The sequence below is a fragment of the Cheilinus undulatus genome, linkage group 9 (genome assembly GCF_018320785.1).
Source record: "Cheilinus undulatus linkage group 9, ASM1832078v1, whole genome shotgun sequence".
In the NCBI taxonomy this organism is placed as follows: domain Eukaryota; kingdom Metazoa; phylum Chordata; class Actinopteri; order Labriformes; family Labridae; genus Cheilinus; species Cheilinus undulatus.
In genome coordinates, this window is record NC_054873.1 from 52,320,465 (window position 1) to 52,392,553 (window position 72,089).

General features: G+C 42.2%; 1 protein-coding gene across 2 annotated transcripts; it reads right to left on the reverse strand.

The window, feature by feature from the left end:
- Positions 1-17,372: 17,372 nt before the first annotated feature.
- ska1 (spindle and kinetochore associated complex subunit 1) lies at positions 17,373-43,931 on the reverse strand. Of its 2 annotated transcripts, none has more exons than XM_041796603.1 (7): positions 43,793-43,931; positions 32,309-32,394; positions 32,092-32,207; positions 31,716-31,810; positions 21,365-21,502; positions 20,655-20,824; positions 17,373-20,098 (listed from the first exon to the last, which is right to left on the reverse strand). In XM_041796603.1, exons 2-7 carry the CDS (start codon positions 32,388-32,390, stop codon positions 19,950-19,952), a joined length of 750 nt encoding a protein of 249 aa, XP_041652537.1. In that variant the 5' UTR covers positions 32,391-32,394; positions 43,793-43,931; the 3' UTR covers positions 17,373-19,949. The 2 variants fall into 2 exon arrangements, with proteins under 2 accessions (XP_041652537.1, XP_041652538.1); XM_041796604.1 differs by having other exon boundaries at positions 32,309-32,390; positions 43,793-43,896.
- Between the last annotated feature and the right edge of the window lie 28,158 nt (positions 43,932-72,089).

Here is a 72,089-nt window from a genome sequence, read left to right on the forward strand (position 1 = left end):
CTGGAACCCTTACTTTAACCTGGACCCCTTACTTTAACCTGGAACCCTTACTTTAACCTGGACCCCTTACTTTAACCTGGAACCCTTACTTTAACCTGGACCCCTTACTTTAACCTGGACCCCTTACTTTATTCTGGACCCCTTACTTTAACCTGGACCCCTTACTTTAACCTGGACCCCTTACTTTAACCTGGACCCCTTACTTTAACCTAGACCCCTTACTTTAACCTGGACCCCTTATTTTAACCTGGACCCCTTACTTTAACCTGGACCCCTTATTTTAACCTGGACCCCTTACTTTAACCTGAACCCCTTAATTTAACCTGGACCCCTTACTTTAACCTGGAACCCTTACTTTAACCTGGACCTCTTACTTTAACCTAGACCCCTTACTTTAACCTAGACCCCTTACTTTAACCTGGACCCCTTACTTTAACCTAGACCCCTTACTTTAACCTGGACCCCTTACTTTAACCTAGACCCCTTACTTTAACCTGGACCCCTTACTTTAACCTGGAACCCTTACTTTAACCTGGACCTCTTACGTTAACCTGGACCTCTTACGTTAACCTGGACCCATTACCTTAACCTGGACCCCTTACTTTATTCTGGAACCCTTATTTTAACCTGGACCCCTTACTTTAACCTGGACCCCTTACTTTAACCTGGAACCCTTACTTTAACCTGGACCCCTTATTTTAACCTGGACCCCATACTTTAACCTGGACCCCTTACTTTAACCTGGACCCCTTACTTTAACCTGGACCCCTTACTTTAACCTGGACCCCTTACTTTAACCTGGACCCCTTACTTTAACCTGGACCCCTTACTTTAACCCGGACCCCTTACTTTAACCTGGACCCCTTACTTTAACCTGGACCTCTTACTTTAACCTGGACCCCTTACTTTAACCTGGACCCCATACTTTAACCTGGAACCCTTACTTTAACCTGAACCCCTTAATTTAACCTGGACCCCTTACTTTAACCTAGACCCCTTACTTTAACCTAGACCCCTTACTTTAACCTGGACCCCTTACTTTAACCTGGAACCCTTACTTTAACCTGAACCCCTTAATTTAACCTGGACCCCTTACTTTAACCTGGACCCCTTACTTTAACCTAGACCCCTTACTTTAACCTGGACCCCTTACTTTAACCTGGACCCCTTACTTTAACCTGGACCCCTTACTTTAACCTGGACCCCTTACTTTAACCTGGACCCCTTACTTTAACCTAGACCCCTTACTTTAACCTGGACCCCTTACTTTAACCTGGAACCCTTACTTTAACCTGAACCCCTTAATTTAACCTGGACCCCTTACTTTAACCTGGACCCCTTACTTTAACCTGGACCCCTTACTTTAACCTAGACCCCTTACTTTAACCTGGACCCCTTACTTTCACCTGGACCCCTTACTTTAACCTGGACCCCTTACTTTAACCTGGAGCGCTTAGTTTTACCTGGTCCGATTACTTTTAGCTGGACCCATTACTTTAACCTGGACCCCTTACTTTAACTTGGACCCCTTACTTTAACCTGGACCCATTACTTTAACCTGGACCCCTTACTTTCACCTTGACCCCTTACTTTCACCTGGAACCCTTACTTTAACCTGGACCCCTTACTTTAACCTGGACCCCTTACTTTAACCTGGACCCCTTACTTTAACCTGAACCCCTTAATTTAACCTGGACCCCTTACTTTAACCTAGACCCCTTACTTTAACCTGGACCCCTTACTTTAACCTGGACCCCTTACTTTAACCTGAACCCCTTAATTTAACCTGGACCCCTTACTTTAACCTGGACCCCTTACTTTAACCTGGACCCCTTACTTTAACCTAGACCCCTTACTTTAACCTGGACCCCTTACTTTCACCTGGACCCCTTACTTTAACCTGGACCCCTTACTTTAACCTGGACCCCTTTTTTTAACCTGGACCCCTTACTTTAACCTGGACCCATTACTTTCACCTGGACCCCTTACTTTAACTTGGACCCCTTACTTTAACCTGGACCCATTACTTTAACCTGGACCCCTTACTTTCACCTTGACCCCTTACTTTCACCTGGAACCCTTACTTTAACCTGGACCCCTTACTTTAACCTGGACCCCTTACTTTAACCTGGACCCCTTACTTTAACCTGGACCCCTTACTTTATTCTGGACCCCTTACTTTAACCTGGACCCCTTACTTTAACCTGGACCCCTTACTTTAACCTAGACCCCTTACTTTAACCTGGACCCCTTATTTTAACCTGGACCCCTTACTTTAACCTGGACCCCTTATTTTAACCTGGACCCCTTACTTTAACCTGGACCCCTTACTTTAACCTGAACCCCTTAATTTAACCTGGACCCCTTACTTTAACCTGGAACCCTTACTTTAACCTGGAACCCTTACTTTAACCTGGAACCCTTACTTTAACCTGGACCCCTTACTTTAACCTGGAACCCTTACTTTAACCTGGACCCCTTACTTTAACCTGGAACCCTTACTTTAACCTGGACCCCTTACTTTAACCTGGAACCCTTACTTTAACCTGGACCCCTTACTTTAACCTGGAACCCTTACTTTAACCTGGACCCCTTATTTTAACCTGGACCCCATACTTTAACCTGGACCCCTTACTTTAACCTGGACCCCTTACTTTAACCCGGACCCCTTACTTTAACCTGGAACCCTTACTTTAACCTGGACCCCTTACTTTAACCTGGACCCCTTACTTTAACCTGGAACCCTTACTTTAACCTGAACCCCTTAATTTAACCTGGACCCCTTACTTTAACCTAGACCCCTTACTTTAACCTAGACCCCTTACTTTAACCTGGACCCCTTACTTTAACCTGGAACCCTTACTTTAACCTGAACCCCTTAATTTAACCTGGACCCCTTACTTTAACCTGGACCCCTTACTTTAACCTAGACCCCTTACTTTAACCTGGACCCCTTACTTTAACCTGGACCCCTTACTTTAACCTGGACCCCTTACTTTAACCTGAACCCCTTAATTTAACCTGGACCCCTTACTTTAACCTGGACCCCTTACTTTAACCTGGACCCCTTACTTTAACCTGGACCCCTTACTTTAACCTGAACCCCTTAATTTAACCTGGACCCCTTACTTTAACCTGGACCCCTTACTTTAACCTGGACCCCTTACTTTAACCTAGACCCCTTACTTTAACCTGGACCCCTTACTTTCACCTGGACCCCTTACTTTAACCTGGACCCCTTACTTTAACCTGGACCCCTTTTTTTAACCTGGACCCATTACTTTCACCTGGACCCCTTACTTTAACCTGGACCCCTTACTTTAACCTGGACCCCTTTTTTTAACCTGGACCCCTTACTTTAACCTGGACCCCTTACTTTCACCTGGAACCCTTACTTTAACCTGGACCCCTTACTTTAACCTGGACCCCTTACTTTAACTTGGACCCCTTACTTTAACCTGGACCCCTTACTTTAACCTGGACCCCTTTTTTTAACCTGGACCCATTACTTTCACCTGGACCCCTTACTTTAACCTGGACCCCTTACTTTAACCTGGACCCCTTTTTAACCTGGACCCCTTACTTTCACCTGGACCCATTACTTTCACCTGGAACCCTTACTTTAACCTGGACCCCTTACTTTAACCTGGACCCCTTACTTTAACTTGGACCCCTTACTTTAACCTGGACCCATTACTTTAACCTGGACCCCTTACTTTCACCTTGACCCCTTACTTTCACCTGGAACCCTTACTTTAACCTGGACCCCTTACTTTAACCTGGACCCCTTACTTTAACCTGGACCCCTTACTTTATTCTGGACCCCTTACTTTAACCTGGACCCCTTACTTTAACCTGGACCCCTTACTTTAACCTAGACCCCTTACTTTAACCTGGACCCCTTATTTTAACCTGGACCCCTTACTTTAACCTGGACCCCTTATTTTAACCTGGACCCCTTACTTTAACCTGGACCCCTTACTTTAACCTGAACCCCTTATTTTAACCTGGACCCCTTACTTTAACCTGGACCCCTTATTTTAACCTGGACCCCTTACTTTAACCTGGACCCCTTACTTTAACCTGAACCCCTTAATTTAACCTGGACCCCTTACTTTAACCTGGAACCCTTACTTTAACCTGGAACCCTTACTTTAACCTGGAACCCTTACTTTAACCTGGACCCCTTACTTTAACCTGGAACCCTTACTTTAAGCTGAACCCCTTAATTTAACCTGGACCCCTTACTTTAACCTAGACCCCTTACTTTAACCTAGACCCCTTACTTTAACCTAGACCCCTTACTTTAACCTGGACCCCTTACTTTAACCTAGACCCCTTACTTTAACCTGGACCCCTTACTTTAACCTAGACCCCTTACTTTAACCTGGACCCCTTACTTTAACCTGGAACCCTTACTTTAACCTGGACCTCTTACGTTAACCTGGACCTCTTACGTTAACCTGGACCCATTACCTTAACCTGGACCCCTTACTTTATTCTGGAACCCTTATTTTAACCTGGACCCCTTACTTTAACCTGGACCCCTTACTTTAACCTGGAACCCTTACTTTAACCTGGACCCCTTACTTTAACCTGGACCTCTTACTTTAACCTGGACCCCTTACTTTAACCTGGACCCCTTACTTTAACCTGGAACCCTTACTTTAACCTGAACCCCTTAATTTAACCTGGACCCCTTACTTTAACCTAGACCCCTTACTTTAACCTAGACCCCTTACTTTAACCTGGACCCCTTACTTTAACCTGGAACCCTTACTTTAACCTGAACCCCTTAATTTAACCTGGACCCCTTACTTTAACCTGGACCCCTTACTTTAACCTAGACCCCTTACTTTAACCTGGACCCCTTACTTTAACCTGGACCCCTTACTTTAACCTGGACCCCTTACTTTAACCTGAACCCCTTAATTTAACCTGGACCCCTTACTTTAACCTGGACCCCTTACTTTAACCTGGACCCCTTACTTTAACCTGGACCCCTTACTTTAACCTGAACCCCTTAATTTAACCTGGACCCCTTACTTTAACCTGGACCCCTTACTTTAACCTGGACCCCTTACTTTAACCTAGACCCCTTACTTTAACCTGGACCCCTTACTTTCACCTGGACCCCTTACTTTAACCTGGACCCCTTACTTTAACCTGGACCCCTTTTTTTAACCTGGACCCCTTACTTTAACCTGGACCCATTACTTTCACCTGGACCCCTTACTTTCACCTGGACCCCTTACTTTAACCTGAACCCCTTACTTTAACCTGGACCCCTTACTTTAACCTGGACCCCTTACTTTAACTTGGACCCCTTACTTTAACCTGGACCCATTACTTTAACCTGGACCCCTTACTTTAACCTGGACCCCTTACTTTAACCTGGACCCCTTACTTTAACCTGGACCCCTTACTTTAACCTGGACCCCTTACTTTATTCTGGACCCCTTACTTTAACCTGGACCCCTTACTTTAACCTGGACCCCTTACTTTAACCTGGACCCCTTACTTTAACCTAGACCCCTTACTTTAACCTGGACCCCTTATTTTAACCTGGACCCCTTACTTTAACCTGGACCCCTTATTTTAACCTGGACCCCTTACTTTAACCTGGACCCCTTACTTTAACCTGAACCCCTTACTTTAACCTGGAACCCTTACTTTAACCTGGACCCCTTACTTTAACCTGGAACCCTTACTTTAACCTGGAACCCTTACTTTAACCTGGACCCCTTACTTTAACCTGGAACCCTTACTTTAACCTGGACCCCTTACTTTAACCTGGAACCCTTACTTTAACCTGGACCCCTTACTTTAACCTAGACCCCTTACTTTAACCTAGACCCCTTACTTTAACCTGGACCCCTTACTTTAACCTGGAACCCTTACTTTAACCTGGAACCCTTACTTTAACCTGAACCCCTTACTTTAACCTGGACCCCTTACTTTAACCTGGAACCCTTACTTTAACCTGGACCCCTTACTTTAACCTGGAACCCTTACTTTAACCTGGACCCCTTACTTTAACCTGGAACCCTTACTTTAACCTGGACCCCTTACTTTAACCTGGACCCCTTACTTTATTCTGGACCCCTTACTTTAACCTGGACCCCTTACTTTAACCTGGACCCCTTACTTTAACCTGGACCCCTTACTTTAACCTAGACCCCTTACTTTAACCTGGACCCCTTAATTTATCCTGGACCCCTTACTTTAACCTGGACCCTTATTTTAACCTTGAACCCTTAATTTAACCTGGACCCCTTACTTTAACCATTAACCCTTAATTTAACCTGGACCCCTTACTTTAACCTGGAACCCTTACTTTAACCTGGACCTCTTACTTTAACCTAGACCCCTTACTTTAACCTAGACCCCTTACTTTAACCTGGACCCCTTACTTTAACCTAGACCCCTTACTTTAACCTGGACCCCTTACTTTAACCTAGACCCCTTACTTTAACCTGGACCCCTTACTTTAACCTGGAACCCTTACTTTAACCTGGACCTCTTACGTTAACCTGGACCTCTTACGTTAACCTGGACCCATTACCTTAACCTGGACCCCTTACTTTATTCTGGAACCCTTATTTTAACCTGGACCCCTTACTTTAACCTGGACCCCTTACTTTAACCTGGAACCCTTACTTTAACCTGGACCCCTTATTTTAACCTGGACCCCATACTTTAACCTGGACCCCTTACTTTAACCTGGACCCCTTACTTTAACCCGGACCCCTTACTTTAACCTGGAACCCTTACTTTAACCTGGACCCCTTACTTTAACCTGGACCCCTTACTTTAACCTGGACCCCTTACTTTAACCTGGACCCCTTACTTTAACCTGGACCTCTTACTTTAACCTGGACCCCTTACTTTAACCTGGACCCCTTACTTTAACCTGGAACCCTTACTTTAACCTGAACCCCTTAATTTAACCTGGACCCCTTACTTTAACCTAGACCCCTTACTTTAACCTAGACCCCTTACTTTAACCTGGACCCCTTACTTTAACCTGGAACCCTTACTTTAACCTGAACCCCTTAATTTAACCTGGACCCCTTACTTTAACCTGGACCCCTTACTTTAACCTAGACCCCTTACTTTAACCTGGACCCCTTACTTTAACCTGGACCCCTTACTTTAACCTGGACCCCTTACTTTAACCTGAACCCCTTAATTTAACCTGGACCCCTTACTTTAACCTAGACCCCTTACTTTAACCTGGACCCCTTACTTTAACCTGGACCCCTTACTTTAACCTGAACCCCTTAATTTAACCTGGACCCCTTACTTTAACCTGGACCCCTTACTTTAACCTGGACCCCTTACTTTAACCTAGACCCCTTACTTTAACCTGGACCCCTTACTTTCACCTGGACCCCTTACTTTAACCTGGACCCCTTACTTTAACCTGGACCCCTTTTTTTAACCTGGACCCCTTACTTTAACCTGGACCCATTACTTTCACCTGGACCCCTTACTTTAACTTGGACCCCTTACTTTAACCTGGACCCATTACTTTAACCTGGACCCCTTACTTTCACCTTGACCCCTTACTTTCACCTGGAACCCTTACTTTAACCTGGACCCCTTACTTTAACCTGGACCCCTTACTTTAACCTGGACCCCTTACTTTAACCTGAACCCCTTAATTTAACCTGGACCCCTTACTTTAACCTAGACCCCTTACTTTAACCTGGACCCCTTACTTTAACCTGGACCCCTTACTTTAACCTGTACCCCTTAATTTAACCTGGACCCCTTACTTTAACCTGGACCCCTTACTTTAACCTGGACCCCTTACTTTAACCTAGACCCCTTACTTTAACCTGGACCCCTTACTTTCACCTGGACCCCTTACTTTAACCTGGACCCCTTACTTTAACCTGGACCCCTTACTTTAACCTGGACCCCTTTTTTTAACCTGGACCCCTTACTTTAACCTGGACCCATTACTTTCACCTGGACCCCTTACTTTAACTTGGACCCCTTACTTTAACCTGGACCCATTACTTTAACCTTGACCCCTTACTTTCACCTTGACCCCTTACTTTCACCTGGAACCCTTACTTTAACCTGGACCCCTTACTTTAACCTGGACCCCTTACTTTAACCTGGACCCCTTACTTTAACCTGGACCCCTTACTTTATTCTGGACCCCTTACTTTAACCTGGACCCCTTACTTTAACCTGGACCCCTTACTTTAACCTAGACCCCTTACTTTAACCTGGACCCCTTATTTTAACCTGGACCCCTTACTTTAACCTGGACCCCTTATTTTAACCTGGACCCCTTACTTTAACCTGGACCCCTTACTTTAACCTGAACCCCTTAATTTAACCTGGACCCCTTACTTTAACCTGGAACCCTTACTTTAACCTGGAACCCTTACTTTAACCTGGAACCCTTACTTTAACCTGGACCCCTTACTTTAACCTGGAACCCTTACTTTAACCTGGACCCCTTACTTTAACCTGGAACCCTTACTTTAACCTGGACCCCTTACTTTAACCTGGAACCCTTACTTTAACCTGGACCCCTTATTTTAACCTGGACCCCATACTTTAACCTGGACCCCTTACTTTAACCTGGACCCCTTACTTTAACCCGGACCCCTTACTTTAACCTGGAACCCTTACTTTAACCTGGACCCCTTACTTTAACCTGGACCCCTTACTTTAACCTGGACCCCTTACTTTAACCTGGAACCCTTACTTTAACCTGAACCCCTTAATTTAACCTGGACCCCTTACTTTAACCTAGACCCCTTACTTTAACCTAGACCCCTTACTTTAACCTGGACCCCTTACTTTAACCTGGAACCCTTACTTTAACCTGAACCCCTTAATTTAACCTGGACCCCTTACTTTAACCTGGACCCCTTACTTTAACCTAGACCCCTTACTTTAACCTGGACCCCTTACTTTAACCTGGACCCCTTACTTTAACCTGGACCCCTTACTTTAACCTGAACCCCTTAATTTAACCTGGACCCCTTACTTTAACCTGGACCCCTTACTTTAACCTGGACCCCTTACTTTAACCTGAACCCCTTAATTTAACCTGGACCCCTTACTTTAACCTGGACCCCTTACTTTAACCTGGACCCCTTACTTTAACCTAGACCCCTTACTTTAACCTGGACCCCTTACTTTCACCTGGACCCCTTACTTTAACCTGGACCCCTTACTTTAACCTGGACCCCTTTTTTTAACCTGGACCCATTACTTTCACCTGGACCCCTTACTTTAACCTGGACCCCTTACTTTAACCTGGACCCCTTTTTTTAACCTGGACCCCTTACTTTAACCTGGACCCCTTACTTTCACCTGGAACCCTTACTTTAACCTGGACCCCTTACTTTAACCTGGACCCCTTACTTTAACTTGGACCCCTTACTTTAACCTGGACCCCTTACTTTAACCTGGACCCCTTTTTTTAACCTGGACCCATTACTTTCACCTGGACCCCTTACTTTAACCTGGACCCCTTACTTTAACCTGGACCCCTTTTTTTAACCTGGACCCCTTACTTTAACCTGGACCCCTTACTTTCACCTGGAACCCTTACTTTAACCTGGACCCCTTACTTTAACCTGGACCCCTTACTTTAACTTGGACCCCTTACTTTAACCTGGACCCATTACTTTAACCTGGACCCCTTACTTTCACCTTGACCCCTTACTTTCACCTGGAACCCTTACTTTAACCTGGACCCCTTATTTTAACCTGGACCCCTTACTTTAACCTGGACCCCTTACTTTAACCTGAACCCCTTATTTTAACCTGGACCCCTTACTTTAACCTGGACCCCTTATTTTAACCTGGACCCCTTATTTTAACCTGGACCCCTTACTTTAACCTGGACCCCTTACTTTAACCTGAACCCCTTAATTTAACCTGGACCCCTTACTTTAACCTGGACCCCTTATTTTAACCTGGACCCCTTACTTTAACCTGGACCCCTTATTTTAACCTGGACCCCTTACTTTAACCTGGACCCCTTACTTTAACCTGAACCCCTTATTTTAACCTGGACCCCTTACTTTAACCTGGACCCCTTATTTTAACCTGGACCCCTTATTTTAACCTGGACCCCTTACTTTAACCTGGACCCCTTACTTTAACCTGAACCCCTTAATTTAACCTGGACCCCTTACTTTAACCTGGAACCCTTACTTTAACCTGGAACCCTTACTTTAACCTGGAACCCTTACTTTAACCTGGACCCCTTACTTTAACCTGGAACCCTTACTTTAAGCTGAACCCCTTAATTTAACCTGGACCCCTTACTTTAACCTAGACCCCTTACTTTAACCTAGACCCCTTACTTTAACCTAGACCCCTTACTTTAACCTGGACCCCTTACTTTAACCTAGACCCCTTACTTTAACCTGGACCCCTTACTTTAACCTAGACCCCTTACTTTAACCTGGACCCCTTACTTTAACCTGGAACCCTTACTTTAACCTGGACCTCTTACGTTAACCTGGACCTCTTACGTTAACCTGGACCCATTACCTTAACCTGGACCCCTTACTTTATTCTGGAACCCTTATTTTAACCTGGACCCCTTACTTTAACCTGGACCCCTTACTTTAACCTGGACCTCTTACTTTAACCTGGACCCCTTACTTTAACCTGGACCCCTTACTTTAACCTGGAACCCTTACTTTAACCTGAACCCCTTAATTTAACCTGGACCCCTTACTTTAACCTAGACCCCTTACTTTAACCTAGACCCCTTACTTTAACCTGGACCCCTTACTTTAACCTGGAACCCTTACTTTAACCTGAACCCCTTAATTTAACCTGGAACCCTTACTTTAACCTGGACCCCTTACTTTAACCTAGACCCCTTACTTTAACCTGGACCCCTTACTTTAACCTGGACCCCTTACTTTAACCTGGACCCCTTACTTTAACCTGAACCCCTTAATTTAACCTGGACCCCTTACTTTAACCTGGACCCCTTACTTTAACCTGGACCCCTTACTTTAACCTGGACCCCTTACTTTAACCTGGAACCCTTACTTTAACCTGGACCCCTTACTTTAACCTGGACCCCTTACTTTAACCTGGACCCCTTACTTTAACCTAGACCCCTTACTTTAACCTGGACCCCTTACTTTCACCTGGACCCCTTACTTTAACCTGGACCCCTTACTTTAACCTGGACCCCTTTTTTTAACCTGGACCCCTTACTTTAACCTGGACCCATTACTTTCACCTGGACCCCTAACTTTCACCTGGACACCGTAATTTAAACTGCACCCCTACCTTTAACCTGGACCCTTACTTTAACTTGGACCCCTTACTTTAACCTGGACCCATTACTTTAACCTGGACCCCTTACTTTAACCTGGACCCCTTACTTTAACCTGGACCCCTTACTTTAACCTGGACCCCTTACTTTAACCTGGACCCCTTACTTTATTCTGGACCCCTTACTTTAACCTGGACCCCTTACTTTAACCTGGACCCCTTACTTTAACCTGGACCCCTTACTTTAACCTAGACCCCTTACTTTAACCTGGACCCCTTATTTTAACCTGGACCCCTTACTTTAACCTGGACCCCTTATTTTAACCTGGACCCCTTACTTTAACCTGGACCCCTTACTTTAACCTGAACCCCTTACTTTAACCTGGAACCCTTACTTTAACCTGGACCCCTTACTTTAACCTGGAACCCTTACTTTAACCTGGAACCCTTACTTTAACCTGGACCCCTTACTTTAACCTGGAACCCTTACTTTAACCTGGACCCCTTACTTTAACCTGGAACCCTTACTTTAACCTGGACCCCTTACTTTCACCATTCTACAATACCAACTGCGCTGTTATCTGTTTATAATCTTGCTTCTCAGTACCGCACATGTAACATTCTATTCTACTTGACCTCTTTTGCACTACCTCATGTTCATGCCATACCACTTCTCTGTAAATAATTTGCTGCCTACCAGTGTACCATATCACTTCACACAAACACGCTTCACTTTATTTTCTCTTGTTTAACGAATGTAAATTTTACATACGTACTTTCCCTTATTTATTGATTTATTTAACTTTAGTTTATACAGTTCATTTCTATTCTATTTCTGTTCTATTATTATTCTATCTGTATTTTGACCACCTGTTTTGTTGCTGCAATGCCAGAATTTCCCCTGTGGGGATCAATAAAGTCTCATCTAATCTAATCTTATGACACTCTTTTTCAGAATACATTTATAGTTTTAACTTTTCTGCTGTCTTTGTGACTTTAGGCATATATCTGGAGGGAAAATACCCCAACATCCCCAGCTTCATCAACAATCCATCAGTGTATTTAAACCGTAGATGATGTCATCAAAGATTCTAAATCATCTCATCCCGTCATTTAATGATGATGTCATCAAAGATTCTGAATCATCCCATTCTTTCCTTTAACAATGATGTCATCAAAGATTCTAAATCATCCCATTCTTTCCTTTACTGACAAATCATCCCATTTGTTCCTTCAATGATGATGTCATCAAAGAGTCTAAATCATCCCATCCTTTCCTTTAATGATTATGTCATCAAAGATTCTAAATTATCCCATCCTTTCCTTTAATGATGATGTCATCAAAGATTCTAAATCATCCCATTCTTTCCTTTACTGACAAATCATCCCATTTGTTCCTTCAATGATGATGTCATCAAAGAGTCTAAATCATCCCATCCTTTCCTTTAATGATTATGTCATCAAAGATTCTAAATCATCCAATCCTTTCCTTTAATGATGATGTCATCAAAGATTCTAATTCATCCCATACCTTCCTTTAATGATGATGTCATCAGAGATTCTAAATCATCCCAGTTTTTCCATTAACAATGATGTCATCAAAAATTCTAAATTATCCTATCCTTTCCTTTAACGATGATGTCAGGGGTCACTGTAGTTTTCATAGTTCCCTTCCCAAACCTGACCCCGCCCCCAACATGAGGGGTTTTGGACCAGAGCTTATTCAGATTCAGAGGGACTCTGTAAATGAGGGGAGAACAGGTTCTGATTTCAGGAACCTCCTCTGGGTCTGTGTGGTTTATGTTCAGTCTCCTGATACGCTTGTTCCTGTCCGACCAATCATGTTTGTTGAAGTCTATATATAAGGGAAGGACGCCCCCTGCTGGTTAAAGAGGGGAAGTAGCTCTGAAATCTTGTCAGTTGGAGGATCAGGATCAAAGATCTAAAGACTCTAACAGCGTACCCTGAACCCCTAACCCTAACAGCTAAAGGGCTGAACTTTAACCAGAGGATACAGACCGGACCGGGATTCTGAGTTTATCAGCAAACACAAACAAAAATAAACAAACATTACATTAAAGTTATTTAAATTACATCTATTTAAGACAGACTGACCCCCCTAGACCCAGTCAAAGACAGACTGACCCCCTAGACCCACACAAAGACAGACTGACCCCCTAGACCCACACAAAGACAGACTGACCCCCTAGACCCACACAAAGACAGACTGACCCCCCTAGACCCAGACAAAGACAGACTGACCCCCCTAGACCCAGACAAAGACAGACTGACCCCCCTAGACCCAGATAAAGACAGACTGACCCCCTAGACCCAGATAAAGACAGTCTGACCCCCTAGACCCACACAAAGACAGACTGACCCCCTAGACCCAGTCAAAGACAGACTAACCCCCTAGACCCAGATAAAGACAGATTGACCCCCTAGACCCAGATAAAGACAGACTGACCCCTAGACACACACACAGACAGACTGACACACTAGAACCACTAAAAGACAGACTTACCCCCTAGACCCAGTTAAAGACAGACTGACCCCCCTAGACCCACACAAAGACAGACTGACCCCCCTAGACCCACACAAAGACAGACTGACCCCCTAGACCCAGATAAAGACAGATTGACCCCCTAGACCCAGATAAAGACAGTAAAAATCACTCGTACTCAGATGGGGTTTCAGTTTAATGATGTCATCAATGTAAAAGTGCACCTGAGTCCAGATCAGACCTAAGATCCAGGACCGTCCCTGATGTAGATGGTAGACATTACCATGACAACAAAAACTCGTGAAACGGAGAGTTTCCGGTCGGCGTGAAACAAGACGGCAGCATAGAGCGGTGCTCTGGAGTCGGTTAGACCATAACTACCCCCCAAAACTAAGAAAGACCTGAAACACGACTTTTTAAATAACACCAAACGAGCGGGGGCCGAGGGCAGAGAAGTTTGAGGAAAAAAACAATGCCGTCGACCAAGACGAACACGATTCTGAGGGAGAGCTTACGGACGGAGAAACCTGCGACACTGCACAGCCTCGTTTGCTAACGGAGGGACTCGCTGCCATTACGACAGAAATACGAGACCTTAAAAAGGAGATGAAGCAAGATCTCTTGAAATTCGGAGATGATTTTAAAGAAGAGGTGAAGAGAGAATTCGCTGGGTTCAAAGAAGAAATTAACAGACAAATTGAACAAAACGCTGCAGAAATTAAACAGCAGCAGACGGATATCACAGAGGCGGAGGGGAGTGGCGAGGTAGAGGAGTGGAACGTGGAGGCGAAAGAAGCCATCCTCACTTTGTTACAACAAACGAAACTGCAGGAAAAGCTGACCGAAGTAGAGGGACATGGAAGACGCTGCAACCTGAGGATTTATAACGTGGCTGAACAGGACAGCGAATCTGTGCCTGAGCTGGTGGATGCGCTCCTTCGTCGGGAGCTCGAGTTGCCGGAGGGAACCGAGCTGCATATTCAGCGGGCGCACAGAAGCCTCAGTAAGAAACCACCATTGGGAGCGTCTCCGAGGTCCATAGTGGTCAACTTTTTAAAGGACGAGACTAAAGAGAACGTTCTGACTAAAGCCCGGAAAAGAAAATAGAAGCAGACCGGAGACGAATATTTTTTGACCACGATTATCCCATCGAAGTGATTAAGAAACGTAAATCATATGTCGAGATCAAAAAGATTTTAGAAGAAAACACCCCTAACGCTGAAGACGTGGTAGTGACATGAGGAGGAGAGGGATGAAGACACCTGACAGACGGAGCTATGCAGCCGGCAGCGAAACGTCACTCGAGGAGCGTATACAAAGACCGTTTCCATGGCAACGCATCGGAGAGAAGCAGGGGAGGAATAGAGGTCGGCCAGGATGCAGGAAACCGAGCGAGGGAAAGACTGCGAGAGTTTAGAAGATGAAAAAGCGGTGAAGACCAGGTCAATGGAGAAAGGGGGATGGTAGAGGATGGGGGTATCCAGGGAACCCAGAACAAATCTGCTCCTATTGAAGTTAAAACTTCTAATGGCAGGGTGAGTAAACAGAATCACCATATTACTCATGTTACTTGGCGAGAGACTGGTTATATAGCTAACTTACTGATTTGAAAATTAGTACTTTTTCTTCAAGATACTGAATTTTACTTATCATATCAGATTGGGTTCCATTAAGAAAGATTTAAAGCGGGTTAACCTCACCCTACCCCCCATACATACAGGACTTCTCTTGTGTTTTGATAAAAATCGACAGAGAGAGCTACTAACTTTGTGACTGTTGGACTTATCTAGTCGAATGGGAAGACCTGGTCCAAGTTTATCCCAAACCACTAGGGGAGCCCTTTGTGTAGAGGAGGCTGTCCCCCATTCCCACCAACAGGGAGACGGGGCCCGTGGGGAAAGTGGCCCTTGTCTGCTGGGGAGCTCGGTTCTTGTGTTCGCCCATATTTTGCTCTTGGGCATATGTTGGTTGATAATGTTACAGCTGATGACACAGTGGTGGTGTCACTGAATATTAATGCCTTAAATAATATTAAAAAAAGAGATAAAGCTTTAACTAAATTTAGAAAGGAAAACATTCAGGTTATCTTTCTTCAAGAGACACATTTGTGGCAGGAGGAGCACGTTAAGTTTAGAAAGTTAGGCTACAGGAACTCATTTTCCAGTTCCTTTAGGGAAAAACATAAGAGGAGTGGTGATACTGATTTCTAACAAGCTGAAGTTCGAACTGATCAGAGAAGTAAGTGACAAAGAGGGAAGATATATCATAATAAAAGGAAAATGAGAAAACCAACTGGTTACACTGTTCAGTGTATATGCCCCTCCAGAAAGTGGGAAAACATTTTATGGGAAAATATTTGATCTCATAAACTCAGAAACAGAGGGGGCGTTGATCTGCGGTGGGGATTTTAGCGTGGTACTAAACTACAGGTTGGATACGACAAGAACAAAGGGAAGCAAAAAACAAATTAGTAGCTCTATGAATACAATGGATGTATGGAGACAACTTCACCCAGAGGACCGGGATTATTCCCACCACTCCGTCCCTCATGCACTGTACTCCAGGATTGATTATGTTTTAATGAATAAGGGAGATATATACAAAGTAAAGGTGCAGGATAGGGGTAACTGATAGATCACAGTGCAATTTATTTAAAAGTTAATTTGAATACAAAGAGGAAGGACACTGTGTGGCGACTTAATGAAGGTATACTGAAACATAAGGGACTGGTTGAAGAACTAAAAGGGGGCATATTGACATACAGGAGGGAAAATGACAACGGAGAAGTAGAGCCAAATATTCTTTGGGATGCTCTGAAAGCCGTAATGAGAGGGAGGCTGATCTCACATACAGCATTTGAAAAAAAAGTCAGGTTAGAGGCTTACCAGAAACAAGCTGGAAAATTAAAAGAATTGGAACAGCTACAGAAGCAGTCAAAAACCCTGGCATACTTGATCAGATCAAGGTGGTTAGGAAAAAGATGGATGATAAACTGTTAGAAGAGGTGGAAAGGAAAGCAAGGTTTAGTGAACAACCATACTATGAAGGAGGGCCTAAAGCCACCATAAACATAGCTGGACGTATAAGGAAACAGCAAGCATTGTCTAATATACAGAAAATAAGGGATCCCATAACCAATAACAGTTTATATGACCCAGAGGTTTTTGAGGATTATTATAGGAGATTAGATTCACAACCTATTTCAGTAGGCGGAGAGCATCTGATAGAGTTCCTAGATTGGACCAGCAAAAGGAGCAAAACAGAATGAGGTGCTGACTTCAGAAATAACAATAGATGAGACAGAAAAGTCAATTAGTCGGGCGAAATCAGGAAAATCGCCGGGAGCGGATGGATTTGGGGCCTCATTTTATAAAACTTTCAAAGAGGAGTTAATCCTGTTACTTCAAGACTCATTCAACTACACTCTCAGGTCAGAAAGATCCTCCCTCATACAATGAAACCATTATCTCCATTATTCCAAAGGATGGGAAAGATAAAGAAGATTGTGGCAATTACAGACCCATATCCCCTTTAAATGTGGATTACAAACTTTACACCTCCATTGTAGCGAGGAGACTAGAGACATTAATGCAGGATCTGATCCATGAGGACCAGTGTGGGTTTATTAAAGAGAGGCAAACACAAGATAATATCAGGAGGAGTTTACATGTTACAGAAAACATCCAAAGGGACGGGGAAGTGCAATTCTGGTAAGCATAGATGCTGAAAAGGCTTTCGACAGTGTAAATTGGAATTTTTTGTACAGGGTATTGGAAAAATTCAGATTCAATGAACAGTCTGTCAATTGTATTAGATGAATGTATCAGGAACCCAAGGCAAGGATTAAAATAAATGGCAGTTTGACAGAAAGGGGGACTAGACAAGGATGTAGCCTCTCTCCAAGTCTCTTTGCGCTGTTTATCCAGCCGTTAGCCCAAATGATTAGACAAGAAGAAGAAGTAAAAGGGGTGAAGCTAGGAGGGGAGGAGCACAAAATAGGATTATTTGCCGACGATATATTGTTTTTTTAAAAGTATCCTGATGAAAGTTTTCCTAAAACAATGGGATTGCTAGAATATTATGGAGAATATTCAGGATACAAAATTAATGTCACAAAAACACAGATTTTGGCAATAAATTATTCCCCGCTGCAAAAAGTTCAAGACATATACAAGCTCAAATGGAATGCTAAATCAGTGAAATATCTGGGTGTAAACATTACAAAGGAAATAGATAAGCTATACGATGCAAACTATACCAAAATAAACCAAGAAATTAGGAGAGACTTTGAGAGATGGTCAGCTATTTGCTTGAACTTCAGTTCAAGGATAGAAATAATTAAGACGAATGTTCTACTGAGACGTTTAAATCTGTTTCAATCTCTGCCAGTGATAATTCCACAAAAACAGTTGATAGAATGGGATAAATGGATACCAAGATTTATAGGGGGGGAAACAGACCTAGGATCCGATACATAACCCTCCAGCTCCCTAAAGAAAAGGGCGGTCTGGCCTTGCCAAGCCTTAAAGAATATTTTTATGCTGCACAAATCAGACCTTTGATATATTGGTGCAATGATGGAAAAATATAGAACTTGGTGCGACAGACATGGAGGTACGAAACTTAATAGCACACAAAGGACTAGCGAAAAAACTAGGTAGCCGGCGGGACACAATGACTAAAACCACAACTGAAGTATGGAATACAGTAGTTGAAAGGTATAAACTGGAGAAAGCGATAGGGATGCTGAGTTGGTTTGCATTTGATTCTAGGTTTATACCAGGAACAACTGATAAAGGTTTTAAGCAATGGGCAAACAAGGGAATTACTGCAGTATGCACAATGGTGGAACAATGGTGGAACAGGGCGAGCTGCAGAGGTTTGAAAGTTAAGGGACAAATTTGGATTGGATGAAAATGAACGATATCATTACCTACAACTAAAGGATTGTTTTGAGAAGGAGGTGAAAGCCGACACGAATAATGAAATTGTTGGGGTATTTCAGAGAGCCTATGAGAAGAAGAAGAGTAGAGAAATCTCAATCTTATATCAAAGTTTGATGTTATCCAGGGATTCTTCACTGTATATTAAAGAAAAAAGGGAAAAAGAGATGAAAGAACAAATAACAGAAGAGGAATGGTTTCTCATGTGTAAATCGCAGTGCACGGCCACTAGCCGTGGACAGAGTTTAACTGGAGAAATATTGTCAGGTTCTTTATAACACCAAAGATTAGGAGTAAATTGGTATCTACACAACAACTGTGCTGGAGATCATGTGAACACGTTGATGCAGACCATACACACATATCCTGGTCATGCCCAAAATTAAAAGGGTATTGGGATGAAATATGGCAAAGTTTGCAAAAAATAATAGGATATCAGATACCCAAAACATTTAAGAATTGTATTTAGGAAATTCATTACATGATATAATACACAGAAAAGATGAGTTCCTTGTTAAAATACTATTGTCAGCAAGCAAGAAAGTAATCACCAGATTGTGGCATAAAGCAGAACCACCGACTGGGGAGCAGTGGGTGTGCACTGTCCAGGAAATATTTGTAATGGAGAAGCTGACACACAAACTAAGATTACAGGAAACACAATTTTTGGAAAAGTGGGAAAAATGGACTGATTTCAGGAAGACAGAAGAGGACACGAGCGCTTACTGGACAAAAAGGACATTGATATGAGAAGGACTGATGGATGAGGTGAACTTTAATATGCCCTGACACTCTAACTGTAAAAAATAAGTTAAAAAAAAACACGTGAAACACCAACGCCTGTTCAGAACCGTCCCGCTGTACGGACAGATTTAGGCTGCAGAAATATTCCGAGGGTCTGAGAGGGACCGGCTCCTCCAGTCCCAGCCGTGTGAACTGGTACAGGGTCAGCATGTTCAGAGTCAGCAGTGAGGCTGGTCTCAACAGAAATCTGGGGTCTGGACTGGACTTTAGACAGTCTGTATGAGTCAAAGCCCAGCCCTGAGGGAACCCTGAGGAAACTGAAAAAGCAAAAAAGGAGCACCCTCAAGGAAAACACTTCTCAAGGTGCCAGACAAAAAACAGACTCACTAGAAATAGAGAGGTGTCCCTCAAAATGTCTGTTTAGGTAGTTTTATTCAAGGCAATCTTATTCTATTCCTAGAAACCCTGTAGAAGCTCCCTCAGAGCAGCAGGAAGCGGGTCAGGCCGCCCCCTCGGAGCTCTCTGATTCGCTGACAGTGTCTCAGCATGTTGAGGATTCCCTGGAAGCGTTTGTCCACCTTCACCTGAGAAAACTCTCTGATGTCATCCTCCACCACGAAGAACTGACCTGGAACAGACGCAAAAACCAGGGTGAGAGAGACAGCAGGGGGCGCCATAATACACGGTGAGAGAGACAGCAGGGGGCGCCATAATACATGGTGAGAGAGACAGCAGGGGGCGCCATAATACACGGTGAGAGAGACAGCAGGGGGCGCCATAATACACGGTGAGAGAGACAGCAGGGGGCGCCATAATACATGGTGAGAGAGACAGCAGGGGGCGCCATAATACATGGTCAGAGAGACAGCATGGGGCGCCATAATACACGGTGAGAGAGACAGCAGGGGGCGCCATAATACATGGTCAGAGAGACAGCAGGGGGCGCCATAATACACGGTGAGAGAGACAGCAGGGGGCGCCATAATACACGGTGAGAGAGACAGCAGGGGGCGCCATAATACACGGTGAGAGAGACAGCAGGGGGCGCCATAATACACGGTGAGAGAGACAGCAGGGGGCGCCATAATACACGGTGAGAGAGACAGCAGGGGGCGCCCTCTCTGTCCTCGTCTGCTGATGTCCCTCAGGACTGATAAACCTCTCTCTGTCATTTACCCTCTCACCTTTGGTGTCTTTGGTCTCCTGCTCCTTGAAGCGCTGCTGCAGCTTTCTGGAATGATTGTTGAGACTTCTGATTGGCTGATGGAGGATTTTATATTTGGCTGTGACTGATGTGTTGATGCCCTGAACGGCCGCGTTCAGCTGGTCGTATGACACCCGTCCTCTCATGTACCTGAACCACCGACGGAGATATTAAGGGTTAAAGTCAGCGTGAAGCTGGGATTTAGGCATCATATCATTCAAAGCAGAGAATGGAATGTTGGGGGCTGTTGCCAACTAGAAGGCCATGTTTGGTCACTTTTGGGAAAGTGGGTGGAACTGGTGAGGAACAAAGCCCTCACTCCTCACCAGTTCCCCCCACTTTCCCAAGAGGTGCCAACAACATCTGTCAGCATGAGGCAAAGATTGCGTCTGTCAGACTGTCCATGAGACCTAACCCTAACCCCCCCATGAGACCTAACCCTAACCCTGTCTATGAGACCTAACCCTAACCCCCCCACGAGACCTAACCCTAACCCTGTCTATGAGACCTAACCCTAACCCCCCACGAGACCTAACCCTAACTCTGTCTATGAGACCTAACCCTAACCCTAACCCGAGTGCTGAGGTGCCGCTCATGAATGCACCTCGACTCAGAGCTGCACTCTGACAGTTCATCTATCACGCCAGATCATTATCACGCCTTGGCTCCGTGTTGTGTCGTGGTTCTTACAGAGGGATGCTGTCAAACTCTGCCACGGTGATGAAGTCCATCTGTCTGATGAAGGTGCGGCTGCTCTTCTTCACCTGTTCCTGCTGCGGCGGTTGAACATCTGCAGCGTCGCCCGCCTTTACCACGGCCTCACGAGCTCTGAGAGAAAACAGAAGACGGTGTCACGGTGTCAGCTGTTCCTTCACTGTTCTACTGGGATCAACCTGTGAACATTTACATCATTAACACTTCATTCAAGAACAATGACATTTCCAAACCCAGTCCACAAATTTCATAGTTAAGTCGTGATTAATCGCACTTTTTTGTCTGTTCTAAATGTACCTTACAGTACTATTTCTCAAGATTTAAATACCCTTATGAACACAAGTGGGCAAAAATGCTTTCTTTATGCAAATGTTTGTTCATGTCAACAACCCAAAACAACAACAGATAAAGTCCAGAACATTCTCTTGTCTGAGCTCAGAGATACTGAACGCTGCAAAAATCTGCTGAGAGCATAACATGGTAAACTCAAGACCAACAGATGGAGATACTGACCTTAATGTAACATTACTGAATAATACCACAATGTAGAGTCAAACTTTAGACTTCTAGAAGTTACCTCCTCTGTTCTCAGCAGCTGAACACAGAACAACAGATCTCATCATCACACATGGACATAAAGAAGTCAAGTCTCTGCTGAGAGCTCAGCAGTAAGGCACAGACACATCTAATGGTGTTTCACTGTTCTGATGTGAGTAAGGTGGACACATCTGCCCTGCTCAAGACAAAAAGCAAGTCATTACTTAAAAATGTCTGCTATTATTTATCAGATTTTTACTTTCAAACTAAAAAATGTAGTCCAAATGTAAAATAAATGCTGACAGAAATGACTGACATCAGTCCAGTAGATTTACTGGAATGATGTCAATAAACACACACGTGAAGCTGCTTTTCAAAACTCATGAACACACAAAGTCAAAGAAGTCTGAGTGGAGAACTTTGAAGGTGTAGTAAGAGGACTGAACCATCTCTTCATTCTTCAGATCATAGAAGAGCTACAGATTTAATCTAAAACCATGTTTTCTTCCTAAATAAAGGAGAGCCACAGTCTAATAATGCTTTCAGCTTCTATTCTGATACTCTACAGAGCTCATTCACTAACCTCTGCTCTCCTGTCACACACCAGCCTCTGCTGCTCTGTCTCCTCCTCCTCCTCATGATGCAGCTGTACATTCACCAGCATCAGACAATCTCCTACAGGGACTGCAGAGGCTTTGACACTTTTGCAGCATCTTCATTGACTGTTATTTAAATTTGGCGTTTATTCACAGTTCCAGTCGATCGTTTTAGTAAGTTTCGTTTTTCTCCAAATACTTTCACTTTCAAGCAGGAGCTGCGTGGGGATGAGAGCGGACCTTTAGGAGACGTGATCGGACCAGTCAGCAGTCAATAGCGCAGCTGTGGTGCCGTTCATGGCAGATATAACAGCCTAAATAAATGAAGAAATCATACTGGCCTAAAAGTGCATCGGCACACCGGGAAATGCTCGGTATGCAGGATAGCGAGTCCATCCCTGCAGAGTTTCTGAGTGTCTCCATTGTAAATAAATCCAGCATGGCGAGGGGGCGGCTCTCTGCATTAGCGGTGTGCATGGCCAGCGAGTGGTGCGGGCTATATAAGACTCTACGAACTTCCTGTAACTCCATTCATGTCGACAGTTGCTCGCTTGTACTGCATCACGATGGCGCCACTTCCTGGTCTGGCAAACTACGGGATGGGTCAAGGGTCATACAGAACGCACATGCGTTAATCGTGCGACAAAAAAATTAGCGGCGTTAAAAGTTATTTGAGTTAACGTGATATTAATGCGTTAACTTTGACAGCCCTAAAAAAAGTAGATTAAATATAGAGAGGACATTCTGTCCCAGTTCATCGCTGACCCCTAATTTCCACATACAGCGCAGTGGAGCACATCGCTCCCTCTCTAGTCAGAGCAGTTCCACAGCCAACGCTCCAGTCCAGCGTCCCTGAAGCACCCCTGCGCTGCAGGTCTCTTGTCATCGCCAGCCGCTGCCAGACCTCGTTGAAAAGCTCCAAACAGGAAGTCAAAAGTGTAAAATATCCGTTACTTTAAAAAAAAAAAAGGGAACATAATGCACAGACTCCTGAGCCTAAATCGTCACTACGTCAACATTACATCTCATCCTGCAGCGAGAGCAAAGGGTCACCAAGAGGTCAGTGGGTCACAGGGCTACAACGGCGCCATTGACGAGGAAAAGATAACTTTTGAGTATATTAAGGGTACACTCTCACCAGTGTTGCCAGATGTACGACAACTATCGTATTTGTACGATAATTTTGGCCTCTGTACGATGTATGATCAATAGTTTAAAAAAAACACTTATTAACAATAGTTTTGCCATTTCGAATGTATCCACAACCAAACACTGCTCAAGATTTGAGAGCAACTAATCACGTCAGCTCGACTGAGATGGGCTCACATCAGCACCATACAGCACCTGACTGACACACCCTCTGCTCTCGTGTCAAGCTCTGCCTGCCAATCAAAACATCACCTCTCACACTGCTCGCGCATGCGGCTTGTGCACGTCACACGTAAATTCAGAAACTGATTCCAGCAGTGGCGGTGTGCCGCTGCTGGAATCTGACCGCCGCTGCTGCATTTAAATGCAGCGTCCTGTACTGAGTCAATACGGGACGCCACTTGTTCCGTATTTCGTCCCTCACGTCCTTATCGGCCACTGATTGACTAATACGTGTTGCGTTTGTCGGTTGGATTGGTCAGCTAAAATATAGAGCCAATCAGAATTCAAGTAAGGCGAGTCTTCTCTTCGCAAAAGAAAGCGGGAGGGAGAGGTGACAGCTTCTGACACTCGCGGAGCAAAACTGTCTACACGGAAGTAAGCGGGAGAACGCGCCCTCGGCCCACGCACACATGAAGCTCAGCAAGACGTTAAAAAAGTCGTCATTTTCCTCGTTCACACAGCGCTGAACTGAACGGACAGGACGTAGCGATAGAGTCCTGCGTCGGACAGCTAACGTCCTACCTGACCATTCCTGCTGATTTCCTGGTCATTAACACCTGCCTGAGCAGCGTGTGTCATCTCTCCCTCCCACCTGTACTGCAACATGCGTGTCCAGTTCCTCCTGCAGTCTGACCTGACACTAACGCACGGAATGACAGAAGCTGCGTTCATTTTAAGAAATTATAATATTGTATTCACTTAAGCACTGTCCTTGACAAATCCGTTTTTTTACTCCTGTAATCAAAGTTTTCTGACTGAATGAAGCATGAAAGCAAACACTCACATCCTCGTCAGGCATCACCTCCAAAAACATCAGCTACAGCTGACAGAGGACTGATTAACCCTGGTTATATTAATGAGAGTCATGTCAGATCAGATTTATAGACTTCATGTACACATTCTTTGTTTTTTAAGCCTTAGGTGGAATTATTTTCTTGATCACTGTTCGCGAGTGCCAAAAAGTGTAGCGTACTTCAGTCAGCTCCTACAGAGAGTTCATTTTCACTGTTTGCCCCTTTCTGTCCCTGTCCTTGTCTGTAAATTAAACACTTTATGAAAAGAGGCCAATTTCTATGGATAAACAGGATTTCCCCTCAAACAACAGACTGTTGGTTCAGTATCTCTGTGCCAGTCTCTTCCTGTGCGTCATGAGGCCATCAGAGCAGCAGAGGCCCTCTGCTGTATGTCTGCAGCGCTATGAAGAGAGTGAAACCAACTTAAACAGTTTTAGTGCAAACAAAAATTAAATTCAGACCTGATCACAACTCAGCCCTCTGACTAGGTTCTTTTAGTGGATCTACCAGAATAATTCTCCTTAAAAACTGCTGCAGGGGCTCTTGAAGTATGTCTGTGATTAATTATTTCCTAAAGTGTCTATAACCCTACGTTTCTGACACTGTGCTGATATGGTGTGTAAATCCTGTGTGGTGGATAAGTCAGTCAGAGGTGGAGCCATGGGGGGGCTTGTGGGGTCTCTGCTCCTTATGTTTTCTCAAAAGCCCTGAATCTTTAACTTTGGTAAAAGTACATTATCTCTGATTACTGATGAATGTAAAAAGAAATATCACTTATTTTGATAAATACAGTGACCCTGCTGATCACAACATGGAAATTTCATTCAAACTGAAAACCCCCCACACAAATCAATTGTGGGGGGGGGCGTGCTTCACCTCCGCTGCTACAACTCCATCCTAGGGGAAACACTGAATGTTCAAGGGATGGTTAAAACCCGTCGCTGGAAACAATGCAAAAGCTTTCTGTCGCTGTTGCTATGTCCAGATGGTGAGTGAAATAACAGTTTTGAAGAACCACGCGAAAAGGACTAGACACATGGAAAAGTCAGAAAGTCTGGCACCAAATCAAGCATCCATTGTGCAGTGTCTACGGCAAAGTAATGAAAAAGAAAAAATGGAAACCGCGGTCAAAACAGCAGAAATAAAGCTAGCTGGTTTTCTAGCCGAGCACAACATTGCCATGAGAGCCGCGGATGATTTGGTGGATGTTATAAAAGACATTTTCAAAGACTCAAAAACTGCTCAGGGCTTGAATCTTGGACGTACAAAAGCAGCTGCTATCACTAAACATGTGATAGGGGATTGGTATTTTGAAAAAGAAGAAATTCAGCTTGCTTATTGACGAGTCAACAGACATCGGCACAGTAAAAACGCTTTGTATTGTTGTTCGTTGCTTTGATGATGGATCAAAATCTGTGCAGACCTGTTTCTGGAAATTAGCTCAGGTGTTCACTGATGAGAATGGAGAGTTGGCCAGTGAGGGGGCTACAGCGGAGAGGCTGTATACCCAACTCATGAAGTCCTTCACTGATGCCAAAGTCCCACTGGAGAACACTGTGGGATTGCCTCAGATGGATGCAACACCATGATGGGGACAAACAACTCTGTCTCAAGGTTGAAAAATGACTTGCCGGGGTTAACGGTTCCGAGATGCATCTGTCACTCCTGCAAGCAGCTACCCCATATGTGTGAAGCTTTATGCAGGGATGTGTACGGCTATTTCAAAAACAGCGCCAAACGTGAGGCTCAGTTTAAAGAGTTTCAGGAGTTCTGTCATGCTGAGCCTCACAAACTTCTAAAGCCATCACAGACCCGCTGGCTCTCTGTTAAGCAGATGTGCCAACAGTGGGATGCACTGAGGCTTTTTTTCACTGACCAGTGGCTGGAAGCAAGATTAAACGCAGCCGAAAACATCTACAACGCACTGAACAGTGAATCATTGAGACTCTACTTTTGTTTTTTGGACTGGGTGCTGCCAAAATTCACAGGTCTCAATGAATACTTCCAGAGTGAGAAGGTAGTTATCACAACCCTGAGGAGCAGGATGTGTGAAACATACAAGGACCTTCTTTTGTCTTTCATGGACAGAGACTATGTTCTCCACAACATCTCCCAGATTGACCCGACAGACACTGCGAAGACTTTGCCACTCACTGCAGTATAGTTGGGTGCCAGTGTGATGCAACGCCTCAACAGCAACACCATACAGGTTTCGCCTGCTGCTGTGACCGAGTTCAGGATGAGGTGTCAGATGTTCTTGAAGGTTGCCTGCAGAGAAATACAGAAATGTTTCAATTTCGACGACCCGGTCCTGACACAAATGGAGTGCCTCTCTCCTGCAGTTGCAATGGATGCACACTCCCGGCACTGCACCCCTCCCTGTTCCCTTTAATCCAAGCAGTGCCACGAATACTGGACATCAACGATACAGATCTTGTTCAAGCCATTGATGATGAGTGGAGAAAAATGCCCCTGATGAACCTGCCTGCCAGTTCAAAGGGCATGGATGTAGATGCATTCTGGTATAGTGCTTTACAGCTCAAACACATGGCTGGTAAAGAGGTGTTCAAACACCTGGCGTCATTTGTTCTGGATGTACTTATTTTCCCACACTCAAACGCCTCATGTGAGGGTTTTTCTCTCTAAAGTGAACCTGATCACTGACACTCTCAACGGACTCACACACACATCTGAGTGTGTGAAAACTGCAGGTGGATGTACAAAATTCACCCCAACAAAAATGATGCTGCGCTCAATGAGTGCATCCAATCTTTACACAAAGAAAGGACCAACAACTTCAGCTGCTTCCCGACCTTCAGCCTCAGCTGCATCTGCTTCAGTGACTGACAGCGATTCAGAGCCAGAGGTCAAATTCGACTGTTAGGTGAGTCAAACAATACAATTATTATGTAGTGTGGGTGGCAATATTGTAAGCTCTTTGTTTAGTGTTAACTGCCTGTCACTTTAAATAAATGTGATAAGGCATATATTGGAAGCTTTAATTTATTGTCTTTGTAGCTGCTTTTGTGCTAAATACTTTGAGTTACTTCATTTTCCTGTGACGAAATACTGACGCTGTATGTAGATTGGCGCTTTTGTTTTGAAGGGCAAAAACAGAAGTACTGTTTGCGTTATGGACTGCTCTTGGCTATGTTGTGTGAGGCACACAGTTGCCGTCTTGTATACTCCTCGCCGCATCAGTGCTCTGTGCAGGGCAAAGTTTTGTGGTATTTAGTTCATTGCTCACGTTTCTGCACAGGTATGATAGTTTTTTGTAAAATACCATAATTTCAAAGCTGCAGTATGATATTGCTGTTTTTTTCATCTGGCAACACTGACTCACTAGTCCATCAATACCGTGCCTGAGCTAGTTTAGCCTAAAGTCCGGTACGTTTGGCCAGTCTGAGTGCAATCCTTCCATGTTTGGGCGCGGCACGCTTCACGGCTCCGGCACAGAAGGACGAGGTGGGCCTCGGCACGGCACGGATGTAAATGAAGGAGCACAAGCATAGGGGTCTGACGTAACGTGAAGTAACAACAAAAGGACCCGCTTCAGAACGCAGAGAGCAAACCAGGCAGCAGCTGCATGTTCAACAGACACACTGTCCTACAGAGAGGCTGACAGAGACGGCAGGATTTTTCTAGAGAAAGAGAGAGAACTAGATATTTTATTTCACTGCATTTCAACAAGTTACAAAGATTTTATAAGAGCTGAAGAATTAAACTTCGTACAGCTCCACAACGACCTCGTTCTAATGGATCCCAGTCCAGTGTGAGCTGGGGTTAACCTCTCATTGTTATAAAATATAACAGGTTCTATCGTCCACTGAATTCATTTACCTATGATTCTATTTCATGTCATCAAGAAGTGAAACTGTGATCTCGACCGCTGACGTTTGGACCGAACATCGTTTATTAATCCTGAGCGTTTTCACCTCCAGCTCTCATCAGATGGCTAAAACGCTCTCGTCGCATTAAAATAATCTTTTAACTGAACATTTAATCTGCTCTGGACACAGGCTGTCCTAGGACAGGAGAGCTAGTTTAGTCCAGCACTGAGAGGCATCAGAAATTAGGCAGAGATGCTACAGTTCATGGAGCATAGAGGAATGTTAGGGGGATTCATGCAGAGGAATGACTGTAGGGGCTCATACCAGTTACAAAGTCTGGGTTTCATTCAGCAGAAGTGCTTGGAACTCTGATCAGGACCCAGATTATATGCTGTGAGCGATAACTCTCCACTACAAACCTCTCTCTCTCTCTCCTCACTGGGCTCTGTAGTTAACGTAGCTACTGATGCCAGCTCAGGTGTCAGATCAGATATCGTATAAATCTGTAGCTGTTTTACAGCCTAAAAACAACACTGAGTCATCAACACGTATAAATTCATCAACAGCGGATGCGTTGTGTGATGACGTCAGCGTGTGACGTATCCGTGCTCAGGCCTGGATGTGTTAATCAGTGTTGAGTGCGGGCCAAAGGGGGACAGGGGAGGGGGTCAGATGGGCTTTAGCCCAGTACGGATGGCCTAATGTGAGTGCGCCCTTAGCCAAAGAATTTTACATAAAACCACAGATCTTTTGAGCAAACGTTAACCTTTTAACTTCCTAAAGTCCTCACCCAATGGAGAAGCAATAATATCATGAACATTTACTGGGAAGGGTGATAAATTAACCCCAAAAGGTAAAATCGTCTGCTGTTGACATACTATTCCTGCATGAACTCGCATTTCTCCCGGGATCTCTGCCCTCAGGTCAGGGCTGCAGGCCGTGGTGCAGCACTCTAGACACATTTCTAATGGGTGCGGTGGCTCACCTTTGGTTGGAGCAAAACCGTGGCGCTGAAGAGTGCGCCGCAGACGTTGTATGTGGAAATTGTGGGTGAGACTGGTCTTCTGTAAAATGACCGTCTCTAAGAGTTGAACCTGGGCTCTGAAGGTACCCGGGTTCAACTCTTAGAGCTGGTATAACTACTGAATTTAACATCTAAAGGATTACTGACAGACCAAACATAGAGGTTCTGGCCTCGTCCACATGTGGGCCAGCATTTTTGAAAATGAAGGGTTTTGCTATGACCTTCTACACCAGCGGTTCTCAGCTGGTGGGTCAGGACCCAGATGTGGGTCGCACAGCCCTTTTCAGGGTCGCAGATTTGTGCCTGGGAATAAATGGCGGCAAACTGTCAATGAAACTCTGTGAAACATGCATGTTTGTCCCGTTTCATTGTTTTCAGTTGAGAACCACACTTCTAGAACCGTCCTCACGGTGAGGTCACCGTTAACGGCCCGTTGGTCAAACTCCTTCTGTGGGGAAGATCTGAAGAATCTGTGTTCACAGGCTTCATGTTTGAGGTCCCTGGTCCCTGTTACTGTTTCCATGGTAACAGTGGTGGTACCAAGCTTGAGCAAGGGTTTAACAACCATCATGTCAAAGATACACCAACAATCTATTTTAGCAACTGTGGGAAACAGAGAGCTCTTCTTTAGTCCCGCCCACTCGTCCAAAAACCACCAACATCCCAGCCTCTCCAACATTCTGTCCATATCCATGACTATGATGTAATCAGCTTAACAAACAATCCATCCTTGCCATCAAAGATGATGTCATTAAAGCTTAACAAACATTCCATCCTTACCATAAAACATGATGTCATCAAAGCTTAACAAACATTCCATCCTTACCATAAAAGATGATGTCATCAAAGCTTAACAAACATTCCTTCCTCACCATAAAAGATGATGTCATCAAAGCTTAACAAACATTCCATCCTTACCATAAAAGATGATGTCATCAAAGCTTAACAAACATTCCATCCTTACCATAAAACATGATGTCATCAAAGCTTAACAAACGTTCCATCCCTACCATAAAACATGATGTCATCAAAGCTTAACAAACATTCCATCCTTACCATAAAAGATAATGTCATCAAAGCATAACAAACATTCCATCCTTGCCATAAAACAAGATGTCATCAAAGCTTAACAAACAAATGTCATTAAAGCTTAACAAACATTCCTTCCTTACCATAAAACATGATGTCATCAAAGCTTAACAAACATTCCATCCTTGCCATAAAAGATAATGTCATCAAAGCATAACAAACATTCCATCCTTGCCATAAAACAAGATGTCATCAAAGCTTAACAAACAAATGTCATTAAAGCTTAACAAACATTCCATCCTTACCATAAAACACGATATCATCAAAGCTTAACAAACATTCCATCCTTGCCATAAAAGATGATGTCATCAAAGCTTAAACATTCCATCCTTACCATAAAACATGATGTCACCAAAGCTTAACAAACAATCCATCCTTACCATAAAACATGATGTCATCAAAGCTTAACAAACATTCCTTCCTCACCATAAAAGATGATGTCATCAAAGCTTAACAAACATTCCATCCTTACCATAAAAGATGATGTCATCAAAGCTTAACAAACATTCCATCCTTGCTATCAAAGATGATGTTATTAAAGCTTAACAAACATTCCATCATTGCCATCAAAGATGATGTCATCAAAGCTTAACAAACATTACATCCTTGCAATCAAAGATGATGTTACCAAAGCTTAACAAACATTCCGTCCTTGCCATCAAAGATGATGTCATCAAACTGTAAAAAACATTCCATCCTTGCCATCAAAGATGATGTCACCAAATTTTAACAAACATTCCATCCTTCCCATCAAAGATGGTGTTACCAAAGCTTAACGAACATACTATCCTTGCCATCAAAGATGATGTCATTAAAGCTTAAATAACATTCCATCATTGCCGTCAAAGATGTCATCAAAGCTTAAAAAAACATTCCATCCTTGCCATCAAAGATTATGTCTACAAAGCTTAAAAAACATTCCATCCTTGCCATCAAAGATTATGTCTACAACGCTTAAAAAACATTCCATCCTTGCCATCAAAGATGATGTCTACAAAGCCGAACAAACATTCCATCCTTGCCATCAAAGATGATGAGATCTAGAGCTAGATTTTCAGGGTCAAGTTAAACATGATGAATCCTTACGGTGCTGGAGCTTCTTTCTTGGGCATGTGAGCAGGAATGTTCTCCTTCATGTGACTCACGTCCTCCAGGTCTTTGTGGAGTGACGCCTCCAGCTCCTGAAACAGACGAACCTCTACATTAGAGACAGTCAGTGAACCCCTCACAGACAGCATGTCAGACATGAGGCAGTCACATTAAGGTGGATGGGTTCAGATCTGGATCCATCACACCACCACGACATTCATTCTGAAGGTGAAACGCCACAGCAGCGTCAGATCACGGTCACAGCCTCATAAACAGAGATATGAACATCTAAAGCCTGATTTATGCTTAAGACCTCCTCCATGTGCTGCAGGCCTCACTTGGACAGGTGAACACCGGCCTCACACACGTTTACCTTCAGGACAGTTAGCTGGTCTCTCTGATGGTCCACACATCTCTCAAAGTCTTCCAGAAGTTTCTCCAGAGCAAAGATCTCCTGTCCCAGCTTCTTCATCTTATTCTGTGGAAAATCTTTGATATCGATGGAACAGAGAACAATCACTGATACGTAAAAATCCTGATCTCATGAAGCTGTAAATTCAAACTCTAGATGACTGGGCTCAGGGGCGTACCGATGACAGACAGGTCCAGGGTCCTTCTCAAAGATGAAATCCGGTCCTGAACATGTTGACTGACCTCCTCTAAATCCCCCATCTTCCTGAAACAAGCAGATCAGAATAATTTTAAATATAAATATATGTATGGAGAGTTTAGGATTAAAAAGCTCCGTCTACATTTATCAATCAGGATTAAAAAGCTCTGTCTCCAATTATCAATCAGGATTAAAAAGCTCTGTCTCCATTTATCAATCAGGATTAAAAAGCTCTATCTGCATTTATCAATCAGGATTAAAAAGCAATGTCTCCATTTATCAATCAGGATTAAAAAGCTCTGTCTGCATTTATCAATCAGCATTAAAAAGCTCTGTCTGCATTTATCAATCAGGATTAAAAAGCAATGTCTCCATTTATCAATCAGGGTTACAAAGCTCTGTCTCCATTTATCAATCAGGATTAAAAAGCTCTGTCTGCATTTATCAATCAGGATTAAAAAGCTCTGTCTGCATTTATCAATCAGGATTAAAAAGCAATGTCTCCATTTATCAATCAGGATTAAAAAGCTCTGTCTGCATTTATCAATCAGGATTAAAAAGCTCTGTCTGCATTTATCAATCAGGATTAAAAAGCTCTGTCTCCATTTATCAATCAGGATTAAAAAGCTCTGTCTGCATTTATCAATCAGGATTAAAAGCTCTGTCTGCATTTATCAATCAGGATTAAAAGCTCTGTCTCCAATTATCAATCAGGATTAAAAAGCTCTGTCTGCATTTATCAATCAAGATTAAAAAGCTCTGTCTCCAAATCATCAATCAGGATTAAAAAGCTCTGTCTCCATTTGTCAATCAGGATTAAAAAGCTCTGTCTGCATTTATCAATCAGGATTAAAAAGCTCTGTCTGCATTTATCAATCAGGATTAAAAAGCTCTGTCTCCATTTATCAATCAGGATTAAAAAGCTCTGTCTGCATTTATCAATCAGGATTAAAAAGCTCTGTCTCCAAATCATCAATCAGGATTAAAAAGCTCTGTCTCCAATTATCAATCAGGATTAAAAAGCTCTGTCTGCATTTATCAATCAGGATTAAAAAGCTCTGTCTGCATTTATCAATCAGGATTAAAAAGCTCTGTCTCCATTTGTCAATCAGGATTAAAAAGCTCTGTCTGCATTTATCAATCAGGATTAAAAAGCTCTGTCTGAATTTATCAATCAGGATTAAAAAGCTCTGTCTGCATTTATCAATCAGGATTAAAAAGCTCTGTCTCCATTTATCGATCAGGATTAAAAAGAAATGTCTCCATTTATCCATCAGGATTAAAAAGCTCTGTCTCCATTTATCAATCAGGATTAAAAAGCTCTGTCTGCATTTATCAATCAGGATTAAAAAGCTCTGTCTGCATTTATCAATCAGGATTAAAAAGCTCTGTCTCCATTTATCAATCAGGATTAAAAAGCTCTGTCTGCATTTATCAATCAGGATTAAAAAGCTCTGTCTGCATTTATCAATCAGAATTAAAAAGCAATGTCTCCATTTATCAATCAGGATTAAAAAGCTCTTTCTCCATTTATCAATCAGGATTAAAAAGCTCTGTCTGCATTTATCAATCAGGATTAAAAAGCTCTGTCTGCATTTATCAATCAGGATTAAAAAGCAATGTCTCCATTTATCAATCAGGATTAAAAAGCTCTGTCTGCATTTATCAATCAGGATTAAAAAGCTCTGTCTCCATTTATCAATCAGGATTAAAAAGCTCTGTCTGCATTTATCAATCAGGATTAAAAAGCTCTGTCTGCATTTATCAATCAGGATTAAAATGCAATGTCTCCATTTATCAATCAGGATTAAAAAGCTCTGTCTCCATTTATCAATCAGGATTAAAAAGCTCTGTCTCCATTTATCAATCAGGATTAAAAAGCTCTGTCTGCATTTATCAATAAGGATTAAAAAGCTCTGTCTCCATTTATCAATCAGGATTAAAAAGCTCTGTCTGCATTTATAAATCAGGATTAAAAAGCTCTGTCTGCATTTATCAATCAGGATTAAAAATCTCTGTCTGCATTTATCAATAAGGATTAAAAAGCTCTGTCTGCATTTATCAATCAGGATTAAAAAGCTCTGTCTGCATTTATCAATCAGGATTAAAAAGCAATGTCTCCATTTATCAATCAGGATTAAAAAGCTCTGTCTCCATTTATCAATCAGGATTAAAAAGCTCTGTCTCCATTTATCAATCAGGATTAAAAAGCAATGTCTCCATTTATCAATCAGGATTAAAAAAAGCTCTGTCTGCATCTATCAATCAGGATTAAAAAGCTCTGTCTCCAATTATCAATCAGGATTAAAAAGCTCTGTCTGCATTGATCAATCAGGATTAAAAAGCTCTGTCTCCATTTTTCAATCAGGATTAAAAAGCTCTGTCTGCATTTATCAATCAGGATTAAAAAGCTCTGTCTGCATTTATCAATCAGGATTAAAAAGCTCCGTCTCCATTTATTTATCAGGATTAAAAAGCTCTGTCTGCATTTATCAATCAGGATTAAAAAGCAATGTCTCCATTTATCAATCAGGATTAAAAAGCTCTGTCTGCATTTATCAATCAGGATTAAAAAGCTCTGTCTCCATTTATTTATCAGGATTAAAAAGCTCAGATATTATACATGTATATATATATAGGTGTGCACAGACACAAATCATTTAGTGACCGTGTGAGTGGCTGTAGAACCATGGACCGGTGTTATGGATCATTTAGTGAATGTGTGAGCGGCTGTAGAACCATGGACCGGTGTTATGGATCATTTAGTGACCGTGTTAGCGGCTGACCTTCAGCTGATGCTGCGTTCCATTTGTCATAACGAGTTGAAGAAAATTGAGTGTCTCTATAGCGCTTATTTTGGTTGGATGTAGAGCAAACCGGCTCCAAAGTTCGGTTAAAAGGATGTAATTTATTATTATGACAATGGAAACAGAAACTATCATAAGCTTTATATTTTGAATTTACTTGTATTGTTTGATAATATTAAATCCAAAGGTGTAAACTGACTCAAAAGTTATAAAAGATACAACAATCTAAAATGGAAATAGAGTATTATATGAGCTCTCTACATGGGATGAAACACACACAAAAAAAACACAAGTCCGCACCCAGTTGCACAACATTTCACAAACGGTTTACACAGTGTGTCTGCTCTGAGGTACTGTGGCATCGAACTGGTAAAACTACCAAACGTGGAGATGTCGATTCAATGCTGTTGAAGAGGGGCGCTTTTGGGATTTATACATAACGTGACTTGCAGACGTCTAGATAACGTGACTTGCAGACGTCTAAATAACGTGACTTTCAGATGTATAAATAACGTGACTTGCAGACGTCTAAATAACGTGACTTGCAGACATCTAAATAACGTGACTTGCAGATGTCTAAATAACGTGCCTTGCAGATGTATAAATAACGTGACTTGCCGATGTATAAATAACGTGACTTTCAGATGTATAAATAACGTGACTTGCAGACGTTTAAATAACGTGACTTGCAGACGTCTAAATAACGTGACTTGCAGATGTATCAATAACGTGACTTGCAGACTTCTAGATAACGTGACTTGCAGACGTCTAAATAACGTGACTTGCAGATGTATCAATAACGTGACTTGCAGACTTCTAGATAACGTGACTTGCAGACGTCTAAATAACGTGACTTGCAGACGTCTAAATAACGTGACTTGCAGATGTATAAATAATGTGACTTGCAGATGTATAAATAACGTGACTTGCAGACGTCTAGATAACGTGACTTGCAGACGTCTAAATAACGTGACTTGCAGACGTCTAAATAACGTGACTTGCAGATGTCTAAATAACGTGACTTGCAGACGTCTAAATAACGTGACTTGCAGATGTATAAGTAACGTGACTTGCAGACGTCTAGATAACGTGACTTGCAGACTTCTAAATAACGTGACTTGAAGATGTATAAATAACGTGACTTGCAGATGTATAAATAACGTGACTTGCAGATGTATAAATAACGTGACTTGCAGACGTCTAGATAACGTGACTTGCAGACGTCTAAATAACGTGACTTGCAGATGTATTAATAACGTGACTTGCAGACGTCTAAATAACGTGACTTGCAGACTTCTAAATAACGTGACTTGCAGATGTCTAAATAACGTGACTTGCAGACATCTAAATAACGTGACTTGCAGATGTATAAATAACGTGACTTGCAGACGTCTAAATAACGTGACTTGCAGATGTATAGATAACGTGACTTGCAGATGTATAAATAACATGACTTGCAGACGTCTAAATAACGTGACTTGCAGACTTCTAAATAACGTGACTTGCAGATGTCTAAATAACGTGACTTGCAGACGTCTAAATAACGTGACTTGCAGACGTCTAAATAACGTGACTTGCAGATGTCTAAATAACATGACTTGCAGACATCTAAATAACGTGCCTTGCAGACGTCTAAATAACGTGACTTGCAGACGTCTAAATAACGTGACTTGCAGATGTCTAAATAACGTGACTTGCCGATGTATAAATAACGTGACTTGCAGATGTATAAATAACGTGACTTGCAGACGTCTAAATAACGTGACTTGCAGACGTCTAAATAACGTGACTTGCAGATGTATCAATAACGTGACTTGCAGATGTATAAATAACGTGACTTGCAGACGTCTAGATAACGTGACTTGCAGACTTCTAAATAACGTGACTTGCAGATGTATAAATAACGTGACTTGCAGATGTATAAATAACGTGACTTGCAGACGTCTAGATAACATGACTTGCAGACATCTAAATAACGTGACTTGCAGATGTATAAATAACGTGACTTGCAGACGTCTAAATAATGTGACTTGCAGACGTCTAGATAACGTGACTTGCAGACGTCTAAATAACGTGACTTGCAGATGTATAAATAACGTGACTTGCAGACGTCTAAATAACGTGACTTGCAGATGTCTAAATAACATGACTTGCAGACATCTAAATAACGTGCCTTGCAGACGTCTAAATAACGTGACTTGCAGACGTCTAAATAACATGACTTGCAGATGTCTAAATAACGTGACTTGCCGATGTATAAATAACGTGACTTGCAGATGTATAAATAACGTGACTTGCAGACGTCTAAATAACGTGACTTGCAGACGTCTAAATAACGTGACTTGCAGATGTATCAATAACGTGACTTGCAGATGTATAAATAACGTGACTTGCAGACGTCTAGATAACGTGACTTGCAGACTTCTAAATAACGTGACTTGCAGATGTATAAATAACGTGACTTGCAGATGTATAAATAACGTGACTTGCAGACGTCTAGATAACATGACTTGCAGACATCTAAATAACGTGACTTGCAGATGTATAAATAACGTGACTTGCAGACGTCTAAATAATGTGACTTGCAGACGTCTAGATAACGTGACTTGCAGACGTCTAAATAACGTGACTTGCAGATGTATAAATAACGTGACTTGCAGACGTCTAAATAACGTGACTTGCAGATGTATAAATAACGTGACCTGCAGATGTATAAATAACGTGACTTGCAGACGTCTAAATAACGTGACTTGCAGACGTCTAAATAACGTGACTTGCAGACGTCTAAATAACGTGACTTGCAGATGTATAAATAACGTGACTTGCAGATGTATAAATAACGTGACTTGCAGACGTCTAAATAACGTGACTTGCAGACGTCTAAATAACGTGACTTGCAGACGTCTAAATAACGTGACTTGCAGATGTATAAATAATGTGACTTGCAGATGTATAAATAACGTGACTTGCAGACGTCTAGATAACGTGACTTGCAGACGTCTAGATAACGTGACTTGCAGACATCTAAATAACGTGACTTGCAGACGTCTAAATAACGTGACTTGCAGACGTCTAAATAACGTGACTTGCAGACGTCTAAATAACGTGACTTGCAGACGTCTAGATAACGTGACTTGCAGACGTCTAAATAACGTGACTTGCAGACGTCTAAATAATGTGACTTGCAGACGTCTAAATAACGTGACTTGCAGACGCCTAAATAACGTGACTTGCAGATGTCTAAATAACGTGACTTGCAGATGTCTAAATAACGTGACTTGCAGACATCTAAATAACGTGACTTGCAGATGTCTAAATAACGTGACTTGCAGACGTCTAAATAACGTGACTTGCAGACGTCTAAATAACGTGACTTGCAGACGTCTAAATAACGTGACTTGCAGATGTATAAATAACGTGACTTGCAGACGTCTAAATAACGTGACTTGCAGATGTCTAAATAACGTGACTTGCAGACGTCTAAATAACGTGACTTGCAGATGTATAAATAACGTGACTTGCAGACGTCTAGATAACATGACTTGCAGACATCTAAATAACGTGACTTGCAGATGTATAAATAACGTGACTTGCAGACGTCTAGATAACGTGACTTGCAGACTTCTAAATAACGTGACTTGCAGATGTATAAATAACGTGACTTGCAGACGTTTAAATAACGTGACTTGCAGACGTCTAAATAACGTGACTTGCAGACGTCTAGATAACGTGACTTGCAGATGTATAAATAACGTGACTTGCAGACGTCTAAATAACGTGACTTGCAGACGTCTAGATAACGTGACTTGCAGACGTCTAAATAACGTGACTTGCAGATGTCTAAATAACGTGACTTGCAGACGTCTAAATAACGTGACTTGCAGATGTATAAATAACGTGACTTGCAGACGTCTAGATAACATGACTTGCAGACATCTAAATAACGTGACTTGCAGATGTATAAATAACGTGACTTGCAGACGTCTAAATAATGTGACTTGCAGACGTCTAGATAACGTGACTTGCAGACGTCTAAATAACGTGACTTGCAGATGTATAAATAACGTGACTTGCAGACGTCTAAATAACGTGACTTGCAGATGTATAAATAACGTGACTTGCAGACGTCTAGATAACGTGACTTGCAGACATCTAAATAACGTGACTTGCAGACGTCTAAATAACGTGACTTGCAGACGTCTAAATAACGTGACTTGCAGACGTCTAAATAACGTGACTTGCAGACGTCTAAATAACGTGACTTGCAGACGTCTAGATAACGTGACTTGCAGACGTCTAAATAACGTGACTTGCAGACGTCTAAATAACGTGACTTGCAGACGCCTAAATAACGTGACTTGCAGACGCCTAAATAACGTGACTTGCAGATGTCTAAATAACGTGACTTGCAGACGTCTAAATAACGTGACTTGCAGACATCTAAATAACGTGACTTGCAGATGTCTAAATAACGTGACTTGCAGACGTCTAAATAACGTGACTTGCAGACGTCTAAATAACGTGACTTGCAGATGTATAAATAACATGACTTGCAGACGTCTAAATAACGTGACTTGCAGATGTCTAAATAACGTGACTTGCAGACGTCTAAATAACGTGACTTGCAGATGTATAAATAACGTGACTTGCAGACGTCTAGATAACATGACTTGCAGACGTCTAAATAACGTGACTTGCAGACGTCTAGATAACGTGACTTGCAGACTTCTAAATAACGTGACTTGCAGATGTATAAATAACGTGACTTGCAGACGTCTAAATAACGTGACTTGCAGACGTCTAGATAACGTGACTTGCAGATGTATAAATAACGTGACTTGCAGACGTCTAAATAACGTGACTTGCAGACGTCTAGATAACGTGACTTGCAGACGTCTAAATAACGTGACTTGCAGATGTCTAAATAACGTGACTTGCAGACGTCTAAATAACGTGACTTGCAGATGTCTAAATAACGTGACTTGCAGACGTCTAAATAACGTGACTTGCAGATGTATAGATAACGTGACTTGCAGATGTATAAATAACATGACTTGCAGACGTCTAGATAACGTGACTTGCAGACTTCTAAATAACGTGACTTGCAGATGTCTAAATAACGTGACTTGCAGACGTCTAAATGACGTGACTTGCAGACTTCTAAATAACGTGACTTGCAGACATCTAAATAACGTGCCTTGCAGACGTCTAAATAACGTGCCTTGCAGACGTCTAAATAACGTGACTTGCCGATGTATAAATAACGTGACTTGCAGACGTCTAAATAACGTGACTTGCCGATGTATAAATAACGTGACTTGCAGACGTCTAAATAACGTGACTTGCAGACGTCTAAATAACGTGACTTGCAGATGTATAAATAACGTGACTTGCAGACGTCTAGATAACGTGACTTGCAGACTTCTAAATAACGTGACTTGCAGATGTATAAATAACGTGACTTGCAGATGTATAAATAACGTGACTTGCAGACGTCTAGATAACATGACTTGCAGACATCTAAATAACGTGACTTGCAGATGTATAAATAACGTGACTTGCAGACGTCTAAATAATGTGACTTGCAGACGTCTAGATAACGTGACTTGCAGACGTCTAAATAACGTGACTTGCAGATGTATAAATAACGTGACTTGCAGACGTCTAAATAACGTGACTTGCAGATGTATAAATAACGTGACTTGCAGACGTCTAAATAACGTGACTTGCAGATGTATAAATAACGTGACTTGCAGTTGTATAAATAATGTGACTTGCAGACGTCTAAATAACGTGACTTGCAGACGTCTAAATAACGTGACTTGCAGATGTATAAATAATGTGACTTGCAGATGTATAAATAACGTGACTTGCAGATGTATAGATAACGTGACTTGCAGATGTATAGATAACGTGACTTGCAGACATCTAAATAACGTGACTTGCAGATGTATAAATAACGTGACTTGCAGATGTATAGATAACGTGACTTGCAGACATCTAAATAACGTGACTTGCAGATGTATAAATAACGTGACTTGCAGACGTCTAGATAACGTGACTTGCAGACATCTAAATAACGTGACTTGCAGATGTATAAATAATGTGACTTGCAGATGTATAAATAATGTGACTTGCAGATGTATAAATAACGTGACTTGCAGATGTATAGATAACGTGACTTGCAGACATCTAAATAACGTGACTTGCAGATGTATAAATAACGTGACTTGCAGACGTCTAGATAACGTGACTTGCAGACTTCTAAATAACGTGACTTGCAGATGTATAAATAACATGACTTGCAGACGTTTAAATAACGTGACTTGCAGACGTCTAAATAACGTGACTTGCAGACGTCTAGATAACGTGACTTGCAGATGTATAAATAACGTGACTTGCAGACGTCTAAATAACGTGACTTGCAGACGTCTAGATAACGTGACTTGCAGACGTCTAAATAACGTGACTTGCAGATGTCTAAATAACGTGACTTGCAGACGTCTAAATAACGTGACTTGCAGATGTATAAATAACGTGACTTGCAGACGTCTAAATAACGTGACTTGCAGATGTATAGATAACGTGACTTGCAGATGTATAAATAACATGACTTGCAGACGTCTAGATAACGTGACTTGCAGACTTCTAAATAACGTGACTTGCAGACTTCTAAATAACGTGACTTGCAGACATCTAAATAACGTGCCTTGCAGACGTCTAAATAACGTGACTTGCCGATGTATAAATAACGTGACTTGCAGACGTCTAAATAACGTGACTTGCAGACGTCTAAATAACGTGACTTGCAGATGTATAAATAACGTGACTTGCAGACGTCTAGATAACGTGACTTGCAGACTTCTAAATAACGTGACTTGCAGATGTATAAATAACGTGACTTGCAGATGTATAAATAACGTGACTTGCAGACGTCTAGATAACATGACTTGCAGACATCTAAATAACGTGACTTGCAGATGTATAAATAACGTGACTTGCAGACGTCTAAATAATGTGACTTGCAGACGTCTAGATAACGTGACTTGCAGACGTCTAAATAACGTGACTTGCAGATGTATAAATAACGTGACTTGCAGACGTCTAAATAACGTGACTTGCAGATGTATAAATAACGTGACTTGCAGACGTCTAAATAACGTGACTTGCAGATGTATAAATAACGTGACTTGCAGTTGTATAAATAATGTGACTTGCAGACGTCTAAATAACGTGACTTGCAGACGTCTAAATAACGTGACTTGCAGATGTATAAATAATGTGACTTGCAGATGTATAAATAACGTGACTTGCAGATGTATAGATAACGTGACTTGCAGATGTATAAATAACATGACTTGCAGACGTCTAGATAACGTGACTTGCAGACTTCTAAATAACGTGACTTGCAGACGTCTAAATAACGTGACTTGCAGACTTCTAAATAACGTGACTTGCAGACGTCTAAATAACGTGACTTGCAGACGTCTAAATAACGTGACTTGCAGACGTCTAAATAACGTGACTTGCAGACTTCTAAATAACGTGACTTGCAGACGTCTAAATAACGTGACTTGCAGACGTCTAAATAACGTGACTTGCAGATGCATATATATTTCTTGGTATGTCTTAACTTTTACCGACATTATCTTGTCACATGACGTGTCAGGTGATTCAGACATATATGGAGGTGCATCCCCTGTGTCTGTTTATCTGATGAAGGGTCTGGCCCGAAGCGTCACATGTGGTGATAATCGCCATCAATAAGCCTTTGGAGCAGCTTCTGGTGTGCGGACTTATTTACCTGTTTTTTTTTTCAGCACCCAGCACTCAGCTTTATGGGATGTGCGTGCTTTTGAACTTTTATGAACCAGAAAAAACCAATAAAACTCTGGTCGTTAGTGAATCCCTGACTGTGTTTCTTTAGTTTCTAGGTACCTCAGTGTATTAAATACGCGGGCCAATCAGTTAAATAACGTCTGTAAGTATGCATGCATGGGATTCACATTTATCAGTTAAAAAAGATGCAAAAAGGACAGATGTCCCTCTTAGCCTGTCATTGTTTTTAGCATTATTGATCAGTTGTTAGCCAATAAACCTTTAAAACAGCACATGCGCAGTACTTCATGTATTTAGAGACTGTTGCTGCAGGGTGGTTAATGTTTCTAAAAATGCACTGACAAACAGCTAAGGGTTCTGAAAACGGGTCAAAGTCAGAGTTTTTACTACTCGTAATACTTTGTGCGCCACGATGGGACGTCCAGGTCGGGATGCTCTGTGCAATACCGAGTTTACGAGTTGTAAATGCGACTTGGAGACACGTTTCATTTGCCACTTCCGGTCAGAAGTCGGAAAAACAAGTAGGAATACGAGTGAAGACGACAAACGGAAGGCAGCATGAGTCTCCTTAACCCCCCTGGGTGCTTGTAATAACCTCCATCAGCCACCTCCTTCATCACAGTCAGACATGTTTGGCTAATTTCTATCATTTTACGTCCTTTAGAAGCACAAAGCGGTCATCGTTTGACACGGTCACCGTTTTCACTCTTACACTCACACAGACTGGTACCAGCTAATGCTACCGTTAGCTCGGAGCTAACAGAAATAATCAGAGGCAAAAACAGGAAGTTCCCCCGGCCGTCGGCAGGTGAGTTTACCTGGATCAGATCCTGATTCGGGCTTGTAATCTTATTGATGACTGATCGGCTCCCTTCGATGTCCTCCGTCTCTCCCGGGTTATTTTCAAATGAATCGAGACAAACAACCTGCGCATGCGCCCCGCGGTGGAAAGGAGAATTGTAGCGTGTCTGCCACCTAGTGGTGTGGAGTGTTGATCAGAATACGGAACCTTGTTGCTTCTTCTTCTTCTTCTTCTTCCTCCTCCTCCTCCTCTTCTTCTTCTTCTTCTCTCGAATAATGGCGGTTCGCAACCAATTTGAACAGGTGCATATGGCCACCTACTGTACATGAGTGTGCAACTTGCGGTGACAGTTACTTCAGGTTACATTCTACATTCTTACAAAGTAATACTGGAAGAATATAACATTTATATTTTTTGTTCTAATCCTGTGTCTTTAAGGTACCGTAAAAGAGCCTTATAACAGTCTCTCGCCTCTACCCAAATCCCGCTCAGACTCCAAGGTTGTTCTGATTCATACTTTCTGTTTTTTAATGCCTTTCTTTCTGTTTCATATTTTCTACATTTTAGGACGTGTTCAACGTTTTCACTTAATTCACAAATGTCACATAAAGAGTTGATTTTAAACCTGTGTGTCCTAATCTAAGTCTAGTTATTTTTACTTTATCTCGTCTGCTTTTTCCTTTGTAATCTTTAATGTTGACTGATTTTTGGATATTACAGTAGTGTCTTCCTTTGGTATCTTCATCCCATCCTTTCTGCCATACTTTCTCGTCGGCCTTTTAAAGCAGAGATTTTGCTTCACCTTTTCCAAAGGAAACTTGTACAATTTCATTTTCTTTTAAAGCTCTTTTTGCAATTGCATCTGCTTCTTCATTTCCCTCTACTCCAGAGTGAGCTGGTACCCAACAAAATTGTACATTTACTCCACTTCTCTGAAGTCTGAACAGTAACATAAATATTTCAGTTTTTAGGTCCTCTCTAGCCATTTCTTTAGATTGTAAACTTTTGAGAGCTGCTGCTGAATCTGAGCATATGACCACTCGTTCTGGTCTAACCTCTTCAATCCACTGCAAAGCAAAGATAATAGCAATTAATTCTGCTGTGAATACAGACAGTCCATTATTAATTCTTTTACATGTTTTTATGTTGAACTCTGGTATGTATACTCCAGATCCTACATGACCACTCTCTGGATCTTTAGAACCGTCAGTGAAGACTGGTACATAGTAGTGGAACTGTGTACTCAGATGCTCTCTGACTAAATGTCCAAAATCAGTTACATTTCTTAGCCTCCTATGATGCTTTAATTCAAGAAGCTTTAAATCAACTTTTGGTACTGGAAGTAACCACGATGGACGTTACTCCATCTAACATTAGGGGCATATTTTATACAATTCAATTCAAGTTTTTCAGCTTCTGAGTTAATGTTCCATCCAAATCCTTTACATTTATTTTGTTCAGAGTATTCCCAGCAGTCTTCCAACACATGTGTAACTGGTTGTTCTTCTCCACATCCTTTCAGCTTAGACCCTTCTTGCGTCTAAAATGACTGTGATAGTAAATAAAACATAAAATAATTAAAAATGTAAACGAATTAAATCTTAAAATGATTTCTAAAAATGAACTGAATTTATCTGAGATGGTGAAATAAAATCATTAAGACTGTTTTTAATTCTTATTTCTTAAATCAAATGACAAAAAGGAGAGAAGTAGATTAGGGGGAAAAGTAGTGAAGCCACAAAAGCATATTATTGTTATCATTATGATTATGATTATGATATTGTTATAGATGGTTGAACTCCAACTGGGAGACATTTTATGGTAGATCAGAGAGAGAAAAGGGCATGTAAAACATTAGAAAAAAGAGAATGAAAAAGACAAGATAAATAATTAAAGGTGTCTACCTACCTACCTACCTACCTATCTACCTACCTACCTACCTATCTACCTACCTACCTACCTACCTACCTACCTACCTACCTACCTACCTACCTACCTACCTACCTACCTATCTACCTACCTACCTACCTACCTATCTGTACACGTGTTGTTAGTGTGTCGTTAGCGAGAGTGTTGTGTGTTGTTAGTGTTTTGTTAGTATGTCGTTAGTGTGAGTATTGTGTGTTGTTAGTGTGTCGTTAGTGTGTTGTTGTGTGTTGTTAGTGTGTTGTTAGTGTGTTATTGTGTGTCGTTAGTATGTCGTTAGTGTGTCGTTAGTGTATCGTGAGTGTGATGTTAGTGTGTCGTTAGTGTGTTGTTAGTGTGTTGTTAGTGTGTCGTTAGTGTGTCATTAGTGTGTCGTTAGTGTGTTGTTGTGTGTCGTTAGTGTGATGTTAGTGTGTTGTAAGTGTGATGTGAGTGTGTTGTTAGTGTATCGTTAGTGTGTTATTAGTGTGTTGTTGTGTGTCAGTGTGTTGTTAGTGTGTCGTTAGTGAGTGTTGTGTGTTGTTGTGTGTTGTTAGTGTGTTGTTAGTGTGTCGTTAGCGTGAGTGTTGTGTGTTGTTAGTGTGTCGTTAGTGTGTTGTTTTATGTCGTTAGTGTGTTGTTAGCCTGAGTGTTGTATGTTGTTGTGTGTTGTTAGACTGTTGTTAGTGTGTCATTAGTGTGTTGTTAGCGTGTTGTTTTTGTGTCGTTAGTGTGTCGTTAGTGTGTCGTTAGTGTATTGTTAGTGTGTCGTTAGTGTGTTGTTAGTGTGTTGTTAGTGTGTCGTTAGTGCGTGTTGTGTGTCATCAGTGTGTTGTTAGTGTGTTGTTAGTGTGTCGTTAGCGTGAGTGTTGTGTGTTGTTAGTGTGTCGTTAGTGTGTTGTTTTATGTCGTTAGTGTGTTGTTAGCCTGAGTGTTGTATGTTGTTGTGTGTTGTTAGACTGTTGTTAGTGTGTCATTAGTGTGTTGTTAGCGTGTTGTTTTTGTGTCGTTAGTGTGTCGTTAGTGTATTGTTAGTGTGTCGTTAGTGTGTTGTTAGTGTGTCGTTAGTGTGTTGTTAGTGTGTCGTCATTGTGTTGTTAGTGTGTTGTTAGTGTGTCGTTAGTGAGTGTTGTGTGTTGTGTGTTGTTAGTGTGTTGTTGTGTGTTGTTAGTGTGTTGTTAGTGTGTCGTTAGTGAGTGTTGTGTGTTGTGTGTTGTTAGTGTGTTGTTGTGTGTTGTGGTGTGTCGTTTGTGTGTTGTTAGTGTGTTGTTAGTGTGTTGTTAGTGTGTCGTCATTGTGTTGTTAGTGTGTCGTTAGTGTGTCGTTAATGTGTTGTTTGCCTCAGTGTTGTGTGTTGTTAGTGTGTTGTTAGTGTGATGTTAGTGTGTCGTTAGTGTGTCGTTGGTGTGTCGTTAGTGTGTTGTTAGTGTGTCATTAGTGTGTTGTTAGTGTGTTGTTGTGTGTCGTTTGTGTGTTGTTAGTGTGTTGTAAGTGTGTTGTTAGTGTGTTGTTAGTGTGTCATTAGTGTGTTGTTAGTGTGTTGTTAGTGTGTCATTAGTGTGTCGTTAGTGTGTTGTTAGTGTGTCATTAGTGTGTCGTTAGTGTGTTGTTGTGTGTCGTTAGTGTGATGTTAGTGTGTTGTAAGTGTGATGTGAGTGTGTTGTTAGTGTATCGTTAGTGTGTTATTAGTGTGTTGTTGTGTGTCAGTGTGTTGTTAGTGTGTCGTTAGTGAGTGTTGTGTGTTGTTGTGTGTTGTTAGTGTGTTATTTGTGTGTTGTTGTGTGTCGTTTGTGTGTTGTTAGTGTGTTGTTAGTGTGTCGTTAGTGTGTGTTGTGTGTCATCAGTGTGTTGTTAGTGTGTTGTTAGTGTGTCGTTAGCGTGAGTGTTGTGTGTTGTTAGTGTGTCGTTAGTGTGTTGTTTTATGTCGTTAGTGTGTTGTTAGCCTGAGTGTTGTATGTTGTTGTGTGTTGTTAGACTGTTGTTAGTGTGTCATTAGTGTGTTGTTAGCGTGTTGTTTTTGTGTCGTTAGTGTGTCGTTAGTGTGTCGTTAGTGTATTGTTAGTGTGTCGTTAGTGTGTTGTTAGTGTGTCGTTAGTGTGTTGTTAGTGTGTCGTCATTGTGTTGTTAGTGTGTTGTTAGTGTGTCGTTAGTGAGTGTTGTGTGTTGTGTGTTGTTAGTGTGTTGTTGTGTGTTGTTAGTGTGTTGTTGTGTGTTGTTGTGTGTTGTTAGTGTGTTGTTGTGTGTTGTTGTGTGTCATTTGTGTGTTGTTAGTGTGTTGTTAGTGTGTTGTTAGTGTGTCGTCATTGTGTTGTTAGTGTGTCGTTAGTGTGTCGTTAATGTGTTGTTTGCCTCAGTGTTGTGTGTTGTTAGTGTGTTGTTAGTGTGATGTTAGTGTGTCGTTAGTGTGTCGTTGGTGTGTCGTTAGTGTGTTGTTAGTGTGTCATTAGTGTGTTGTTAGTGTGTTGTTGTGTGTCGTTTGTGTGTTGTTAGTGTGTTGTGTGTCGTTAGTGTGTTGTTAGTGTGTCATTAGTGTGTTGTTAGTGTGTTGTTGTGTGTCGTTAGTGTGTTGTTAGTGTGTCGTTAGTGTGTTGTTGTGTGTCGTTAGTGTGTTGTTAGTGTGTTGTTGTCTGTCGTTAGTGTGCTGTTAGTGTGTTGTAAGTGTGATGTTAGTGTGTTGTTAGTGTATTGTTAGTTTGTTATTAGTGTGTCGTTAGTGAGTGTTGTGTGTTGTTAGTGTGTTGTTAGTGTGTCGTTAGTGTGTCGTTAGTGAGTGTTGTGTGTTGTTAGTGTGTTGTTAGTGTGTTGTTAGTGTGTCCTTAGTGTGTCGTTAGTGAGTGTTGCGTGTTGTTAGTGTGTTGTTAGTGTGTCGTTAGTGTGTTGTTAGTGTGTCGTTAGTGTGTCGTTAGTGAGTGTTGTGTGTTGTTAGTGTGTTGTTAGTGTGTCGTTAGTGTGTCGTTAGTGTGTCGTTAGTGTGTCGTTAGTGTGTCTTTAGCGTGAGTGTTGTGTGTCGGTGTGTTGTTAGTGAGTGTTGTATGTTGTTAGTGTGTTGTTAGTGTGTCGTTAGTGTGTCGTTAGTGTGTCGTTAGTGTGTCGTTAGTGTGTCGTTAGTGAGTGTTGCGTGTTGTTAGTGTGTTGTTAGTGTGTCGTTAGTGTGTCGTTAGTGAGTGTTGTGTGTTGTTAGTGTGTTGTTAGTGTGTTGTTAGTGTGTCCTTAGTGTGTCGTTAGTGAGTGTTGCGTGTTGTTAGTGTGTTGTTAGTGTGTTGTTAGTGTGTCCTTAGTGTGTCGTTAGTGAGTGTTGCGTGTTGTTAGTGTGTTGTTAGTGTGTCGTTAGTGTGTTGTTAGTGTGTCGTTAGTGTGTCGTTAGTGAGTGTTGTGTGTTGTTAGTGTGTTGTTAGTGTGTTGTTAGTGTGTCGTTAGTGTGTCGTTAGTGTGTTGTTAGTGTGTCGTTAGTGTGTTGTTAGTGTGTCGTTTTTGTGTTGTTAGTGTGTCGTTAGTGTGTTGTTAGTGTGTCGTTAGTGTGTCGTTAGTGTGTCGTTAGTGTGTTGTTAGTGTGTTGTTGTGTGTCGTTAGTGTGTTATTGTGTGTTGTTAGTGTGTTGTTAGTGAGTGTTGTGTGTTGTTAGTGTGTTGTGAGTGTGTTGTTGTGTGTCGTTAGTGTGTCGTTAGTGTGTTGTTAGTGTATCCTTGGTGTGATGTTAGTGTGTCGTTAGTGTGTCGTTAGTGTGTTGTTAGTGTGTCATTAGTGTGTTGTTAGTATGTTCTTGTGTGTCATTAGTGTGTTGTTAGTGTGTTGTTAGTGTGATGTTAGTGTGTCGTTAGTGTGTCGTTAGTGTGTCGTTAGTGTGTTGTTAGTGTGTTGTTAGTATGTCGTTAGTGTGTTGTTAGTGTGTCGTTAGTGTGTTGTTAGTGTGTTGTTAGTGTGTCGTTAGTGTGTTGTTAGTGTGTCGTTAGTGTGATGTTAGCCTGAGTGTTGTGTGTTGTTGTGTGTTGTTAGTGTGTTGTTAGTGTGTTGTGAGTGTGTTGTTGTGTGTCGTTAGTGTGTCGTTAGTGTGTTGTTAGTGTGTTGTTAGTGTGTCGTTAGTGTGATGTTAGTGTGTTGTTAGTGTGTTGTTAGCCTGAGTGTTGTGTGTTGTTAGTGTGTTGTTAGTGAGTGTTGTGTGTTGTTAGTGTGTTGTGAGTGTGTTGTTGTGTTTCGTTAGTGTGTCGTTAGTGTGTCGTTAGTGTGTTGTTAGTGTATCCTTGGTGTGAGGTTAGTGTGTCGTTAGTGTGTCGTTAGTGTGTTGTTAGTGTGTCATTAGTGTGTTGTTAGTATGTTCTTGTGTGTCGTTAGTGTGTTGTTAGTGTGTTGTCAGTGTGATGTTAGTGTGTCGTTAGTGTGTCGTTAGTGTGTTGTTAGTGTGTCGTTAGTGTGTTGTTAGTGTGTCGTTTTTGTGTTGTTAGTGTGTCGTTAGTGTGTTGTTAGTGTGTCGTTAGTGTGTTGTTAGTGTGTCGTTAGTGTGTTGTTAGTGTGTTGTTAGTGTGTCGTTAGTGTGTTGTTAGTGTGTCGTTAGTGTGATGTTAGCCTGAGTGTTGTGTGTTGTTGTGTGTTGTTAGTGTGTTGTTAGTGTGTTGTGAGTGTGTTGTTGTGTGTCGTTAGTGTGTCGTTAGTGTGTTGTTAGTGTGTTGTTAGTGTGTCGTTAGTGTGATGTTAGTGTGTTGTTAGTGTGTTGTTAGCCTGAGTGTTGTGTTGTTAGTGTGTTGTTAGTGAGTGTTGTGTGTTGTTAGTGTGTTGTGAGTGTGTTGTTGTGTTTCGTTAGTGTGTCGTTAGTGTGTTGTTAGTGTGTCGTTAGTGTGTTGTTAGCCTGAGTGTTGTGTGTTGTTAGTGTGTTGTGAGTTTGTTGTTGTGTGTCGTTAGTGTGTCGTTAGTGTGATGTTAGTGTGTCGTTAGTGTGTCGTTAGTGTGTTGTAAGTGTGTCGTTAGTGTGTGGTTAGTGTGTTGTTGTGTGTCGTTAGTGTGTTATTGTGTGTTGTTAGTGTGTTAGTGAGTGTTGTGTGTTGTTAGTGTGTTGTGAGTGTGTTGTTGTGTGTCGTTAGTGTGTCGTTAGTGTGTTGTTAGTGTATCGTTACTGTGTCATTAGTGTGTCGTTAGTGTGTCGTGAGTGAGTGTTGTGTGTTGTAAGTGTGTTGTTAGTGTGTCGTTAGTGTGTCGTTAGTGAGTGTTGTGTGTTGTTAGTGTGTTGTTAGTGTGTCGTTAGTGAGTGTTGTGTGTTGTTAGTGTGTTGTTAGTGTGTCGTTAGTGTGTCGTTAGTGAGTGTTGTGTGTTGTTAGTGAGTCGTTAGTGTGTCTTTAGCGTGAGTGTTGTGTGTCGGTGTGTTGTTAGTGAGTGTTGTGTGTTGTTAGTGTGTTGTTGTGTGTCATTAGTGTGTTGTTAGTGTGTTGTTTTTGTGTCGTTAGTGTGTCGTTAGTGTGTTGTTAGTGTGTCGTTAGTGTGTTGTTAGTGTGTCGTTAGTGTGTTGTTGTGTGTCATTAGTGTGTCGTTAGTGTGTTGTTAGTGTGTCGTTAGTGTGTCGTTAGTGTGATGTTAGTGTGTCGTTAGTGTGTTGTTAGCCTGAGTGTTGTGTGTTGTTAGTGTGTTGTTAGTGAGTGTTGTGTGTTGTTAGTGTGTTGTGAGTGTGTTGTTGTGTTTCGTTAGTGTGTCGTTAGTGTGTCGTTAGTGTGTTGTTAGTGTATCCTTGGTGTGATGTTAGTGTGTCGTTAGTGTGTCGTTAGTGTGTTGTTAGTGTGTCATTAGTGTGTTGTTAGTATGTTCTTGTGTGTCGTTAGTGTGTTGTTAGTGTGTTGTCAGTGTGATGTTAGTGTGTCGTTAGTGTGTCGTTAGTGTGTCGTTAGTGTGTTGTTAGTGTGTCGTTAGTGTGTTGTTAGTGTGTCGTTTTTGTGTTGTTAGTGTGTCGTTAGTGTGTTGTTAGTGTGTCGTTAGTGTGTTGTTAGTGTGTCGTTAGTGTGTTGTTAGTGTGTTGTTAGTGTGTCGTTAGTGTGTTGTTAGTGTGTCGTTAGTGTGATGTTAGCCTGAGTGTTGTGTGTTGTTGTGTGTTGTTAGTGTGTTGTTAGTGTGTTGTGAGTGTGTTGTTGTGTGTCGTTAGTGTGTCGTTAGTGTGTTGTTAGTGTGTTGTTAGTGTGTCGTTAGTGTGATGTTAGTGTGTTGTTAGTGTGTTGTTAGCCTGAGTGTTGTGTGTTGTTAGTGTGTTGTTAGTGAGTGTTGTGTGTTGTTAGTGTGTTGTGAGTGTGTTGTTGTGTTTCGTTAGTGTGTTGTTAGTGTGTCGTTAGTGTGTGGTTAGCCTGAGTGTTGTGTGTTGTTAGTGTGTTGTGAGTGTGTTGTTGTGTGTCGTTAGTGTGTCGTTAGTGTGATGTTAGTGTGTCGTTAGTGTGTTGTTAGTGTGTTGTAAGTGTGTCGTTAGTGTGTGGTTAGTGTGTTGTTGTGTGTCGTTAGTGTGTTATTGTGTGTTGTTAGTGTGTTAGCCTGAGTGTTGTGTGTTGTTGTGTGTTGTTAGTGTGTTGTTAGTGTGTTGTGAGTCTGTTGTTGTGTGTCGTTAGTGTGTCGTTAGTGTGTTGTTAGTGTGTTGTTAGTGTGTCGTTAGTGTGATGTTAGTGTGTTGTTAGCCTGAGTGTTGTGTGTTGTTAGTGTGTTGTTAGTGAGTGTTGTGTGTTGTTAGTGTGTTGTGAGTGTGTTGTTGTGTTTCGTTAGTGTGTCGTTAGTGTGTCGTTAGTGTGTTGTTAGTGTATCCTTGGTGTGATGTTAGTGTGTCGTTAGTGTGTCGTTAGTGTGTTGTTAGTGTGTCATTAGTGTGTTGTTAGTATGTTCTTGTGTGTCGTTAGTGTGTTGTTAGTGTGTTGTCAGTGTGATGTTAGTGTGTCGTTAGTGTGTCGTTAGTGTGTTGTTAGTGTGTCGTTAGTGTGTTGTTAGTGTGTCGTTTTTGTGTTGTTAGTGTGTCGTTAGTGTGTTGTTAGTGTGTCGTTAGTGTGTTGTTAGTGTGTCGTTAGTGTGTTGTTAGTGTGTTGTTAGTGTGTCGTTAGTGTGTTGTTAGTGTGTCGTTAGTGTGATGTTAGCCTGAGTGTTGTGTGTTGTTGTGTGTTGTTAGTGTGTTGTTAGTGTGTTGTGAGTGTGTTGTTGTGTGTCGTTAGTGTGTCGTTAGTGTGTTGTTAGTGTGTTGTTAGTGTGTCGTTAGTGTGATGTTAGTGTGTTGTTAGTGTGTTGTTAGCCTGAGTGTTGTGTGTTGTTAGTGTGTTGTTAGTGAGTGTTGTGTGTTGTTAGTGTGTTGTGAGTGTGTTGTTGTGTTTCGTTAGTGTGTCGTTAGTGTGTTGTTAGTGTGTCGTTAGTGTGTTGTTAGCCTGAGTGTTGTGTGTTGTTAGTGTGTTGTGAGTGTGTTGTTGTGTGTCGTTAGTGTGTCGTTAGTGTGATGTTAGTGTGTCGTTAGTGTGTCGTTAGTGTGTTGTAAGTGTGTCGTTAGTGTGTGGTTAGTGTGTTGTTGTGTGTCGTTAGTGTGTTATTGTGTGTTGTTAGTGTGTTAGTGAGTGTTGTGTGTTGTTAGTGTGTTGTGAGTGTGTTGTTGTGTGTCGTTAGTGTGTCGTTAGTGTGTTGTTAGTGTATCGTTACTGTGTCGTTAGTGTGTCGTTAGTGTGTCGTGAGTGAGTGTTGTGTGTTGTAAGTGTGTTGTTAGTGTGTCGTTAGTGTGTCGTTAGTGAGTGTTGTGTGTTGTTAGTGTGTTGTTAGTGTGTCGTTAGTGAGTGTTGTGTGTTGTTAGTGTGTCGTTAGTGTGTCGTTAGTGAGTGTTGTGTGTTGTTAGTGAGTCGTTAGTGTGTCTTTAGCGTGAGTGTTGTGTGTCGGTGTGTTGTTAGTGAGTGTTGTGTGTTGTTAGTGTGTTGTTGTGTGTCATTAGTGTGTTGTTAGTGTGTTGTTTTTGTGTCGTTAGTGTGTCGTTAGTGTGTTGTTAGTGTGTCGTTAGTGTGTTGTTAGTGTGTCGTTAGTGTGTTGTTGTGTGTCATTAGTGTGTCGTTAGTGTGTTGTTAGTGTGTCGTTAGTGTGTCGTTAGTGTGATGTTAGTGTGTCGTTAGTGTGTTGTTAGCCTGAGTGTTGTGTGTTGTTAGTGTGTTGTTAGTGAGTGTTGTGTGTTGTTAGTGTGTTGTGAGTGTGTTGTTGTGTTTCGTTAGTGTGTCGTTAGTGTGTCGTTAGTGTGTTGTTAGTGTATCCTTGGTGTGATGTTAGTGTGTCGTTAGTGTGTCGTTAGTGTGTTGTTAGTGTGTCATTAGTGTGTTGTTAGTATGTTCTTGTGTGTCGTTAGTGTGTTGTTAGTGTGTTGTTAGTGTGTCGTTAGTGTGTTGTTAGTGTGTCGTTAGTGTGATGTTAGCCTGAGTGTTGTGTGTTGTTGTGTGTTGTTAGTGTGTTGTTAGTGTGTTGTGAGTGTGTTGTTGTGTGTCGTTAGTGTGTCGTTAGTGTGTTGTTAGTGTGTTGTTAGTGTGTCGTTAGTGTGATGTTAGTGTGTTGTTAGTGTGTTGTTAGCCTGAGTGTTGTGTGTTGTTAGTGTGTTGTTAGTGAGTGTTGTGTGTTGTTAGTGTGTTGTGAGTGTGTTGTTGTGTTTCGTTAGTGTGTTGTTAGTGTGTCGTTAGTGTGTTGTTAGCCTGAGTGTTGTGTGTTGTTAGTGTGTTGTGAGTGTGTTGTTGTGTGTCGTTAGTGTGTCGTTAGTGTGATGTTAGTGTGTCGTTAGTGTGTCGTTAGTGTGTTGTAAGTGTGTCGTTAGTGTGTGGTTAGTGTGTTGTTGTGTGTCGTTAGTGTGTTATTGTGTGTTGTTAGTGTGTTAGTGAGTGTTGTGTGTTGTTAGTGTGTTGTGAGTGTGTTGTTGTGTGTCGTTAGTGTGTCGTTAGTGTGTTGTTAGTGTATCGTTAGTGTGTTGTTAGTGTGTCGTGAGTGAGTGTTGTGTGTTGTAAGTGTGTTGTTAGTGTGTCGTTAGTGTGTCGTTAGTGAGTGTTGTGTGTTGTTAGTGTGTTGTTAGTGTGTCGTTAGTGAGTGTTGTGTGTTGTTAGTGTGTTGTTAGTGTGTCGTTAGTGTGTCGTTAGTGAGTGTTGTGTGTTGTTAGTGAGTCGTTAGTGTGTCTTTAGCGTGAGTGTTGTGTGTCGGTGTGTTGTTAGTGAGTGTTGTGTGTTGTTAGTGTGTTGTTGTGTGTCATTAGTGTGTTGTTAGTGTGTTGTTTTTGTGTCGTTAGTGTGTCGTTAGTGTGTTGTTAGTGTGTTGTTAGTGTGTCGTTAGTGTGTTGTTAGTGTGTCGTTAGTGTGTTGTTGTGTGTCATTAGTGTGTCGTTAGTGTGTTGTTAGTGTGTCGTTAGTGTGTCGTTAGTGTGATGTTAGTGTGTCGTTAGTGTGTTGTTAGCCTGAGTGTTGTGTGTTGTTAGTGTGTTGTTAGTGAGTGTTGTGTGTTGTTAGTCTGAGTGTTGTGTGTCATTAGTGTGTTGTTAGTGTGTTGTTTTTGTGTCGTTAGTGTGTCGTTAGTGTGTTGTTAGTGTGTTGTTAGTGTGTCGTTAGTGTGTTGTTAGTGTGTCATTAGTGTGTTGTTGTGTGTCATTAGTGTGTCGTTAGTGTGTTGTTAGTGTGTCGTTAGTGTGTCGTTAGTGTGATGTTAGTGTGTCGTTAGTGTGTTGTTAGCCTGAGTGTTGTGTGTTGTTAGTGTGTTGTTAGTGAGTGTTGTGTGTTGTTAGTCTGAGTGTTGTGTGTTGTTAGTGTGTTGTGAGTGTGTTGTTGTGTGTCGTTAGTGTGTCGTTAGTGTGTCGTTAGTGTGTTGTTAGCCTGAGTGTTGTGTGTTGTTAGTGTGTTGTGAGTGTGTTGTTGTGTGTCGTTAGTGTGTCGTTAGTGTGATGTAAGTGTGTCGTTAGTGTGTCGTTAGTGTGTTGTGAGTGTGTTGTTGTGTGTCGTTAGTGTGTTGTTAGTGTGTCGTTAGTGTGTTGTTAGCCTGAGTGTTGTGTGTTGTTAGTGTGTTGTGAGTGTGTTGTTGTGTGTCGTTAGTGTGTCGTTAGTGTGATGTTAGTGTGTCGTTAGTGTGTCGTTAGTGTGTTGTTAGTGTGTTGTTGTGTGTCGTAAGTGTGTTGTTGTGTGTCGTTAGTGTGTCGTTAGTGTGTCGTTAGTGTGATGTTAGTGTGTCGTTAGTGTGTTGTTAGCCTGAGTGTTGTTAGTGTGTTGTTAGTGAGTGTTGTGTGTTGTTAGTGTGTTGTTAGTGAGTGTTGTGTGTTGTTAGTGTGTTGTGAGTGTGTTGTTGTGTTTCGTTAGTGTGTCGTTAGTGTGTTGTTAGTGTGTCGTTAGTGTGTTGTTAGCCTGAGTGTTGTGTGTTGTTAGTGTGTTGTGAGTGTGTTGTTGTGTGTCGTTAGTGTGTCATTAGTGTGATGTTAGTGTGTCGTTAGTGTGTCGTTAGTGTGTTGTTAGTGTGTTGTTGTGTGTCGTTAGTGTGTTATTGTGTGTTGTTAGTGTGTTGTTAGTGAGTGTTGTGTGTTGTTAGTGTGTTGTGAGTGTGTTGTTGTGTGTCGTTAGTGTGTCGTTAGTGTGTTGTTAGTGTATCCTTGGTGTGATGTTAGTGTGTCGTTAGTGTGTCGTTAGTGTGTTGTTAGTGTGTCATTAGTGTGTTGTTAGTATGTTCTTGTGTGTCATTAGTGTGTTGTTAGTGTGTTGTTAGTGTGATGTTAGTGTGTCGTTAGTGTGTTGTTAGTGTGTTGTTGTGTGTCGTTAGTGTGTTGTTAGTGAGTGTTGTGTGTTGTTAGTGTGTTGTGAGTGTGTTGTTGTGTGTCGTTAGTGTGTCGTTAGTGTGTTGTTAGTGTATCGTTAGTGTGTCGTTAGTGTGTCGTTAGTGTGTCGTGAGTGAGTGTTGTGTGTTGTAAGTGTGTTGTTAGTGTGTCGTTAGTGAGTGTTGTGTGTTGTTAGTGTGTTGTTAGTGTGTCGTTAGTGAGTGTTGTGTGTTGTTAGTGTGTTGTTAGTGTGTCGTTAGTGTGTCGTTTTTGTGAGTGTTGTGTTTTGTTAGTGAGTCGTTAGTGTGTCTTTAGCGTGAGTGTTGTGTGTCGGTGTGTTGTTAGTGAGTGTTGTGTGTTGTTAGTGTGTTGTTAGTGTGTCGTTAGTGAGTGTTGTGTGCTGTTAGTGTGTTGTTAGTGTGTCGTTAGTGTGTCGTTAGTGAGTGTTGTGTGTTGTTAGTGTGTTGTTAGTGTGTCGTTAGTGTGTCGTTAGTGAGTGTTGTGTGTTGTTAGTGTGTTGTTAGTGTGTCGTTAGTGTGTCGTTAGTGAGTGTTGTGTGTTGTTAGTGTGTTGTTAGTGTGTTGTTAGTGTGTCCTTAGTGTGTCGTTAGTGAGTGTTGCGTGTTGTTAGTGTGTTGTTAGTGTGTCGTTAGTGTGTTGTTAGTGTGTCGTTAGTGTGTCGTTAGTGAGTGTTGTGTGTTGTTAGTGTGTTGTTAGTGTGTCGTTAGTGTGTCGTTAGTGTGTCGTTAGTGTGTCTTTAGCGTGAGTTTTGTGTGTCGGTGTGTTGTTAGTGAGTGTTGTATGTTGTTAGTGTGTTGTTAGTGTGTCCTTAGTGTGTCGTTAGTGAGTGTTGCGTGTTGTTAGTGTGTTGTTAGTGTGTCGTTAGTGTGTCGTTAGTGTGTCGTTAGTGTGTCGTTAGTGAGTGTTGTGTGTTGTTAGTGTGTCGTTAGTGTGTTGTTAGTGTGTCGTTATGTGTGTCGTTAGTGAGTGTTGTGTGTTGTTAGTGTGTTGTTAGTGTGTCGTTAGTGTGTCGTTAGTGTGTCGTTAGTGTGTCTTTAGCGTGAGTGTTGTGTGTCGGTGTGTCGTTAGTGAGTGTTGTGTGCTGTTAGTGTGTTGTTAGTGTGTCGTTAGAGAGTGTTGTATGTCGGTGTGTTGTTAGTGTGTCGTTAGTGTGTCGTTAGTGAGTGTTGTGTGTTGTTAGTGTGTTGTTAGTGAGTGTTGTGTGTTGTTAGTGTGTTGTTTGTGTGTCGTTAGTGTGTCGTTAGTGTGTTGTTAGTGTATCGTTAGTGTGTCGTTAGTGTGTTGTTAGTGTGTCGTGAGTGAGTGTTGTGTGTTGTAAGTGTGTTGTTAGTGTGTCGTTAGTGTGTCGTTAGTGAGTGTTGTGTGTTGTTAGTGTGTCGTTAGTGTGTCGTTAGTGTGTCGTTAGTGTGTCTTTAGCGTGAGTGTTGTGTGTCGGTGTGTTGTTAGTGAGTGTTGTATGTTGTTAGTGTGTTGTTAGTGTGTCGTTAGTGTGTCGTTAGTGTGTCGTTAGTGTGTCGTTAGTGAGTGTTGTGTGTTGTTAGTGTGTTGTTAGTGTGTCGTTAGTGTGTTGTTAGTGTGTCGTTATGTGTGTCGTTAGTGAGTGTTGTGTGTCGGTGTGTCGTTAGTGAGTGTTGTGTGCTGTTAGTGTGTTGTTAGTGTGTCGTTAGAGAGTGTTGTGTGTCGGTGTGTTGTTAGTGTGTCGTTAGTGTGTCGTTAGTGAGTGTTGTGTGTTGTTAGTGTGTTTTTAGTGAGTGTTGTGTGTCGGTGTGTTGTTAGTGTGTTGTTAGTGTGTTGTTGTGTATCGTTAGTGTGTTGTTAGTGTGTTGTTAGTGTGTTGTTGTGTGTCGTTAGTGTGTTGTTAGTGTGTCGTTAGTGTGTCGTTAGTGAGTGTTGTGTGTCGGTGTGTATCTGTAGTTCTGTCCTGTTGGGTTGCAGTCATGTCAAACATGTCAGTAATGTGCTGAGCAGCGGCTGTGAGAGCAGCTCGTGTTTCTCAGAGTTGATGGATGGCTGCTCGCCTCAGAGGAGCTGCTGCCAGAAAGGACACGCACCGCGCCATCCTGTAGGATACCAACAGGACAGTCTAAGGGTGCATTCACACCTGGCTCGTTTAGGGCAGTTGTTCTGAAACAGTGAGCCCCCCCCCAAAGGCCGCTTCCTTTGGACATATGTGAACACAGCACTGGCACTCGGATGTGGGACAAAAGAAGCGGGTCGAGATCGCCAAAGTAAGGTGGTCTCGGCTCGCTTCCATTGGAGCCCTGTAGCGGTTCCTTTGCAGTGAGAACACAATCACTTCAGAAACCGGCACACCTGGCTCATAACGGTAGTACACACTGTAGTCGTGGGGGCAGTAATGCGCCCGGTTGCCACCCGCTCAGTTAAAACAATAGAAGAAGAAGGAGTAGAAGAATCAGCGGCAACAGAAGAAGAAGAGAAGGCAGAAGAACAACAGATCTATCTGAACGAAATGAGCCGTGGGCTCAGTGAGGCGGCACGTCTCTGTTTTATCAAGTGCATCAGAACATTATTTTCCAGAGTTGACTGTTGAAAAAAAAGCCTGTTTTGTTGATGTAGCGAACACTGGTCCGTTAGCCAGATGAACACTATAAAACAACTAGCCACACGCTGCTGATGCTCCATGGCTGTTGTTTTTTTCTTTTTTTTGTAAGCGGTTAAGAAAAGCAGCCGGTCCTGATAAATTGGACCTTTTCTTTCTTAAATTGGCTGCTGATGTCATTGCAGAGCCTCTCTCTCATTTTTTAATTCAAGCTTCACCACCGGTGAAATTCCAAAAATCTGGAAACCGGCTTTTGTTCTTCCCCGTTATAAAAGGGAACCTGGGGATGTAAATAATCACAGACCAATCTTCAAACTGTGTATTCTTGCTAAAGTGTTCGAACGTATAGTCAGTAACCAGCTGAAGGATTTTCTTGACACAAATAACATTTTATCACCCTTTCAATCTGGTTTCAGAAAGCAACACAGCACAATTACAGTGCAATACAATACAATAACTTGATTCATCCCCGAAGGGAAATTCACTGGTCTGGGATTCTCATCTGTTTGCTGTAGAATTATACAGTCTAATAGCTGATGGTATGAAAGATTTTCTAAATCCTTCTGTCCTGCAGTGCGGGGATAGGAGCCGTCCACCGCCGTTGTTTCTTTGCTCACTGAGGGAGATATGAAGTGGATGAGGTGGCCTCCACCTTGCTCAGTGCACGTCTCTCCTCCTCATCCTCCAATGAGTTCAATTTGATTCCGACCACAGAGCCAGCTTTTTTAACCTGTTTGTTCAGACGCCTTGCATCCTTGTGTTTTACAGCAGACTGCAGCCTAAAACAGAACACTTGCCACCACAGACTGATAAAACATCTGCAGCATCTGACTGCAGAGGTCTATGATCGGAGTCTTCTGAGGCAAAAGAGGCGGCTCTGCCCCTTTTTGTAGATGAAGTCTATGTTTTTAGACCAGTCCAACTTATTATCCAGGTGTACACCTAAATATTTATACCATGTCACCACCTCCATGTCCACGCCACAAGTGTTCACTGGCTGAAGAGGGGTTTTGGATCTGCGGAAATCTATGATCATTTCCTTTGTCTTTGAGGCGCTTCCAGCCACTCTTAAGGTTTTAAATGATTTTATTGATTCCTTGGACTGTAAGAAATACAGCGTTGCACTGTTCATCGATCTGTTAAAGGCATTTGACACAGTAGATCACAGTTTAATGATAAACATGCTTCATCAGGTTGGTTTGTCAAAAAAATGCAGCATTGTGGTTTGCCAGTTACCTGTCTGATAGAACCCAGTGTGTCCAGGTGGCGGGCTCCACCTCGTCATTTCTGGAGGTATCCAAAGGTGTCCCCCAAGGCTCAGTCTTAGGACCCATTTTATTTTCCATCTTTATTAATAACATATGTGATCATTTGTTGAATGCCTCTTACCATTTTTATGCAGATGATACCATTATATATACTATTATATATTTATCATACCATTTATTGTTGGTCATCTTCAATCGTGCAGGCTTTTGAGTTCTGACAGTCTGCTTTTAATGTTGTGCAGTCTCGTTTAAAAAAACTTAAATTGGTTTTAAATGCAGACAAAACCAAACTCATGGTGTTTTCTAGTTCCAGTGAGTTACCAGGGAACATCCCATCAGTCCTAACTTCATGTGGTGTTCCCATTGAACAAATTACAAATATTTGGATTTTCTTATCGACCGTGAGCTCTCGTTCAAAGCCCATATTGGTGAAAATAGGTTTCTGTTATAGAAACAAGTCCTGCTTCTCACTCAGAGCTTGTAAATATCTTGTTTCTGCAACCTTTCTTCTGTTGCTGGATTATGGTGATGTTTTGTATATGACAGCCTCAACTAAATGTCTACAGTCTTTGAATACTGTCTATCACTGTGCGCTGAGGTTTGTCACTGGCTGTAGTTGCCTCACGCACCATTGTGAACCCTATGCCAAATCTGGCTGGCCCTCGCTCAGTGCTCGCAGATGCACTCACTGGCTGACTCTGATCTAGGCGCTTCTTGGCTTGGTTCCCACCTATTTATGTTCTCTTCTGCAAAGATCTAAAAGCCACTATGCTTTGCGTTCCCGTGATATTCTTTACCTGCTTGTTCCTCGTGTCAGGGCTGAACAGGGAAAAGAGCGTTCACATTCGCTGCCCCCTCGGCATGGAATACTCTCCTGACTGAATTGAAACTTTCCGAATTCATCTCACTGGAAAACTTTCGCTCTGTCTGAAATGATAGACAACGCGAGTCCATGGAACAGTGCTTGTGTTTCTAAATTGTTACTGTGAGCACTATTCTTGCACTTTAAAATGTGATGTAGCTCCAATTCTTATTTTTGTCGTGTTAACTTATTGTGCATTATCTGTCTCTTGAATATGTATTATTTATTATGATGTGTGCTGCTGACTTCTTGGCCAGGCCACCCTTGTGAAAGACATTTCGGTCTCAAGGGGTTTTTATCTGGCTAAATAAAGGTTAAATAAAAAAATTAAAAAATAAAAAGAACCTGAATGATTAAATGAAGATAAGGAAACTCCTCTGGCTTACGGGTAACTTTTCTGACCAATGAGAGACAAATTGGATCACACGTAGCAATTAATCACAACTTTGGACCACAAGAGACTTTTGCCGTGTGAACACAGACGAATGAAGTGCCCCTGAATTAGAACAAAGCAAACGAGCCACAGGTGTGAATACAACCTAAGAGAGCACTTTATCATGTTCATCTACCACAGGACTATCTGAGAGAGCACTTTATCATGTTCATGTACCAAATGACTATCTAAGAGAGCACTTCATCATGTTCATGTACCACAGGACTATCTGAGAAATCACTTTGTCATGTTCATCTACCACAGGACTATCTAAAAGACCTCTTTATCATGTTCATCTACCACAGGACTATCTGAAAGACCTCTTTATCATGTTCATCTACCACAGGACTATCTGAAAGACCTCTTTATCATGTTCATCTACCACAGGACTATCTGAAAGACCTCTTTATCATGTTCATCTACCACAGGACTATCTGAGAGAGCACTTTATCATGTTCATCTACCACAGGACTATCTAAGAGAGCACTTTATCATGTCCATGTACCACAGGACTATCTGAGAGAGCACTTTATCATGTTCATGTACCACAGGACTATCTGAGAGAGCACTTTATCATGTTCATCTACCACAGGACTATCTGAGAGAGCACTTTATCATGTTCATCTACCACAGGACTATCTAAGAGAGCACTTTATCATGTTCATGTACCACAGGACTATCTGAGAGAGCACTTTATCATGTTCATCTACCACATGACTATCTAAGAAATCACTTTGTCATGTTTAACTACCTCAGGACTATCTGAAAGAGCACTTTATAATCTTCATCTACCACATGACTATCTGAGAGAGCACTTTATCATGTTCATGTACCACAGGACTATCTAAGAGAGCACTTTATCATGTCCATCTACCACAGGACTATCTAAGAGAGCACTTTATCATGTCCATCTACCACAGGACTATCTAAGAGAGCACTTTATCATGTCCATGTACCACAGGTCTATCTGAAAGAGCACTTTATCATGTTCATCTACCACAAGACTATCTGAGAGAGCACTTTAACGTCTTCATGTACCACAGGGCTATCTAAGAGAGCACTTTATCATGTTCATCTACCACAGGACTATCTGAGAGAGCACATTATCATGTTCATCTACCACAAGACTATCTGAGAGAGCACTTTATCGTGTTCATGTACCACAGGACTATCTGAGAGAGCTCTTTTTCATGTTCATGTACCACAGGACTATCTGAGAGAGCACTTTATCATGTTCATGTACCACATGACTATCTAGGAGAGCAATTTATCATGTTCATGTACCACAGGACTATCTGCGAGAGAACTTTATCATGTTTATGTACCACAGGACTATCTGAGAGAGCACTTTATCATGTTCATGTACCACAGGACTATCTAAGAGAGCAATTTATCATGTTCATCTACAACATGACTATCTAAAAGAGCACTTTATCATGTTCATCTACCACAGGACTATCTAAGAGAGCACTTAAGCAAGTTCATGTTCTACAGGACTATCTGAGAGAGAACTTTATCATGTTCATGTACCACATGACTATCTGAGAGAGCACTTTATCATGTTCATGTACCACAGGGCTATCTGAGAGAGCAACTTATCATGTTCATCTACCACATGACTATCTGAGAGAGAACTTTATCATGTTCATCTACCACAGGACTATCTAGGATAGCAATTTATCATGTTCATCTACCACATAACTATCTAAAAGAGCACTTTATCATGTTCATCTACCACAGGACTATCTGGGAGAGCACTTTATCATGTTCATGTACCACATGACTATCTAAGAGAGCTCTTTTTCATGTTCATGTACCACAGGACTATCTGAGAGAGCACTTTATCATGTTCATGTACCACATGACTATCTGAGAGAGCACTTTATCATGTTCATGTACCACAGGACTATCTGAGAGAGCGCTTTTTCATGTTCATCTACCACAAGACTATCTGAGAGAGCACTTTATCGTGTTCATGTACCACAAGACTATCTAAGAGATCACTTTAACGTCTTCATGTACCACAGGGCTATCTAAGAGAGCACTTTATCATGTTCATCTACCACAGGACTATCTGAGAGAGCACTTTATCATGTTCATCTACCACAAGACTATCTGAGAGAGAACTTAATCATGTTCATGTACCACATGACTATCTGAGAGAGCACTTTATCATGTTCATGTACCACAGGACTATCTGAGAGAGCGCTTTTTCATCTTCATGTACCACAGGACTATCTGAGAGAGAACTTAATCATGTTCATGTACCACATGACTATCTGAGAGAGCACTTTATCATGTTCATGTACCACAGGACTATCTGAGAGAGCGCTTTTTCATGTTCATGTACCACAGGACTATCTGAGAGAGCACTTTATCGTGTTCATCTACCACAGGACTATCTAAGAGAGCACTTAAGCAAGTTCATGTTCTACAGGACTATCTGAGAGAGAACTTTATCATGTTCATCTACCACATGACTATCTAAAAGAGCACTTTATCATGTTCATCTCCCACAGGACTATCTAAGAGAGCACTTTATCATGTTCATGTACCACATGACTATCTGAGAGAGCAAATTATCATGTTCATGTACCACATGACTATCTAAGAAATCACTTTGTCATGTTCATCTACCACAGGACTATCTGAAAGACCTCTTAATCATGTTCATCTACCACAAGACTATCTGAGAGAGCACTTTATCATGTTCATCTACCACAGGACTATCTAAGAGAGCACTTTATCATGTGCATGTACCACAGGACTATCTGAGAGAGCAATTTATCATGTTCATGTACCACAGGACTATCTGAGAGAGCACTTTATCATGTTCATGTACCACAGGACTATCTGAAAGAGCATTTTATCATGTTCATCTACCACAGGACTATCTAAGAGAGCACTTTATCATGTTCATGTACCACATGACTATCTAAGAGAGCAAATTATCATGTTCATGTACCACATGACTATCTAAGAAATCACTTTGTCATGTTCATCTACCACAGGACTATCTGAAAGACCTCGTAATCATGTTCATCTACCACAAGACTATCTGAGAGAGCACTTTATCATGTTCATCTACCACAGGACTATCTAAGAGAGCACTTTATCATGTGCATGTACCACAGGACTATCTGAGAGAGCAATTTATCATGTTCATGTACCACAGGACTATCTGAGAGAGCACTTTATCATGTTCATGTACCACAGGACTATCTGAGAGAGCACTTTATCATGTTCATGTACCACAGGACTATCTGAGAGAGCACTTTATCATGTTCATGTACCACAGGACTATCTGAGAGAGCACTTTATCATGTTCATGTACCACAGGACTATCTGAGAGAGCACTTTATCATGTTCATGTACCACATGACTATCTGAGAGAGCACTTTATCATGTTCATCTACAACATGACTATCTAAAAGTGCACTTTATCATGTTCATCTACCACAGGACTATCTAAGAGAGTACTTAAGCAAGTTCATGTTCTACAGGACTATCTGAGAGAGAACTTTATCATGTTCATCTACCACAGGACTATCTAGGAGAGCACTTTATCATGTTCATGTACCACAGGGCTATCTAAGAGAGCAATTTATCATGTTCATCTACCACATGACTATCTGAGAGAGAACTTTATCATGTTCATCTACCACAGGACTATCTAAGAGGGCACTTTATCATGTTCATCTACCACAGGACTATCTAGGATAGCAATTTATCATGTTCATCTACCACATGACTATCTAAAAGAGCACTTTATCATGTTCATCTACCACAGGACTATCTAAGAGAGCACTTTATCATGTTCATGTACCACATGACTATCTAAGAGAGCACTTTATCATGTTCATCTCCCACAGGACTATCTAAGAAATCACTTTGTCATGTTCATCTACCACAGGACTATCTGAAAGACCTCTTTATCATGTTCATCTACCACAAGACTATCTGAGAGAGAACTTTATCATGTTCATCTACCACAGGACTATCTAAGAGAGCACTTTATCATGTTCATGTACCACAGGACTATCTGAGAGAGCACTTTATCATGTTCATGTACCACATGACTATCTAAGAAATCACTTTATCGTGTTCATGTACCACAGGACTATCTGAGAGAGCACTTTATCATGTTCATGTACCACAGGACTATCTGAGAGAGCACTTTATCGTGTTCATGTACCACAGGACTATCTGAGAGAGCACTTTATCATGTTCATGTACCACAGGACTATCTGAGAGAGCACTTTATCATGTTCATGTACCACAGGACTATCTGAGAGAGCACTTTATCATGTTCATGTACCACAGGACTATCTGAGAGAGCAATTTATCATGTTCATCTACCACATGACTATCTAAGAGGGCACTTTATCATGTTCATCTACCACAGGACTATCTAAAAGAGCACTTTATCATGTTCATCTACCACAGGACTATCTGAGAGAGCACTTTATCATGTTCATGTACCACAGGACTATCTGAGAGAGCACTTTATCATGTTCATGTACCACAGGACTATCTGAGAGAGCACTTTATCATGTTCATGTACCACAGGACTATCTGAGAGAGCACTTTATCGTGTTCATGTACCACAGGGCTATCTAAGAGAGCAATTTATCATGTTCATCTACCACATGACTATCTGAGAGAGAACTTTATCATGTTCATCTACCACAGGACTATCTAAGAGGGCACTTTATCATGTTCATCTACCACAGGACTATCTAAAAGAGCACTTTATCATGTTCATCTACCACAGGACTATCTAAGAGAGCACTTTATCATGTTCATGTACCACATGACTATCTAAGAGAGCAAATTATCACGTTCATGTACCACATGACTATCTAAGAAATTACATTGTCATGTTCATCTACCACAGGACTATCTGAAAGACCTCTTTATCATGTTCATCTACCACAAGACTATCTGAGAGAGCACTTTATCATGTTCATCTACCACAGGACTGTCTAAGAGAGCACTTTATCATGTTCATGTACCACATGACTATCTGAGAGAGCAATTTATCATGTTCATGTACCACAGGACTATCTGAGAGAGCACTTTATCATGTTCATGTACCACAGGACTATCTGAGAGAGAGCACTTTATCATGTTCATGTACCACAGGACTATCTGAGAGAGCACTTTATCATGTTCATGTACCACAAGACTATCTGAGAGTGCACTTTATCGTGTTCATGTACCACAGGACTATCTGAGAGAGCACTTTATCGTGTTCATGTACCACAGGACTATCTGAGAGAGCACTTTATCGTGTTCATGTACCACAGGACTATCTGAGAGAGCCCTTTATCATGTTCATCTACCACAGGACTATCTGAGAGAGCACTTTATCATGTTCATGTACCACAGGACTATCTGAGAGAGCACTTTATCGTGTTCATGTACCACAGGACTATCTGAGAGACCCCTTATCGTGTTCATGTACCACAGGACTATCTGAGAGAGCACTTTATCATGTTCATCTACCACAGGACTATCTAAGAGAGCACTTTATCATGTTCATGTACCACAGGACTATCTGAGAGAGCAATTTATCATGTTCATGTACCACAGGACTATCTGAGAGAGCACTTTATCATGTTCATGTACCACAGGACTATCTGAGAGACCCCTTATCGTGTTCATGTACCACAGGACTATCTGAGAGAGCACTTTATCGTGTTCATGTACCACAGGACTATCTGAGAGAGCCCTTTATCATGTTCATGTACCACAGGACTATCTGAGAGAGCACTTTATCATGTTCATGTACCACAGGACTATCTGAGAGAGCACTTTATCGTGTTCATGTACCACAGGACTATCTGAGAGAGCCCTTTATCATGTTCATGTACCACAGGACTATCTGAGAGAGCACTTTATCATGTTCATGTACCACAGGACTATCTGAGAGAGCACTTTATCGTGTTCATGTACCACAGGACTATCTGAGAGACCCCTTATCGTGTTCATGTACCACAGGACTATCTGAGAGAGAACTTTATCATGTTCATCTACCACAGGACTATCTAAGAGAGCACCTTATCATGTGTTTGTATCATTGGACTACTTTTTCAGGTCTTTTTCCCAGGTGTTTTGAGGCCTTTGGCCATCCATGGCTGCTAGGTTCAGTATCATGATTAAACCTGTACTCCCACCATCTCGATCACTCCTGGGAGCAGACTGACAGACATCTATGATAACGTGGACATCCTTACTTTTCATTCTGGTCTGTTCAGTCTTGGAGACTTCTAGATGAAGGAGACCTGCAGATCTGAGGGTAGGACTGTGTCCAGTGTGTGTGGCTGTTGTCAATAATAGAAACTCATCAGTAGGCTGGTCCTTCTCATCTATCAGCCGTAAACGTCTGGTTCCTCCTCCTGTGTTAACGGTCTGTCAGTAAGGATCCTCTCATATTTTCCAGTATTAAAGTTCCAGGCTCGTTAAACCCCTCTGTCTATATGAGTCTTAATTATGTAACCCCCCCTCCCCTATCAGCGGTCATGTTAAATCTGCCCCCCCCCCCACCCACCCTGCTCCAGCCTTGGTAGTGGTTCCAGTTCAAAGATGGCACACACCAGTTTATCTGATCCACTTGAAGAGGATCCAGTTGAAGTGATGAAGAGGGGGTATTTTCACTCAGGACTCGGTTACCCTGAAGGCTATTTCCAGACGTATCAACTGCGTCCTCCTGGCACTGCCAGAGGGCGTGAAAGAGGGAGAACATGAGGACGGGGGCAGTAAATTATTCTTCCTTCAGATGCTGTGCTGCCTCTCTGAGCCGCCTTCATGCTTCTGCTAAATCAACGTCTGTCTGTGAGGACACCAAGAAAGAGGAAAATCTTAAATTTGAGCTTCTGGTTCTTCATTTTCCACTCAGCTAGGGCTGGGCAACCAGATTCTAAGATATAGTACTGAAGTACTTGCTTTAAAAAGTACTCTACTTTTCAAAGTTCTCTTTAAAAGATGTAAAAAGTGTGTTCACATTCCTTAAGTGCAGTCAAAGACCACATTGCTGTACATTTATGTTAGCAAGCATTAACAGGTTTGAACCCCCACTGGTTTGTGATGACGAGGACCGCCTACAGGTGGCAGCATAACTTGATGATGGCAGTACAAAGACACCCTCATGTAGTCATCATGTTCACTACAGATAAACTACACCATTACTGTAAGGCTGAAAAGAATTATGCTGATTCAGCATCCTAAAGAGTGTCGATTAAGCAAACAGTACCAGTCATGACCTCAGCAGCATAAATCAGCTGATGGAAGACTGCTGAGATAACTCTGACCATCATGGAGACACGTTTGAACACGACGGCGATAATTTACCTTCAATGGTCGTTTCACAGCGTTAACGCCAGAGTGTTGTCCTGAAGAAGCATTCAGACGTTAGACATCTAAACCAAAGGACCGTCAGCTCTCTGTGTCACATTAACAGCTGAGAAATTCGTCGCTAGCCCTACACTAGCTCATCGTTGGCTCTGCCCTAGACAAGCGTGATGTCATACAGGTACGGCAGCTCTGAGTCTACCTGAACAGGTGGTCTTGGACATGACCATGTGGACTCTAGTAACAACACTTCATCTCTGAATCATTACGAGAACACAGCTCTGCCAAAACTCTTTCCTCAGGCTGACTTTTCTTTTTCTGGCAGTTTTTGCAAAAGTTGCTTTAAATGGAGAGGAACTTGCTCCACACTTCCACTTCCTTGGAAAATAAAGGCCCCAACACCCCCAGCTTCACCAACATTCTGTTCTCTGAGAGACAGAGAGATCTGGTCTGTCTGTGGTCATACACCAGAGATCGCATCATCGACCATGCCACCGCTCTCTCTCAGAGTTTGACTGGAAAAACCAAATCTCCACTAACCCTGACCCTGACTCAGCGCTGGCTCGTCTGGCCCGTTGCTCAGCAGCTCTTAAAAATATTATTGCATATAAAGTTGGAATTGAAGCTCTCCGGCTAGATGTGTAAAGTGAATGTTGTTGACGTGTTGTTGCTAGGTAACAGTGTTAATTAACCTGGCCCGGTCCAGAATTATTTTTACTAAAGGGAACTCTAGCTGCTCCGAGGTATCAGCGTGTGAGAGGAGCTGGAAAGCAGCAGGATATCACTGGAAATAAACTGGAGAGATGACGTTTAAAATCCTCAGTCTGGTACAAGACACTTTAATAGTTCAGAGAATAAACCAGATACTGGACCAGAGAGTTCACCAGAGAGTTCACCAGACACTAGACCAGAGAGTTCACCAGAGAGTTCACCAGACACTAGACCAAAGAGTTCACCAGACACTAGACCAGAGAGTTCACCAGACACTAGACCAGAGAGTTCACCAGACACTAGACCAGAGAGTTCACCAGACACTAGACCAGAGAGTTCACTAGAGAGTTCACCAGACACTAGACCAGAGAGTTCACTAGAGAGTTCACCAGACACTAGACCAGAGAGTTCACCAGACACTAGACCAGAGAGTTCACCAGACACTAGACCAGAGAGTTCACCAGACACTAGACCAGAGAGTTCACCAGAGAGTTCACCAGACACTAGACCAAAGAGTTCACCAGACACTAGACCAGAGAGTTCACCAGACACTAGACCAGAGAGTTCACCAGAGAGTTCACCAGACACTAGACCAAAGAGTTCACCAGACACTAGACCAGAGAGTTCACCAGACACTAGACCAGAGAGTTCACCAGACACTAGACCAGAGAGTTCACCAGACACTAGACCAGAGAGTTCACCAGACACTAGACCAGAGAGTTCACCAGACAGTAGACCAGAGAGTTCACTAGAGAGTTCACCAGACACTAGACCAGAGAGTTCACCAGACACTAGACCAGAGAGTTCACCAGAGAGTTCACCAGACCCTAGACCAGAGAGTTCACCAGACACTAGACCAGAGAGTTCACCAGACAGTAGACCAGAGAGTTCACCAGAGACTGGATCAGAGAGTTCACCAGACAGTAGACCAGAGAGTTCACCAGAGACTGGATCAGAGAGTTCACCAGAGAGTTCACCAGACACTAGACGAGAAAGTTCACCAGAGACTTGACCAGAGAGTTCACCAGACAGTAGACCAGAGAGTTCACCAGAGACTGGATCAGAGAGTTCACCAGAGTTCACCAGAGAGTTCACAAAAGACAGGACCAGAGAGTTCACCAGAGAGTTCACCAGACACTAGACCAGAGAGTTCACCAGACACTAGACCAGAGAGTTCACCAGAGAGTTCACCAGACACTAGACCAGAGAGTTCACCAGACACTAGACCAGAGAGTTCACCAGAGAGTTCACCAGACACTAGACCAGAGAGTTCACCAGACACTAGACCAGAGAGTTCACCAGACATGAGACCAGAGAGTTCACCAGACACTAGACCAGAGAGTTCACCAGACACTAGACCAGAGAGTTCACCAGACACTAGACCAGAGAGTTCACCAGAGAGTTCACCAGACACTAGACCAGAGAGTTCACCAGACACTAGACCAGAGAGTTCACCAGAGAGTTCACCAGACACTAGACCAGAGAGTTCACCAGACACTAGACCAGAGAGTTCACCAGAGAGTTCACCAGACACTAGACCAGAGAGTTCACCAGACACTAGACCAGAGAGTTCACCAGACACTAGACCAGAGAGTTCACCAGAGAGTTCACCAGACACTAGACCAGAGAGTTCACCAGACACTAGACCAGAGAGTTCACCAGAGAGTTCACCAGACACTAGACCAGAGATTTCACCAGACACTAGACCAGAGAGTTCACCAGAGAGTTCACCAGACACTAGACCAGAGAGTTCACCAGACACTAGACCAGAGAGTTCACCAGAGACTGGATCAGAGAGTTCACCAGACAGAAGACCAGAGAGTTCACCAGAGACTGGATCAGAGAGTTCACCAGAGAGTTCACCAGACAGTAGACCAGAGAGTTCACCAAAGAGTTCACCAGAGAGTTCATCAGAGAGTTCACCAGACATGAGACCAGAGAGTTCACCAGACACTAGACCAGAGAGTTCACCAGAGAGTTCACCAGACACTAGACCAGAGAGTTCACCAGACACTAGACCAGAGAGTTCACCAGAGAGTTCACCAGACACTAGACCAGAGAGTTCACCAGACACTAGACCAGAGAGTTCACCAGAGAGTTCACCAGACACTAGACCAGAGAGTTCACCAGGGAGTTCACCAGACCCTAGACCAGAGAGTTCACCAGACACTAGACCAGAGAGGTCACCAGACAGTAGACCAGAGAGTTCACCAGAGACTGGATCAGAGAGTTCACCAGACAGTAGACCAGAGAGTTCACCAGAGACTGGATCAGAGAGTTCACCAGAGAGTTCACCAGACACTAGACGAGAAAGTTCACCAGAGACTTGACCAGAGAGTTCACCAGACAGTAGACCAGAGAGTTCACCAGAGACTGGATCAGAGAGTTCACCAGAGTTCACCAGAGAGTTCACAAAAGACAGGACCAGAGAGTTCACCAGAGAGTTCACCAGAGAGTTCATCAGAG

What these genes read in the sequence shown, in the direction of transcription:
- ska1 (XM_041796603.1), bottom strand. Translation starts at nt 32,390, where the DNA reads ATGGGGGATTTAGAGGAGGTCAGTCAACATGTTCAGGACCGGATTTCA. An exon ending in ACCAGCTAACTGTCCTGAAG is followed by an intron (nt 31,811 to 32,091) that starts GTAAACGTGTGT and finishes CGTCTGTTTCAG; the next exon opens with GAGCTGGAGGCGTCACTCCA. An exon ending in AAGAAAGAAGCTCCAGCACC is followed by an intron (nt 21,503 to 31,715) that starts GTAAGGATTCAT and finishes GTTTTCTCTCAG; the next exon opens with AGCTCGTGAGGCCGTGGTAA.